The sequence below is a fragment of the Lactuca serriola genome, chromosome 1 (genome assembly GCF_051521515.1).
Source record: "Lactuca serriola cultivar US96UC23 chromosome 1, Lser_US96UC23_V15, whole genome shotgun sequence".
NCBI classification, from domain to species: domain Eukaryota; kingdom Viridiplantae; phylum Streptophyta; class Magnoliopsida; order Asterales; family Asteraceae; genus Lactuca; species Lactuca serriola.
The window spans coordinates 126,898,294-126,970,382 of record NC_136408.1 but is presented as its reverse complement, the minus strand read 5'-3'; the positions used below and the strand labels follow the sequence as shown (position 1 = coordinate 126,970,382).

The 72,089-nt window shown below is 38.9% G+C and overlaps 2 pseudogenes; both read left to right on the top strand.

The window, feature by feature from the left end:
* Nucleotides 1-42,968: 42,968 nt before the first annotated feature.
* LOC145080511 (5S ribosomal RNA) lies at nt 42,969-43,086 on the top strand (annotated as a pseudogene).
* A 6,776-nt stretch (nt 43,087-49,862) lies between these two features.
* On the top strand, nt 49,863-49,980 carry LOC145080538 (5S ribosomal RNA; annotated as a pseudogene).
* Nucleotides 49,981-72,089: the final 22,109 nt, after the last annotated feature.

Genomic DNA, 72,089 nt, shown 5'->3' with positions numbered 1-72,089 from the left:
CATGTTGAACCTTTTCAACACCTTATCCAAGTAGGTGCTCTGACTAAGTCCAATTAGTCTTTTACTCCTTTCTCTTAATATCCTTATCCCTAGGATATATGCAGCTTCACCTAGGTCCTTCATAGCAAAGCACTTCCCAAGTCAGGACTTAACCTCCTGCAAGGTTGGGATGCCATTTCCTATAAGTAGTATGCCATCTACATACAGTACCAAGAAGTTAACTATACTCCCATTAGCTCTGACATACACGCAAGACTCGTCTTCACTTCTCAAGAAGCCAAACTCTTTAACCTTCTCATCGAAACAAAGATTCCAGCTACGAGATGCTTGTTTTAATCCATAAATGGATTTCTCAAGCTTGCATACTCTATTAGGGTACTCTACACTGACAAAACCCTCTGGCTGATTCATGTACACATCCTCATCCAACTTTCCATTTAGAAAACGGTTTTGACATCCATTTTCCATATTTCATAATCATGAAATGCAGCAATGGCCAGCATAACACTAATAGACTTAATATTTGCTACCGGCGAGAAGGTTTCATCATAATCAATACCCTGAGTCTGAGTAATACCCTTCGCAACCAGTCAAGCCTTATAAGTATGCACTTTTCCTTCCATGTCGGTCTTCTTCTTGAAGATCCATTTGCACCCGACTATTTTACGGCCTGGTACATTGTCAACCAAGTTCCAAACTTGATTGTCATACATGGACTATATCTCGTTGTCCATAGCCTCCTTCCATTTAGCAGACTCCGGGCCTGCCATGGCTTCCTTAACACTGCCAGGTTCATCCAAATTTACCAGTGTACTATCACTGATAAATGTATCACCTTCCGTAGTAAGATGAAAGCCATAATAAAATGCAGGTGTGTTCCTAACCCGTGTGGAACGCCTCAGAGGTATAGACTCGTCAGTAGGCTCAACAGGAGTTTCGTCCTCAGGTTGATTGCTAGTGTCTAAGGTTCCTTCACCAATTGATTCTTGAATTTCTTCAAGATCAATTTGCCTCCCACTGTCTCCTTGGTTCATAAAATATCTCTCACGAAAGACCCCTCTTCTTGCTACAAAGACGACATTCTCATTGGGTCTGTAGAAGAGGTAACCGAAGGATTTCTGTGGGTAGCCGATGAAAATACACCTTTCACTTCGGGGTTCAAGCTTATCATGAGTCTCACGCCACACGAAAGCCTCGCAACCCCAAATCTTGATGTGGTCTAAATTGGGAACCTTCCCAGTCCACATCTCATGAGGTGTTTTGGTAACCTTCTTTGTAGGGACTAGATTAAGGATATAGGCGGCGGCCTCTAAGGCATACCCCGAAAAAGAGATTCGTAGCGAAGCTCGACTCATCATAGAGCGAACCATGTCTAACAAGGTTCGATTACGCCTCTCAACAACACCATTTAGCTGTGGTGTCCTGGGAGGAGTCAATTGTGAGACAATCCCACACTCCTTAAGATAGTCAAGGAACTCAGTATTAAGATACTCACCACCTCGATCAGATCGAAGCAACTTAATGTTCCTGCCCAATTAAGTAGACATAACCATATCTACTAAGATCATCAATAAAAGTCACATAATACTAATTAGCATCCCTTGTGGCGGTTTTGAATGGCCCACATACATCAGTGTGTATTAGGTCCAACAAACCCTCACCCCTTTCACAAGTTACAGTGAAGGGTGATTTTGTCATCTTTCCAAGTAGACAAGATTCACAACTATCATCCGATTTAAGGTCGAATGACTCCAAGACTCCACTCTTTTGGAGTTGGCCTATGCGTTTCTTGTTTACATGTCCACGACGACAATGCCACAATGATGCTTTATCTAGGATAGTAGAAGAATCAATATACAACACATTATTTCCTATGTTGTCTACAATCGACACTGTTTCATACACACCATCACAAGGTAATGCTTTAAAATAAAACACATTATTAAAGAAAGCATTAATGCCACCACATTCATTATCAAACGAAAAGGTAAAACCTTGTTTGTACAAAGCATGAAAGGAAATAATATTCCTCGCCATTGCAGAAGAGTACACACATTTATTCAAGTCTAATTTTAACCCATTATTCAGCAACAAAGTATAAACTCCAATCATGGAAACAGGTGAAGCCTTCCTATTCCCCATGATCAAGTTTATCTTCCCGTGCTCCACATCCTCACTTCTTCTTAGGCCCTGCAAATCAGAACATATGTGAATACCACATCCTGTATCAAGCACCCAAGATTTAGAATATGGTGAGTTATTAGACAATATTATATAAATACCTACATGGGTGGGTCTCACTTTCCCATCCTTCAGATCCTACAAGTACTTAGGGCAGTTTCGCTTCCAGTGCCCCTTGTCTAGGCAATAGTAGCAATCAGCATCCTTGGGAATGGCAGAAGGAGTGACATAACCGCTCTTGGTCCTTGATGAGGAGCCTTCAAGAGACTTTCCCTTGGTACCCTTCGAAGGGGACTTCCTCTTTTTCCCTTTGGCTTGCCCGATAGCCAAAACAGGGGTAGATGTTGGAGTAGGAGAAGTAGAGGTAACAACCGCCTTGCCCTTAAGACCGGTTTCAGCGGTCTTGAAGAGTCCTTGAAGTTTTCTAAGGGTAACTTCCTCCTTGTTCATATGATTTGTCGTACGAAATTGGTCATAACAAGAAGGTAAGGAGTGCAAAATGATATTAATTGCCAACTCTTCAGGTAAGTTCACATTCAGCTTGAGCAAACGGTCCACACACCTTTGCATCTTTTGCATGTGGCCCGTGACGGATTCACCGTCCTTCATGCAGGTTGTTATCATGGAGGTGATTGTTTCATACCGCTCCTGACGAGCACTCTGATGGTACCTTTCCATCAGGTCTTGGTGCATCTCAAAAGGGTAGAAGTCCTCATAGGACTTTTGGAGCTCGGCTGTCATCGTGGCCATCATGATGCATGCCACCTTAGTAGCATCTCTCATGTGTCCTGAATTCAGCGATCTCCTCAGGAGTAGCAGTGGACTCATCAAGCTCCTTTAACTCCTTATCGAGGACATATTCCTTTTCCTCATAACAAGTAACCATCCTGATGTTCCTGATCCAGTCCATGAAGTTGGAACCATCAAAGATGACTCTCCCACAAAGATTCATGAGAGAGAAAGAGCCAGTTGGGTTAGAGCCCGAAGCATTAGTGATGGAAGACATCTGAAAGAAGAAAAAAAAGTTTAGATTAGATATATAGAGTCCTTAATAAGACACCCAAATCTAATATTAAGGCAAGGTATGGACGTTATACCTCAAAAGGGCTGTAACAAATAGAGATTTTCTATATATATATATATATATATATATATATATATATATATATATATATATATAGCCCTTTTTCCAAGAAAGGCACCCCCAACTTCAAACTCTTTCAAAATAACACCAAAACCAACTTTCAAAGCTTTACCACAAGGTCACACACTAAATCTAGGAGGATTATGTACATAATTAGTGTTTCTGAACACAGAGACTGGTAAGGAGGCCAACTAAGGGGGTTTAAGGTCTTTAAATAAGGTTCAATACCTAAAAATTAGGGTTTCTTCACAGCCTCCAATTATCCGTTGATCCAAAAAACCTTTCGACACTATGAGTTGGAGCTTCCCACTCCTCGAGTCCCATATGAAAATGTTGATAAATTAGAAAATAAAGCTTATACCAGATTCAAGTGGGGGAGATTACGTCCATGCATGTTAGAAATGTACCCTAGGACACAAAATGGCTTAATAAGGAACGCTTTTCATGAAGGGAAGCTAGAACCTAGTAAAGCTTGCAAATTTAAGCCAAGAGAGATCATGAAATAGCTAGATCTGACATAATAACCCCTATAACCCTTAACTTTTTGGGAAAACCCGAACATGAACCTAAAATCAAGAAAAAACATCATACTAGGAGATCTAGGTAATAACAAGGCAAGGTATGAACTTTATACCTCAAAAGTGTTGTAACAAAAAGAGATTTTCTTAATATATAGCCCTCTTTCCAAGAAAGGCACCTCCAACTTCAAACTCTTTCCAAATAACATCAAAACCAACTCTCAAAGCTTTACGACAAGGTCAAACACAAAATCTAACAGGATTATGTACAAAATTATGGTTTTTGAACATGGAGGCTGGTAAGGAGGCCAACCACGGGGGTGTAAGGTCTTTAAATAAGGTTCAACACCCTAAAAATTAGGGTTTCTTCATGGCCTCCAACTAGGAGATTTAGGTAATAACAAGGCAAGGTATCGATTTTATACCTCAAAAGTGCTGTAACAAATAGATATTTTCTTGATATATAGCCCTCTTTCCAAGAAACACACCTCCAACTTCAAACTCTTTCCGAAACTAACTCTCAAAGCTTTACCACAAGGTCACATACTAAATCTAAGAGGATTATGTACAAAATTAGGGTTTCTGAATACGGAGGCTGGTAAGGAGGCCAACCAAAGGGGTTTAAGGTCTTTAAATAAGGTTCAACACACTAAAAATTATGGTCTCTTCACAGCCTCCAACTATCCGCCGATCCAAAAAACCTTTCGACACTATGAGTTGGAGCTTCTCGCTCGTCGAGTCCCATATGAAAATATCGATAAATTAGAAAATAAAGCTTATACCTTATACCAGTATCGATCGTTACTAATCTCCCCCACTTGAATCAGACATTGTCGTCGAAGTCGGCTGCCTCAAATAATCTTGGACAATGCTCTCTCATGTAACATCCCAAAAGTTAAGACCAAAAAATTAATTTTTAAAGTAAGATATTATAAAAGCATAAGTATAGAAACATCCATAATAACATCTCATGTAAATACCAAAGTGTCAATAGTCAAACTTCTAAGCATAAAAGAATATCAAAGTGTAATCCTAAGGATCTCATGTACGGAAAAACATAGTGTGATGCATTGTGATTGCAGACTCCTTTCCTTTGAAAACAAAGTACCTAAAACGAAAACTGAAATCGTAAGCACGAAGCTTAGTGAGTTCCCTCATCATACTACATACCATATAAACACATAATGCCTAGCATATCTGGGTGTTGGCCTCCCCTTAGGTGTCTTTCAATGGGTAACTACCAAGCATATCTAGGTGCTGGCCTCCCCTTCGTTATATTTCAACCGGTAACCGGGAGCTAACCTTCCCTTTGGTATCTTTCAATTGGTAACCGGGAGCTAACCTCCCCTTGGGTATCTTTCAACCGGTATTCGAGGACTATTTCACCCCCTAAAACTACCACACAATTGTTGGATTAATGTCTAAGTCCATAACTATATTTGGTATGTACTTGACCGTACCCGGCATGTCCATTTGGGTTGCACTTCACCGACATAATTCATATGGATAGTATTTTTGAGAATAGTATATTTATGATTTATATTAATAAATTATAAGTTCTAATATATTGATATGGAATCATATTATTTTATTAGTATTGATCAAGAATTAATTTAGAATTAATGAAGTGATCAATAGGAACTAATTAAATATGGACTCTACATATATATATATATATATATATATATATATATATATATATATATATATATATATATATGGAATGGGCCAAGTTCATTTATGTTGGGCTAAGCTATCATGGATAGGCCATGAAGTTTTAACCCATGGATCCTATGAAATGAAAGGTCATGGGTATTAGGGTTTAGATGAATGTAACCATAATCCTCCATACTATATAAAGAGGCCTTTGGCACAAGAAATGGCACTTGTGTGTGAGGACATAAGAGTGGGCCGATTTTAGTGTGCATATATATTCTCTCAAATTCTTCCATGGTGTTTTGGTGATTTGTGATTCCGCTTGAGGCTTCCACGCTATTGGGGTTAAGCTCTTAAAGCTTGAAGACATCAAGCTACATCAAAAGGTATGTCATCTAACTAGAGCATTGTAGTATAGGTGCTTCATAATATGCTAGTGAGGATAAAACCTTGGAAAATTATTATTTGCATGTATAATAGAGAAAAACATAGATCCAAGGTTTATAGGGTTGCATGTACACCATAGGAGTTTTAGAATGCTCAAAACTCATTAGTGGTATCAGATCCTATGCTTGTTTTCTTATATACTTGATGCAATTGCTGAAAAATCGAAGTTATATTGCTGTGTGAACAGTGGACTCGCCGAGTTCACTAATGGACTCGACGAGTCCAAGTCAAAATGCAACCAACTCGTCGAGTTGGTTCATGCACTCGGCGAGTTGGACCCCCTGACAGCATATCTTCGAGTTTTTGTGCTGGAATTGGTCTAGAATCATTATTTTAAACTGTTTTGGACTTATAAAAAATATTTTTTGATATTGTAATCATTATGGTAAACCAATTTCAGAGTTGTTATCAAAATTTCATGTTTTATATGGTTAATTTTTTGATTCTTGAAATTGTTGACATGCATGTTCTTGAACTTATGAGCTTAGATGATCATATGAATTATTGTAACCTTCATGGTAGTTTAATTCTTGATCATTATGTGTTTTAATGGAGTCCATAACTTGCCTTTAACTCATAAGTTATTTGTAACCATCTTGGTAGTTTAATTCTTGATCATTATGTGTTTTAATGGAGTCCATAACTTGTCCTCAAGTTATGGATAACCAAAAGTCACAAGTCATTAATTCCATTAAAAGAAAACAATGGTTATATAAGATGAAAAGTCACTCATTTTAATAAGCCTTTAACTCATAAGTTATGAGAAATGAAAAGTTTTGGAAGTTTACAAAACTTGCCCTCAAGTTTTGGAACATGTAAAGTCATAATTAAAACTTTAGTTCCAATCCCTACAATTTTAAAAGTTAAAATTGAACCCTTATACAATATAATATTATAAGTTTAATAATATTTATATATGTATACGAACAAAAGTCATCATACCATTAGTAGGTCTCATTCACGAAGTCGGTTAATAAGGGGGGTATAATGTTACTGCCTATAAAATGGCAGTTTAATGGGTGTCCACTCTCCCCACCGCTTCCTTGACTGGTGGAGGGTCGTTAGCTGAACAGGTAGGACAAGGACTATAATTCCCGCTTCATTAAAAGTATTAATGATAAATACTAAGTAACTAAACATTTATAAATTCCCAGTCTTAGTTACTTAGGAAAATGTGAATAAAGTGCTAATCCACGAAATTACGCTTTGCACTTTGTTTAAGCCGTTAGTGGAGCGTGTGTGGTTAATCGGCACACTAACCTGGATTTAACAAGGTAGCCAAAGGGTAACTTAATATTTATCATAGTATCGGTGGAGCATGTGTGGTTAACCGGCACAACGATTGAGGGGTAAATATTAAGGGTACCAAGTATATTTGCATGGTTACTTCACACCTTGTTTTGTGATCCTCGGCATCCCAGTCACAAAACCTGAAGGGCACACTTAAGATTGAAACATGTCATTGAAAATTTCAATGAATCTCAAAAGAATCTAGGAGTTTCAAAACCAATTAAAACCTAATAATACATTTTGTTTATCTTCGTGGAAATTGGTGAATCATCATCACCTACCTTCAAATATTTTATAACATGGATTATGGCATCCCTCTTCCAAGTTATAAATAGCATGTTGGGTCCTACCCTTAATATTTCATATTGGGTTTTATATTAAGGAGTTAAATCAGCTTTACTTGAATTTCTTCCATTGTTGATGTCTGGATTAGACAACAATAATCTTCCCAAATCAAGCTTTCCTAATGAATATGACTTCTGGAGTTTGGCTCATGGAAGTCATACTTCTCTTCCTCCACCTCCTCCAATTATTCTCCCTGACCCAGAAGTTTAAGGACTTGAAAACTTCAAGATCACTCAATCCCTACTCACAATAAAACATAAAATTAGAAGTCCTGTGTGCACTCATGTCTTAGGACTGAAGTTACACAGTGACAGGTTGAGAATGTTGGGTGTTGTTGTGATGGGTTTTGAGCAATACATCATTCTTATGGTGTACATGCAAACCCTAATAGCTTTTGGATCTAGTTTTTCTAATGAACATGCAATTGAATATCCAAAGCTATAAACCCTAGATCTAGCATACAATTAATCATATTAACATAAAATAGGGTTTAGATCTAACCACTGATTGTTATATAGAAATAACAATCAAATCCTTGGATTCAGAAATCTTAGAGCCTTAAGTGTTGCACCTCTGATTGGGTCACAACCACCACTAAGCAACAAGATGAAGAAGACAAGAGGAGAGGGGCTCCAAAACATCCATGAAAGCCTAAGGAATCACTCACTAGGTTTTTGGGGCTTAGGGGGTTCTTTAAATAGGTAGGCAATTAGGGTTATCTAATAAGGAAACCCTAATTTGATTGCTTAAGACCTAAGAAGCCCACAGACTCCTTCTTTAGAAGCGTTGGATGATTTCTAATGGGTTTCCCCATAGAATTTGTCCACTCCACCTTCTATAGAGTCCATAAGCCCATCTATGTAATTATCTTATAATTACACAATAAGTCCCTTAAGTTTAATTAATCTCTTTTAGCCACAAAATTAATTCTTAATAAATTCTTGACTAATATTAATTAAACATTATGATTTCTCCTTTAATATATTATACTTATAATATATTAATAAATCATAATTAAACCTCTCTCTCCTTAATTCTTCCTACATATTGCTGTGGTGAAGGAAACCTAAAAGGACCATGCTCATAATTGGGTCAAGTACATACCAAAACAGTTATAGACTTAGACACTAATCCAACAGTCTCCCACTTGGATAAGTCTGATAACTATTTTGCATGACTTCAGAACCTGAGTAGCAATCGTAGCTTTCAAAAGCCGCTGTCAACTCTGATATTATCAGATAGCGTGTCCTTTAGATAAGGGATTATATATTCCTCCATTCTCAAGATATCGTATAGATACAATACATGAATTTTGATCATTCTCTCTATACTATTTTCTGACTTCCGATTTTTGTGAACACACACATTGTAAACACTTTCTTTCCAAATGAAATGGTTTTTCTTTACTTGGTTACCATATACATATCTCGTGATACTTGACATGACGTCCTCCACCCCCGAACGTTTCCGCCATTTCGGTTTTGGGGTGTGACAGATTGGTATCAGAGCATTGTTTATAGTGAACTAAGTATATCAACCGATAAAAGATATACGTCTATAAATGTATTGGGGCTTAAGTGCTCTGGATAATGATATATTTTAGAGTATAACTACAAGTTATAAAAATATACCTACTTGCTCATACATGTACATAATAGAACTAGGGTCACGAGGAGAACATAACTAAAGTATTTAGAGGTTGGACACTATCGTCAACCTGAACAGTTATGTAATCATAGCTAGGATCAATATACCCTAATCAACTATATTCATTCGAGATGTGACCGACATGTGTTTGGGAATGATGTGGTGTTGCAACAGAGTTAAAACATACATGAACACTAGTCAAGAGAACGCCAAAACAACTACAGTTAGAGTTAGAGTACTATGGGAGTATTCTATGATACAATAGCGCGATAACAAGTTTAGAATATACCAAGTACATTACGTTAGCATACTATAGGAATATTTTAGTCACGATAAATAACTTATGTGATAATTTAAAAGACCCTTGCGGATGGGTCTATAATCTTACAGGGTATATTCATAAAGTTTTATACATAATCAAGATCTTATAGACCTAGAATCTGTGACCGACGCTTCGCTATCCATTCCTCGTAAGGAAGTAGTGTTGAGGTGGGATCAATTATTTGAAGGTCTATTTAATCTTCAATTATATACAATACAAACTGGTGTACCTTGTATAATTATAGGAGGATTCCGTAAGGATCACCCCATAAAGTTACCTTAAAGCTCATAGGTTCTTTAGTCACTTTCATTCTCGCACGGCAAGCCTAGATAAACGTAACCAATTCCTCATAATATGCAACAGAAGAGTCCAGGAGGGACAAGAACCAGTTCATAAGAAGTTTCAAGGAAAGATCATCCGAAGTAACCAAAACGTCTTACGCTTCACACTAATAAATATTAATTAGGTTAATTTATCGAGCAAGTGGAAACACTGCTCACACTACATGTGTTAGAATTATTTTCTTACATGCAACTGAGAACAATTATTCAGGAAATAGATATTCATTCAAGGATAGTTATTTCAAATTCATAGAGTTTATTAGGTATAAACTTATGTATGAATTGTTCCTACAACCCTGTGGAAGTCAGGACCCGATACATCCAGAACTAGGATAACATTGTCTTTTTAGCTTTCGGTTTTGTCCGTTGCTATAGACTTATTCCGTCTCATCTTTGTTTTCTTTTAGCAAAGATGCCTCCTCGCAGATCACCCAGACACGCTACTTCGATAACTCCAATACCTTCTCCACAAATCGATGCAACAACTCCGAACGCTGGGGTGGCCGCGGCTGTGGCAACAACCATGGCTTAGTATCACTCCATAAGTACAGGTGGAGGGGAAACACCTGCCGATTCTACTCAAGGTGAGGTCCCTGTGCGCCAGGGAGAGTTCTCCTACAAGGAATTCACCAGATGCCAGCCATTGTCCTTTAATGGGACTGAAGGAGTCATCGCTCTCATGCAATGGTTCGAGAAAACAGAGTCGGTCTTCGAAATCTGTTTATGCCCAGAAGGAAGCAAAGTGAAGTTTCTGCCTGCACCTTCTCCGGCAAGGGCCTAACATGGTGGAACAACCATGGTAATTCACTAACTCTATCAGTGGAAAACTCAATAGGTTGGGAAAAACTAAAAGAGTTAATGCGAGAAGAATATTGCCCGTTAGGCGAGATTCAAAAACTCGAAACAAGAGTTGTAGGATCTCACTGTGGTCGGCTCAGACATAGTGACCTACACTGACCGGTTCATCGAACTAGAAGCTCTATGCCCCGAGATGGTTACCTCGGAGAGCAAGAAGATAGAAAGATACATTTGGGGTCTAACTGCTCCGACCCAAGGAAAGGTGCTATCTTCTAACCCAACCACGTTCGATAGTGCTAAATGCTTGGCTCAGCGACTCATCGATCATGGATTCTGCCACAGCGTAAAAGTCCCTATTCCTGAGTCATCAAGGGAAGAGGACTATAGGAGTCGGAGAACAAGAGAAAGAAGAAGAGAACAATGCAGGACACCCTGCAAGAGCAACGGGCGACTACTATGTACGCCGCTACGAGACCTGCTGCTTCAGCACCTACTAGTCGTTATGCTGGAAACCTTCCGAAGTGTGGAAAGTGCAAGTTACACCACACCGGAGTATGCCGAGAAGTCCAGTGTCTGAACTGCCACAGAAAGGGACACACGGTCCGTTACTATAGGGCACCAGATCAACCGATCTCCCAAGTCCTCGGAGCTGAAGAAAACCAAGCCTACTATGGCTGTGGTGAGAATGGACACAATCAGAGGAACTGCCCGATAATCAGGAACTCAGGAGCAGATGGACGCATTCTAATGACCACCGTAGGAGAATCTACCCGGGAGTCGTCGTCGATTAGTGGTACGTTTTCAATATAGTAATTACATTTAAAAATTAATTTATATTCATATAAGATTAAAATTCAGGGATGACACTTAAAAGTAACTATAACAACTCACATGTTGAAATAGGTCGTCATATTCAAGACAACTAAAAGATAAAGATACATCACCATAGCAGTATTTAAAGTTTACAACCCATAACTTCAAAAGAAACAAAATACAAGTTTTTCAAAATAACATTGTTCAAAATATAACTTCATAATAGCTTCAACACGATGCAAAATGCTCTATGATGATGAATCTTTACATCCACTTACTAATTATTTCCTGAAAAAGCATGTAAAACGAGCGTCAACTATGAAAATAGTTGGTGAGTTCACAAGTTTATAAAATCGAGCGTACAACAAGGCTTTCCGTAAATACAAGTACATTGCTTTAATGATAAACAAGTTGATTGCTATTAATGAATACAAGTTTATTGCTATAACGAGAAACGAGTTTGTATGTGCATGAGCAAACAATGAGTCTCAACCAAACCTATGACTGAAGCCCTATCGAGATCTATGCTTATCGTTCCATAGATGAATATGCTATCATGCACTCCAGCGATTCGGGCGAGTGAGGAGTTGTCAATTCCTAATAGCGCTATCCATAATGACCATTGGCTCAAAGAGTTAATGGTTAGAGATAAGGGAAGGGCCTTAGTACGATAAATTCTCATGTTTCGTGTTGCATAAACATACATAAAGATACATAGCAATACAATAGCAATCAAGTTTGATAATAAACAATTTAAATACATCATGCAAACAATAGTTTTTATGGACATGCTTTTCCACCCCAAAACATAAAAACCAAAAATAGGAGAGTGCATGAATACTCATGGTATTTCGTGTAGGCACAAGCGGTACTTCGGGACGCACCAACGTCATACTACCGGGATCCTACGACATCAAACACACACACTAGTGAGTTTCCATGTCGATATCTAATGCTAATATACTAAACTCTACATATAAGGAAATGCCAATTTATGTTTTAGTATTGGATTTTATATCAATTGATTACACTTTTTCTGAAATATTGAAATTTTACAAGTCGTGCGATTAATTACATCCTTGGAAGGTTAATTTTCCAAATTTTAAGTCTCTATAACAACATAAATTCATGAAAAATAGCATTCGAGGGATAAAAATTCTAAAACTTTTTATTTAACTGTTATTACACAATACTAAGTTGGGAAAAATATAAAAATGGATTTTCAAGATGTTTAATTATATTTTATGATTTATGGGCATTTATTCCAATAAAAATTGAAATAAATAGAAAACAGTTTCCAAAATTACCCAAACTTTTTATTTGATTGTTATTATACATAACTAGGCTGGGAAAAATACAAAAGATATTTTTCAGTGGGTATTTCTATTTTTCCTTATTTTATTCCTTTAAATAGTCATTAATTAAAGAAATAATATTAAACAGTTAAAAATAAATCACCATAAATTTTTTTAACATCATTTACAGTATACATAACCTGGGAAAAATATAAAAAGTGGTTTTCATAATGTATAAACTGGTTTTGGGTATTTATGTGTATTTAAGTGTATTTTAGTGCAATTAACTTTAGAAAATAAGAGAAAAATAGTTTACAGCAGCTACAAATCCTCAATATTTGTTATGTAACCTCCTACTGTATAGTATGATATCCTGGTAAATTTTCATGAATTTTGGATAATCATAACTATTTTTCTCATTTTTAGACCATTATAATTACCAAAAATTGGGAAAAATAGCTATACATGATGCAAAATCTTGAAATTATTTTTGCGAGTTACACATCATAGTTAAGGTATGCGAAAATTGTTAGATACCATTTTCACATCCTCTAAAGTGGCTTTTTAATTTATCATGCCATAAAAAAAAAAAATTAGAAATCATATGAAACAGTAACAAAAATTGCTGAAATTTGGTGAGGGGTCATTATTCCCCATAAGGATCATCCATGAATTTATTTAGGATTTATTGACCTCTTGAAGTATTTTATATGATTTATGCCTTTGTTTTTAGCAATAATTCTAATAAGTCAAAGAAATAACAAAAGCTCTTGAAATTTTCCAGATTATCTCATGCATGCAAGGGCTTTCAAAAGGAAAAATGTTAAGAATGTATTCAGAAGAGAAATGAGGGTAATGATCCCAAACAATTTAAGAAAAGTTGCATGCAATAATGCATGAAGTGTAGATGTGGCTGAAGTTCATGAATTTGTGTAGCCCATTCAGTGAGGTTTTAAGCCATGAAATTTCAACCATCATTCACTAGATATGTTAAGTTTCTAAGGTATTTTTCCTCAGATTTATGGTTGGGTTTAAGTGTGTGAAGAGAGTGAAGTGAGAAGAGTGAAGAGAGAAGAGGTGGAGTGTGGGTTTGAGTTTAATCATGAGTTTTGGGAAGAGAGTGCATGGGGAGAGGGGAGATGGCCAGATTTTTGAGGCATTAAAGCCTCCTCTCTCCTCAATTCAAATTTTATAAAAAATCCCTCCTTAATTTTTATAAAAATCTAATTATTATAAAAGTGATTCTTTAAGCAATTTTTGATATTTTTAAAAATCTTGTTTTTAACTAATAAATTATGATTAATGCATGATAATTTATATTTCTATTTCATTGGTATAATCCATAATTTGATTAATAAAATTTGATATTTGGAAGTTTATAGCCAAATTTTATAAAGTTTTTAAGCTTTAAGATTTATAAATTTGGATTTTTGGCTCTTTAGAGTTTTTGGAATATTGTTTGATATTCAACAACATGTTGAAGTATAATTAGAATGTTTTAATTTATTTTTAGAGTTTTATACTCTATTTCAATTATAACAAAGCTTGAAGCTTTATTCTAATTATAGTATTGGCATTTCCTATTGTAGCTAACCAACTTACTAGAATTGTAAGTATCAAGTATATTAGTCGTAGACCTTAGTTGGATCCTAGTTTATGCAAGATTTTTGACCTAATTTATACTACTAGGTCATGACATGTTGTGCATGAATGGTTTTTATAAAGATGCATGAGTCCGAGAATGACCTGAATTGAGAGTTGTCACAGTATCCCCCACTTAAAAAGAATTTCATCCCGAAATTCATTCTATGTCATCGTTTGTCGTCGCAAGGGAAAAGTTGTGGATACTTTGGGAAAAGTTGTGGATACTTTTCCTTTATGAAGTCCTCGCACTCCCAGGTGTACTCCGGCCCACGTTTTGAGTTCCATCGAACTTTCACTATCGGGATCTTACTCCGCTTAAGTTGTTTTACCTCCCTGTCAAGGATTTCTATCGGTTCCTCAACGAAGTTCAACTTATCATTGATCTTAATTTCCTCCAGGGGTTCTATCAATGCTTCGTCGGCTAGACATTTCTTAAGGTTGGAGACGTGGAATGTGTCGTGAATGGCGCTTAACTCTTCGGGCAATTGAAGTTTATACGCCACTGGACCAATCCTTTCAATGATTTCAAAGGGTCCAACATATCTCGGGCTTAGTTTTCCTTTCTTACCAAAATGTACAAGCCCTTTCCAAGGCAACACTTTTAAAAGTACCTTGTCTCCTACTTGGAATTCTAATGGTTTTCGACGATTATCCGCATAACTTTTCTGATGATCTCTAGCAGTTTTAAGCCTATCCTTGATGATAGCAATCTTGTCAGATGTTTCCTGGATAAGTTCGAGTCTAGTCAACTGTCTGTCTCCGATTTCTGTCCAACATAAGGGCGAACGACACTTGCGTCCATACAATGCTTCATATGGAGCACATTGGATACTCGTGTGATAACTGTTATTGTAGGAGAACTCAACTAGAGGCAAATGAGTATCCCAATTTCCTTTGAACTCAATGACACATGCTCGTAGCATGTCTTCCAATGTTTGTATTGTTCTCTCTGTCTGTCCATCTGTCTGAGGGTGGTAAGCTGTGCTCAAATCTATCTTGGTTCCTAATGCCCTCTGTAACATCCACCAAAATCGTGATGTAAAACGACTATCTTGATAAGTTAATAAAAACTTGAAGATCGATTAGATCTTTATAACAGGAAAATTAATAAACATGAAAATTGTAAAGAACACAAGTATGGATCAAAGTATGTCAAATGATTAATCAATAATCCTCAGCAGAGCTCGATAAAGAACTTCTACTGTAGAGGATTTAGGGTTTACAAGAACGATAATGAAATAATTTGTGATCTATCGTAATTGCTCTAATCGTTCCTATTAATCGTTAACCTAATATGCATGTAAGCACATTAATTTATATTAAACCCTATCAGCTCACGGTTGGACAGGCCCATACCGGAGTTACAAAACTTGGACTAATAAACGAGCCCATTGGATGCAACACAAAACTTTACCTAACAATCTCCCCCTTTGCGTCACATTGGAGCGAGACTACTTCTTCTTTTTACTTGGGCCTGCAGCGGGAACCTTCTTCGTGGTGTCAAACAAACGAGAAACTAAAGCAAGAATCGTTTGTCTGAACCGAATATACCAGTGTATCATATCGTCGAAGTACTTGATATCATCCGCTGAGTTTTACTTGTTTCTGTGGATGATCCCCAAAACATGCTCTAGGCAAGCAGTTGTATACAGATGTTTGTCGGCCAAGGCAAAGAGACATTTCTGTCCTTCATTCCTGGTGAACATGACTGAGTCTTGCCTCGAGTCAATCTTGCCCATCTGCATCTGGTTTAGATCATTGGCCGAGCCAACAGGAGAGATCTTCGGTTTCTTCTTGAAGACGCTCGCTACCTCCTGATCCATTAGAGCAACCTCCATGATGTAGCACACCAGCATCCTCTTGAGATGGTCAATGATTGGACCATATTCAGCTTCGTTGGTCAGCAGGATGTTGTGCAAGATGATCCAGTCATGGGGATTGAGGTTCGGTAGATCTGCTAATGAGATTCCATGTTCGGTTTTTGCAGATCCCCTGAGCACCTTGAACTGAACGTTGATAAACTTTCCTTCGGTATATGGCTTTAAGACCCGAATGTTGATGATCTTCTGAGCGCTCCAGGATTGGTATTGAGGTTGAGCAGCCTTCAGATAGAAATCAATCAATTCCCGATCAACCTCCGGATGAGGATGAGGGAACTCGACAACATTGGAAAAGGCGTGGAAGATGAATGCCTTTCGGGTCAGTGGCATGTCGAACTGAGAGTCGACAGTATTGGAACAGTCAAATGAGATGACTGGTTCCAGCCACAAGATGCTAGGAGTGTCGATTGCTTCCTTTATCATCCTCTCGAGAGTCCAAGCAGGAAAAAGAGCCTTTCTACTCTCGAGAAGGTCATGTGCTTCTTTCTGCTTTCGCTCTGCTTCTTCAGCTTCTTTAGCAGCACGGGCACATTCATCGGACACATTGCGTCAACTTTTACGCTACAACAAGTCGGCAATGGTTTCATTGTCTTCTTCCTCTTCTTCCTCAGCAAGTTTCTTGCCTTTATCTTTCACACCCGAACCAAAGGCTTGGCCTGCAGGAGGAGGTTCGGTTGTGTCAGTTGCCTTTGAGGAATGAGGTGGTTGAGATCCAGACTCCTTTTCTCCCCCTTGTTTCGGATTGGACACGAAACCGGGTAGCCCTTCTAGTTTACTTAGGAGAGCTAGGGCAGGAGCGGGCTTCTCTGCAAGGGTACGCCTCACAGAGTGGTTAAGGATCGGATCGTGCGCTTCAAGGATGTTAGAGATTGTTGAGTGGACATCCGAAACACACGTCTTAATAACTTCCCGTTCGGATCGAAGAGTGTCAAGCTGTTGTTGAGAGTGAGAAAGTTGGGCACTCTTGACCTTTAGGGCAGTGGTTTTCTGTGCCAAGACATCCATTAGCGAGTTCTCAGCTGCCAAATCCTCTTGAAGTTTAGAGAGGCGCTCGTCAATGGAGGCACGGAGGGCTGAGTTGTCATCATTGAGCGATTGACGAAGTGTGGCAAAGGACTTCAGCTCCATGGAGACAAACGTGGCCAACTGTTGAACAATTGGTTCCAACGTAGTCTTGGTGGCAGTGGCACTCTCCTGGAAAGACTGTAGCAGGATAGAGGCATCAGAAAATAGTTTATCGACTTTTTCGGTCGCAGCCTCACAGGATTTAGTGGAGGCATCGATGGCGGCGGTGGAAGAAGCGACCAAATCTTGCTGAGCCTGAGAGAAAGCAGCGATAATCTTCTGAACTGCTGCATCAGAAATTGATGATTGAGACGTTGTAGAAGAAGCAATGAGCAAATCAACTTTGTCATGTAGCTCTTTAAGATGCTTCTCTGTGATTGGAGCGTTATCATCATCGTCACTCTGCACTTGAAACGGACTGTAATAGACCAAATCAAATGTCATGTTTTCCCCGCCAAGTAATGTTTCTTCCCCTTCGGAGGCGTGACCGGGAGATGGTGGTGGGGGTGGAGAAGATGGTGGTGAAATATGAGTAGGATCGGGTTGGGTTGTTTCGGGTGTAGGTGTAGGGTTAGGTTCGGTTACTGGTGTAGGTTCTGGTGCATCAGTACGAACCCCCATATCAGATACGTTGGCTCTAACATTTGCAGTGGTTGTTGTTTGTGTAGTAGGGTTTATGGTGGGAATGGAAATAGGAATAGTTGGAGAGGGAATTGGAGAAGGAGGGATTGGAATGTCCGGGGAAGGAGATCGGGGTGGGGTGTTGCCTCTTGCAGAGTCTTCAGAATCTAAACTCTCACTTTCCGATTCACTGGAAGAGGAAGCGATTATCAGCTTTCGCTTTGGTTGAGTCTTTCTCCTCTTCTGCTGCGGGGACTGAGCAGCTTTAGTGATTTTCCTCTTTCTTGGAGAAGGGCCTTTTACCCATTTCGCCACCTGTTTCCCTTTGTCTTCCTTTTTGCCTCTCGAAACAGGCTTATCGGCATCGTGAATCGATTTCAGCATCTCCGGCGAGAAATCCCTGGGACCAGACCGCTGGAATTCTTTGTAGGTCCGAATGATCCTGCTGTCAGCTGGAACGTCAGCGAACATGGCTTCCAGAATAGAACCATTGAAAGGGAATTTGGATGCATCTGAGATGATGATCTTCGTGGTGTGGAATGTACCAATCGAAGACATCGGTGCTCCGGCGACAGTGGGGATGTTGTACTTGTCCATGACCCACTTCATAACCAGGGTCCAAAACCTAGCATACGACACCTCTAAATTCCGTGAAGAAGAAGATAAACTTTGGATGAGTTGTTGCCAGAGAACAAACCCATAATCGACATTGATGCTGTTGTAGACACCATACAAGATGGACAGGAATAGTCGACTGGAGCCATCTGAACCAGAGCTTCTTTCAGAGAGACCTTTGAATAGCTCAATGAACAACCCGTTCCACTGTGGTGGCAAGCATGACTTCTTGAACTTGGCGACGGAAGTAAGCGTCTCCGTATACCCCATATTGTAGAACATGTTGAGGAGGTGCCCCACTGGAATAGTCTCTGGGTTAACCCTCGTTGGATCAGCTTCAAACCCTAGCAATGAGCAGAATCGTTGCTTGGAGATGGAAGCTTTGTGATGAGAAACTTCGAAGAAGATCCTGTCAACGACTTTGTCGTAATGAGCCGTCGCGTAGACCTGCGATAGGAACTCCATTGGTACTGATTATGCCCTTGAAAGTGCAGGTGCAATCAACGAATACTTCAAACATTCGATGATTGGGATCATGTAGGGATCATAGGCCTGAGGGTTTAAATCGATAATGAGACATTGTTGAGGGCGAATTGGCAGGATGTGAGATGTAGGGTGTACAAAGGATGAATCTGCCATTGTTGAAGAGAGGGAAGAAGATGATGAACAGTTAGGATTCAGGGAATTCTTGCGTTCTGGGAAATTTGATTGCAGTAAAGAGGTAAATGGTAGATGATGTTGCCTTTTATACTGAGGTTTAACGAGAGAGAAATATCTTCCCAAATCTTCTATTGAGATACCAAAAGTTTTCCGGAGTGTGACTGATGCGTGACAGTTAGGGTACCCGATGATCACGTATGAGAGAGAGTGTTAGATTCCGATGAACACGCCTCCCATCAAGCGCCGTTTCTGATAAACCGTTTCAAATTCACACGCGCGCTTTCTGTGCTAGAGAAGAACCGTTTCGAATTCGCACACGCGTCTGCGACGTCAGTTAGAGATTAGACGTTTCAAATTCGCACGCATTCCCTGTTCCGCCGTTTGAAATTAAATCAATGAAACTCCCGCCTGAGTCAGCAACTCTTCATCTTATCCCGTTAAAGTGTAACGTCATCTTTTACATAATACGCCCACGTGGAGAAAAATAGACCACAACTTATAATTAATCACTAATCCAATGAAAAAGCCTGTAATTATTAGAACCAGAATTTTGGAAAATCAAAGATTTTCGTGCGAAGGGTGTAAAAAGAAAAGAAATAAATCAATACTTTTTAGGAAAAATAGTGATGTCAGTAAAGACACGAAACAAGTGATCCCGGGCACGAATCTCGTCCTTCAAAGTCAAGAGAGACCTTAAAGTGTTAGTGTGGTTTCCCGTTGAATAACGATCAAACACTTATTAAGAAGTGTTGAAAGGCTTCTTTTAATTAGGCTTCTTAGGGTGGCTATTGCTTTGATTCAACAGTCCTAATCTTGAAATAAGATAGAAAGCGAACAAAGTACTTGTGAGACCGGTGTAGTCTGTTGAACAAGTAGGTTGGTAATAATTTTAAAGTGACTGGGAAATATAAAATCTCAACAAAAATTAAAACTGGATCCCAAGGGAAGAAATGTTATGGTTGTTAACAATTTCATAGGAATCACTCAAAAGGAAAATTTGAGATTTCATGAAGATACGACCGCCAATTCTTTAGTGAAAACTAGATCAAATTAATTGTTCACCGTCAATTCAGATTGGGTATTGAATTTTGGGTTTCACTCAGCTCGTAGTGGCACGAAACTAAGATCATGAACACAGACATTGTGTAACCATAAACCTCAGTGGTAATTTCTGAGAGTCTCAAGGGTTACGTTGGTGAGACGAATTTAATGGAGAAATGCAATAGAGATGGTGTGAGAAATTGAAGTACCTCTGCTGTGAAAAATAGGACCAAACAGAAAACACTTATCTCATGTGCGAAGAGAGTTAGGTAGCTCATGATTAGAATAAATGTGATAGCCTGATTGGGAAGACAAGGTTTGTGTATACCAAGTCATTAAGGCTAATATTCAGAATCTGATGAGGCTTTGGGCACATACAGCAGCATGCTTCTAGGGACACTTAACTAATTCAACAATTTCCCCACACAAAAAAAAAAAAAAAATTAAAGAGCAAATAAAGAGCAAAATATTTTTAGAGTTTTTGATATTTTAAAAAAAATAAATAAAAAGAATAAGACTGAGAAAAATAAAAGGAAAGAAAAAAAACTTTTGGAAGAAAAAAAAACTTTGGAACCGAACCCGAGCGTTCGGTTGATTTCGGTTGTGAAAATTTTTGAAAAACCGAACCCGAGCGTTCGGATGGTTTCAGTTTTGAAAAATTTTGAAAAACCGAACCCGAGCGTTCGGATGGTTTCGGTTTTGAAAGATTTTGAAAAACCGAACCCGAGCGTTCGGATGGTTTCGGTTTGGAAAAATTTTGAAAAACCGAACCCGAGCGTTCGGATGGTTTCGGTTTTGAAAACTTTTGAAAAACCGAACCCGAGCGTTCGGATGGTTTCGGTTTGGAAAAATTTTGAAAAACCGAACCTACTTTTAAAAAGATAAATAAATTTGAAACTATTGTCATGAAATTTACATCCAAGAAAACCACCTTTAATTGAGGAGCGAAAGGCAGATTATCCAACCGAACCTGAACGTTCGGTCGGTTTCGCTTCTTACGTTTGAGTTTGAGAGGTAGTTTGTGGTACTGACTCTGATTCCATCATACCTAGCCCTTGTAGAATTTTGTTGAACGACGCTTCAGGAAGGGCTTTGGTAAAGACATCAGCCAGTTGATCAGTGGTTCTAAGAAAGTGTATTTCCACGTTTCCATCTTCCACATGATCTTTGATGAAGCGATACCTCAGTGCTATGTGTTTAGTCTTGGAGTGTTGCACTGGGTTATGACAAATCCTAATTGCACTTTCAGAGTCACAATATAGTGGGATCTTTTTCATATTGAGTCCATAGTCTCGGAGTTGACTCTGGATCCAAATCACTTGAGAAGTGCAGGATGCAGCGACAATGTATTCTACTTCAGCTGTAGAAAAGGACACACATGTTTGCTTCTTTGATTGCCAGCTAACCAACATCCCGTCAAGGAATTGGCAACCTCCAGTGGTGCTTTTCCTGTCTAGTCCACACCCTCCAAGGTATGCATCTGAGTAGGCTTGAACGAAGAAGCCTGTGTTGGAAGGATACCATAGACCTAAAGAGGTAGTTCGCTTGAGATAACGTAGAATGTTCTTCACTGCAAGCATGTGTGGTTCGCGTGGGTTGGCCTGAATTCTAGCACAGTAACAAACAGAGAACATAATGTCAGGCCTGCTAGCAGTAAGATACATCAGAGAACCGATCATCTGGCGATAAAGCGTAATGTCAACAGCCGGTTTATCCAAGGATGGAGTAAGCTTTGTACCGAACACCATTGGAACTTTGACTTTTGAATCTCCCATCATGCCAAATTTTGCAAGGAGAGTCTTCGTGTAAGCTTCCTGATTAATAAAGAAGCCTTCGGGTCCCTGTCTAATATTTAAACCAAGGAAAAAGTTAATTGGACCCATTGAGCTCATTTCAAATTTAGTCTCCATCAGCTTTCTAAATTTAGCTGTTAAGCTAGGATTCGTTGAGCCAAAGATGATATCATCGACGTAAATTTGAACGATCATAAGGTGGTTACCTTCCTTCTTACGAAAGAAGGTTGGCTCAACCGAACCTTGTTTGAATTTGGACATCTTTAAAAACTTTGTCAGCGTTTCATACCAGGCTCTCGGAGCTTATTTCAGTCCATACACGGCTTTGTCCAAAATGTAACAATGATTAGGATACTTTTCATTCAGGAATCCAGGAGGTTGCTCCACGTACACAGTTTCTTCGAGTTCTCCATTGAGAAATGCACACTTGACGTCCATTTGGTAGACCTCAAAGTTTTTATGTGCAGCATAGGCGAGAAATATTCTAACTGATTCCAGCCTAGCTATAGGAGCAAAAGTCTCTTCATAGTCAATTCCTTCCTCCTGACAGTATCCTTTCACTACCAGACGTGCTTTGTTTCGTATCACGTTTCCATCCTTGTCCAGTTTGTTTCTGAATACCCATTTGAGACCAACAACCGAGGCATCTGGAGGAGTTGGAATGAGTCGCCAAACTTTGTTCCTTTCGAATTCATTCAGTTCGTCTTGCATAGCTTGAACCCAATCGGAGTGATCAAGAGTAATGTTAACTGTCTTTGGTTCAACTTTTGATACGAAGGAGTTAAACATGCAGAATTCTACTTTTGAAAACAAGGAAGCCTGTTTTGCCTTGAGTTGTGATCGAGTCAGAACCATTTCAGATACATCACCAACAACTTGAGAGATAGGATGATCGCTGGTCCATTTACGAGAGGAGGGTAGTTTGGATCAACGGTTGGATCCAATTCAGCGTTAATCATCTCTTCTGGTTCGGATTGACTTTCATAGTCGTAAGACATATCAGCATGCTCCCCCTCGACATATAAGCTTTCAGGAATGTCTTGAGTATTTTGAGCTACGGATGTTTCTTGTGGAGCTGAGCTTTCGGGCGTTGATGCACTTTCGGGTGGTGAGGCACATTCGGTTGGTCTAGAACTTTTGGTTGGTGAATTGAATTCAGGAGCATTTTGAGACCTTAGCTCCCCCTCAACATGTGAGGTTGGCTGTGATGACGATGGCGGATCCTCCCCCTCGACTGAAGCTTTGTGTGGTGGAGATTCGTCAGAACTTGATCCTCCTTCATTCATTCTTCTTGCGGCATCTTCGACAATTTGCTTCATATGATCTACCTTGTTGTCTGCTGCGCTGGCTTCTTAGAGAATGGCCTTCTCTGGTTCATCAAATAGCTCAACGAACTTTTCAAATAGATTGGCGATCGAGGCTGTGACTTGGCCAGTTTGAGGAAAGATTTCTTCAGCTGTGTCTTCGTTGATCTTTAGCTTTTTGACATAGCTATCATCAAAGGTCACGTAATAAGTTTCTTCTATTTTCCTTGAACGCTTGTTTAATATCCTGTACGCTTTTGAAGTGAGAGAATAGCCCAGAAATATCCCTTCGTCGGCTTTGACATCGAACTTGTTGCGATGTCCTTTAGAATTGAAGATGAAGCTTCGTGAACCGAACACATGGAAGAATTTAACATTCGGTTTCCTGTTGTTGATGATCTCATAAGGAGTGAGCGTGAATCACTTATGGAGATATGACCTGTTCTGTGTAAAACAAGTTGCAAAGATAGCATCAGCCCAAAAATATAAAGGTAAGGAAGCAAAACTTAGCATGGTTCGGGCCACCTCACAAAAAAGGTCGGTTTCGTCTTTCGACAATCCCGTTTTGTTGAGGGGTGTAGGGAGCTAAGAAGTTGTGACTGGTTCCTCTTTCTGCCAGGAATTCTTCGAATTCTTTATTTTTGAACTCCAGTCTATTGTCGCTTCTGATGTTGCGAACGACTTTCTTCAGCTGTACTTCAACCTGCTTGATGAACATCTTTAGCTTGTGAGTTGCTTCAGATATGAGCTTCAGGAAGAACACCCATGTAAAACGCGAAAAATCATCAACAATAACAAGAATGTACTTGCTACCACCGATGCTTTCGATAGATGATGGACCACACAAATCAATATGAAGTAATTCTAATGGTTCAACAACTTTAGTATTTATGATTGAGGGATGATGTTGACGACTCTGCTTCCCCATTTCACATGCAGCACATAAATGATCTCTATCGTACTTAAGCAATGGAAGACCTCGAACATGACCTCCAGTGACAAGTTTGTTGATATCCTTAAAGTTGAGATGAGAGAGCCTTCGGTGCCACAGCCAGCTTTCGTCAGATTGTGGTTTGATAACAAGCAGATTGCTGGATTTCCTTTGATGGGTTTGAGGTTTAGGGCAAACATTTCACCCTTGCGTTTTGATTTAAGAATAACTCTATTTGTTTTCTTCTCAATTATTTCTGAACCCTCATCGTCGAATGAGACTTTGAGACCGGTACCTCCAACAAGCTGAGATACACTGATGAGGTTATGTTGTAGTCCTTCCACGTATGCAACCTTCCTTATTGTAAAATCACCGTTTGTAATCATTCCATATCCTTTTATGGTTCCAAAGGAGTTGTTCCCGAACTTGACATTTCCACCGTTTGAAAGATACCTGAATTCCCTTAGCTCTTCCTTCCTTCCTGTCATGTGACGTGAGCAGCCACTGTCGATATACCATTCTTCGTCAAACTGCTCGTCACTGATAACCTGCACAAATTAAGCAGATTTAGGAACCCAAAGTTTCTTTGGTCCTCGTGAGCCTTTTACAGGAACAGGAATAGTAAGAGAGATGTCAACTAGAGATGTTCTTTTTATTAGTGTTGTTTCATCTTTCTTTTTGATGGTGAAAACCTTAATTTTATTGTGATTCGTTGCTTTTGGATTGGACTCTGGTTTAACTGAAGAAATCTTCTGTTTTCCTTTTTGTTCAGTTGCTGATTGAGATTTTTGAGAATGAACAGAATGGAATTTAGAATGGAGTTTAGAAGAATTTGAAGAATTAGAAGAGTTAGAATGAGACAGCTTAGACTGAGATGATTTCTTGACTTGATATTCTAGGTGACTCTTTCAGTTTTGATCATCAGGGGAACCAGATCTAGAATTTTGGTCTCTTTTGCTCTCAGAACCGAACCTCTGCTTTCGGTTGATTTTGTTTTCTGAACCGAACTTCTGCTTTCGGTTGGAGTCATGTTCTGAACCGAACCTTTGCTTTCGGTTGATGTTTTTCTCTGAACCGAACCTCTGCTTTCGGTTGTTATTGCTCTCTTGTGATTCCACAGGACTTTTCTCTGACTTTAAGTGCCTGTCACGATATGAGAAATAGGCATTTTGAGATTGCCAAAACTGTTTTCTTTCAGAGAGATTCTTCTTGTATCTCTGATTCCTTTGTTGTTTTTGATTTCTCATCTGCTTTGGTTGACGATGGATATTGGCTTTCGATTTCTGTTTTTCTTTAGCTGGTTCACTCTGAGTTGATGATGTTTCACTTGAATCTGCCTTTTCTTTAGGTTTAGGGACATCTTTTGTACCACTAGTACTTGGCGTGTTGAAGCTATCAGGCTTGTTCAAAGGCTCTGGCACATATCTGCCTTTGGTTTTCCATGATGTTCTTTCGGATAGACCAACTGTTTCATCAACATTGTCGATAGGAGCTGACCAAAAGAACTCATCACACCCGTCAACATTATCTTCGTTTACAATGGCCATGATTTCAGCTGTCTGATGTTCGGTTACACCTGTGACTTTATACACTTGATTCGGAGTGGTTCTAACCTTTTGGTACACTACAACTTTTTCTTCAAGGATCGGGGACTTTTGTTGTGACAAACGAGCGAACTCCACTAAATTTTCTGAGATAAGATTCTTGTGGTTTTTGGGTTCACTTTTGACAAATTCAGAACAGTCAACTACGTCCTCTACAGAAATTTCACTCATATCATCGTCATCATTAAGCTCAGATGCATTTTCAACATCAATTTTATTTTCTGAGCTTACGTTGGTACTCAATGAGTCAAACTTTTGTACGGTTTCGGTCCTTAGTTTCAATTTATCATTTTCATCCAGAAGGTTTTTAAGCATGTCCTTATGGTCCTTGGACTTTATGAAAGATTCGATTTTGTCTAGTCCATACATATACGTCGGATTAACGTTCTCAGATGAAATAACACTTTCACAATTATATGCTTCAGCATCAATTTCATCTTCCTTAAACTCAAGGAAGGGTAAAATCATGCGATGAATCTTTTGTCCTATTTCACAATCCAAATGAAGCTGAGTAATATTAGTGTAAAGACGTTTAGCAATCAAACAAAAAACATTTCGCTGTTTTAAAAGCTTTAAATTGTCTCTTTGCAAATAAATGTTTTCATCTTTTGTTTTGATTAACTCCGACTCCTTCAGTTCGATCTACATCCGCCGTTCCTCACTCTTCGAAGACACCCTGCTTAATTGGTCAGTTAGGTTAGAATTGGTGACTTGAGTTTGAGTTAAGCTACTATCTAGATGAGAGATTCTTGAATTAACATTTTTTAATTCTTTTTCGTATGAGCATTGTGGGACTTTAAATGAGACAAAAACGGATTGTACCTTCTTGATCAGTTCATCAAGCTCGTTGAACTGCACGCTGAGCGGTTTTGCTATAAAGCACATATCCTGTTGCTCCTTCGTGTCTTTCTTTCCACTATCTGTGTTGTATCCTCTCATCTGAGATACGTCAGACACCATCAAGCATTTTCCACCACTGCACTCTTCTTTCGCTACATAAGCCTTTCCATGAGAAGGCTTCCTTACTTCATTATCTTCAGAGTCGGTTGACCAGACCTCCACGCCACCGAACTCATCATTCACTACCGAACCCTGCACAATTAAAGCATTCATAGAGGGGTTAGTAGTAGATTTCTTCTTCCTGATCTCATCTAGCTTTTTCAGCAACAAAGCTTCTTCATCATTTTCCTCATCCTTTTCTGCCATTTTCTTGAGGACACAATCTTTTGCGTAATGGTTCTTTCCTCCACAGTAATAGCACCCAAATCCCCTTCAGCTTTCGGTTCCTTCTTCGATTCTTCAGCCTTCGGTTCATCTTTGACCTTTTTAGAACTATAACTCCCCTGCCAATTTCGGTTCTTGTTGGTGGGAAATCTCTTCTTGATGAACCTCTTGGGGTTTGTCACCATCATAGCATAATCCTCAGAAGTGAGGTCGTAGTCCTCCAAATTGAGGTCTTCTTCTTCCATCACCGCTTTGCTTTTGGACAGGAGGACCAACGAACCCAGGTTTGAAACCACATTTTTCTCCTGTAGCACGATCTTTTCTTGAGATTTTAGGATGCTCACCAGTTTCGCCAAGGAGTAGGATTTGAATTGCTCATGCGCTTTAACTGTGGATACAACTGCTCTCCACTCAGATCTGAGACTGTTCAAAAATGTAACCTTCTGCTCAATAAGTTTCATTTCGATGTCATGTTTGATAATCTTGCTAAGAAGATGATTGAAGCGATCGAACGTTTGAGTCACGGTTTCTTCGGCTCCCTGCTTGAATTCACCAAACTCGGACAAGAGCAAGGTTTGAATGGAGTGTTCAAGATCTTCGTCCGTAGAATACAATTCTCGTAGTGTGTCCCATACTTCTTTGGCAGTTGTGCATGAACTTACCAGCTTGAAAGTGTCAGATTGAAGAGCGAATCTGATTAATCTCAATGCTTTAATATTGCACTGAAATTTATCTTTTTCGTCTTGGGCAATATCTTTAACATCTTTCAAAAGATCATTATACTCCTTTTGAGTTTTAATAATTTTTGAAGTTGCAGAATGAGCGAAGGGTCCAGAAACTATTGCGCCCAGACTTCATAATCATGGGTGTAAAGGATGGGAATCTTCGTTGTTGATCCAATGTTGTTCGAAATATTAATGGGATTGGATTGCGACTCGTCCATACTTGATCGAATAACCTGTTCAAAGATCAGACTTGTAATATATCAAATTAGGGAAAAACAATAAATATCGAGTTACGTCAATTATGAGATGACGGCTCAATAAATATTAGTAAATGCGGAATAACCCTAATCGAGACCTTTTTAACAGAAAAGAAGTGTATCAATTACACAGTCTCCTGCTCTGATACCAATTGATAAGTTAATAAAAACTTGAAGATCGATTAGATCTTTATAACAGGAAAATTAATAAACATGAAAACTGTAAAGAACACAAGTTTGGATCAAAGTATGTCGAATGATTAATCAATAATCCTCAGCAGAGCTCGATAAAGAACTTCTACTGTAGAGGATTTAGGGTTTACAAGAACGATAAAGAAATAATCTGTGATCTATCGTAATTGCTCTAATCGTTCCTATTAATCGTTAACCTAATATGCATGCAAGCACATTAATTTATATTAAACCCTATCAGCTCATGGTTGGACAGGCCCATACCGGAGTTACAAAACTTGGACTAATAAACGAGCCCATTGGATGCAACACAAAACTTTACCCAACATATCTCTATCAGAAATGATAGACAGGGGTACCCCATGCAGAGAAACAATTTTGTCGATGTAGATTTGGGCCAATTTTTCCATTTTGAAATCTTCTCGAATGGGGAGAAAATGAGCAGATTTTGTCAGTCGATCCACTATGACCCAAATTGAGTCATGACCTTTAGCAGTTCTAGGAAGTTTGGTAACGAAATCCATAGATATTTGCTCCCATTTCCATTGGGGAATTTCAGGTTGTTGTAACAACCCGGATGGTTTTTGATGTTCAGCTTGGACTATTGAGCATGTCAAACACTTCCCAACATACAAGGCAATATCCTTTTTCATTCCAGGCCACCAATAGTACTCATTAAGATCCTTGTACATCTTATCCGCTCCAGGGTGGGTTGAGTACTTAGATCAATGAGACTCCTCTATTACCATGTCTCTCAGATTGTTAACCCTTGGAATCCAGACCCTGTCCTTAAAATAACGAACTCCATCAGGTTTGGTTTCAAATCTCTCTCCCAAACCATGTAAAGTTTCGCCTGGAAGGTTTTCCTTGCATAACGCTTTCTCCTGGGCATCAATGATTTGAGATTTCAAGCTTGTCTGAATTACCATCCCCAAAGCTCTCACACGGGAAGGTTTCACTCTTTCTTTCCTACTAAGAGCGTCGGCTACTACGTTAGCCTTTCCTGGGTGATATCGTATCTCACAATCATAATCACTAAACAACTCTACCCATCTTCTCTGCCGCATGTTTAACATTTTCTGATCTAGGATATGCTGAAGGCTTTTGTGATCGGTATAAATGATGCACTTGGTTCCTTACAAATAATGCCTCCATATCTTAAGGGCGAAAACTATTGCTCCAAGTTCTAGATCATGGGTGGTATAATTCTTCTCATGCGGTTTGAGTTGTCTGGAAGCATACGCAATGACCTTATCTTTTTGCATTAGCACACATCCTAACCCTTGATGAGACGCATCACAATACACCACAAAGTTTTCTGATCCTTCTGGTAAAGCCAGAATTGGTGCATTGCACATCTTGTTTTTCAGGATTTGAAACGCCTCTACATGTTTCTCTTCCCAGAGAAATTTTCTATCCTTTTGGGTCAAAGATGTTAATGGTTGAGCAATCCTAGAGAAATTCTCAATGAAGCGTTTGTAGTACCCAGCTAATCCTAAGAACTGTCATATTTCTGTCGGGGTTTTAGGGGCCTCCTATTTCTTGATTGCCTCAATCTTAGCTGGATCTACATGAATTCCTCTTTTGCCGATCACATGACCAAGAAAATGTACTTCCCGAATCCAAAATTCACACTTAGTGAACTTGGCATACAATTTCTGCTCCTTCAACAGCTCCAACACTAGCTTCAGATGTCTATTGTGATCTTCTTTGGTCCGCGAGTAAACAAGTATGTCATCAATAAATAAAATTACAAACTTGTCTAGGTATGGTCTACAGACCCTGTTCATCAAATCCATGAATACAGCGGGTGCGTTCGTTAGTCCAAAAGGCATGACTAAGAACTCATAATGTCGATAACGGGTTCTTAATGTTGTTTTGTGAATGTCCTCTTCGTGAATTCTTAGCTGATGATACCCTGACCGAAGGTCGATTTTTGAAAAGTAGGAAGCGCCCTGCAACTGATCGAATAAGTCATATATTCTAGGGAGGGGATATCGATTCTTGATTGTCAACTTGTTCAGTTATCTGTAATCAATGCACATTCGGAACGAACCATCTTTCTTTTTGACGAATAACACTGGGGCTCCCCACGGTGATGAACTTGGTCGAATAAACCCTTTGTCTAGAAGTTATTGAAGTTGTCCGGATAGTTCTTGCATCTCGGATGGTGTAAGGCGATAGGGTGCTCTTGCTACCGGTGCCGCTCCGGGAATTAAGTTTATCCGAAATTCGACCTGTCTATAAGGGGGTAGACCGGGCAATTCCTCCGAAAACACTTCGGGATAGTTTTGAAGCACTGGAATCTCCTTGAGTTGCTTAACTTCAGGTTCTCTCTCTAGCACGTGAGCCATGAATGCAATACAATTCTTCTTCAGGTACTTGTGAATCTTCATGCTTCATACTATGTTTAAACTTCTTCCTGGCTTCTCACCGTGTATGATAAGGGTTTCTCCATTAGGGAGAGGTACTCTAATGACTTTCTCGTAACAACCAATGTCCACTCTATTTTTGGATAACCAATCCATCCATGTCATCACTTCGTTCAACACCTCCTATTGCCCAACTATTATATCGATGCTGTGACGTAGATTCGCTGCCATCGAATGCATCATCCGGGACTCCTCCGGGGTCATAACTGGCTGCCTGACAGGTATCCCTATGACTCGCTGTGGTGGCGGTGCTCTCGGTCCTGCAACGTTGTGTCCTACCTCGCTAGGTCCTGCCGTGCCATGTCCTGCTGTGCTAGCGGGTATCCTTCCTGGAATGGGAATAGTCTTCCTCACCGTCCTCTGAATGCGAAGTCCATAAAGCGGTGGTTGTGGCAACACCGATGTAGGTGATGCCTCGCATCGTTGACTCGGGGCGTTGTCATTGCTGATCTCCACCGAGTTCCCAGTATCTTCTGTATCCTCTGATGGGTCTTCTTCTACCGAGGCAGGGGGATTACGTCTAGGGATAACAGTGACGTAGCCGGACTCATCGGCTGAGGTGGTAGCACGGGAAGATGACGATATTGACATAGTGGACTGTGACATAGTTTCAATGAGATATGAAATAAATGACAATGCATGCCTATAATATGCAATGCTTACACACACCAAAATTATCCTTTTGAATTTTTGAAATAAAGTTTTCTCAAATATTTTTGTTGAACACATTCCCATTATAATTAGCTCAGGCTTTGTATAAATCTTTCCTTAATTAAACATATGTGATCAGGCTATGTTTAATCGAGGTCCAATGATACAACTCCCGACCTAATTATACTAGTAATATGTTTGATGTAAAAAGAATTTCTTTGTAAGTTTTAGTTATAGGTTGTGTTTTCTTAAAGAAAAACCGATGTTCTCTATAACTTTAGCTCTGATACCACTTCTGTCACACCCCGCTAAAGCGGAAACGCAAGGTATGACAGCGATAATGGTTTCATTGCAAAAGATAAAGATACATCACCATAGCAGTATTTAAAGTTTACAACCCATAGCTTCAAAAGAAACAAAATACAAGTTTTTCAAAATAACATTGTTCAAAATATAACTTCATAATAGCTTCAACACGATGCAGCATGCTCTATGATGATGAATCTTTACATCTACTTACTAATTATTTCCTGAAAAAGCATGTAAAATGAGCGTCAACTATGAAAATAGTTGGTGAGTTCACAAGTTTATAAAATCGAGCGTACAGCAAGGCTTTTCGTAAATACAAGTACATTGCTTTAATGATAAACAAGTTGATTGCTATTAATGAATACAAGTTTATTGCTATAACGAGAAATGAGTTTGTATGTGTATGAGCAAACAATGAGTCTCAACCAAACCTATGAATGAAGCCCTATCGAGATCTACGCTTATCGTTCCATAGATGAATATGGTATCATGCACTCCAGCGATTCGGGCGAGTGACAAGTTGTCAATTCCTAATAGCGCTATCCATAATGACCATTGGCTCAAAGAGTTAATGGTTAGAGATAAGGGAAGGGCCTTAGTACGATAAGTTCTCATGTTTCGTGTTGCATAAACATACATAAAGATACATAGCAATACAATAGCAATCAAGTTTGATAATAAACAATTTAAATACATCATGCAAACAATAGTTTTTCTGGACATGCTTTTCCACCCCAAAACATAAAAAACGAAAATAGGGGAGTGCGTGAATACTCACGGTATTTCGTGTAGGCACAAGCGGTACTTCGGGATGCACCAACGTCTTACTACTGGGATCCTACGACATCAAACACACACACTAGTGATTTTCCATGTCGATATCTAACGCTAATATACTAAACTCTACATATAGGGAAATGCCAATTTATGTTTTAGTATTGGATTTTATATCAATTGATTACACTTTTTCTGAAATATTGAAATTTTACAAGTCGTGCGATTAATTACAACCTTGGAAGGTTAATTTTCCAAATTTTAAGTCTCTATAACAACATAAATTCACGAAAAATAGCATTCGAGGGATAAAAATTCTCAAACTTGTTATTTAACTGTTATTACACAATACTAAGTTGGGAAAAATATAAAAATGGATTTTCAAGCTGTTTAATTATATTTTATGATTTATGGGCATTTATTCCAATAAAAATTGAAATAAATAGAAAAGAGTTTCGAAAATTACCCAAACTTTTTATTTAATTGTTATTATACATAACTAGTATGGGAAAAATATAAATGATATTTTTCAGTGGGTATTTCTATTTTTCCTTATTTTATTCCTTTAAATAGTCATTAATTAAAGAAATAATATTAAACAGTTAAAATAAATCACCATAAACTTTTCTAACATCATTTACAGTATATATAACCTGGGAAAAATATCAAAAGTGGTTTTCATAGTGTATAAACTGGTTTTGGGTATTTATGTGTATTTAAGTGTATTTTAGTGCAATTAACTTTAGAAAATAAGAGAAAAATAGTTTACAGCAGAGAAAATATTCAACATTTTTATGTCACCTCCTACTGTATAATATGATATCCTGGTAAATTTTCATGAATTTTGGATAACGAGAACTATTTTTCCCATTTTTAGACCATTATAATTACCAAAAATTGGGAAAAATAGCTAGACATGATGAAAAATCTTGAAATTATTTTCTGGACTCACCCATCATAGTTAAGGTATGCGAAAATTGTTAGATATAATGTTCACATCCTCTAAAGTGGTGTTGTAATTTATCATACCATAAACAAAATAAAATTAGAAATCATATGAAACAATAACAAAAAATTGCTGAAATTTGGTGAGGGGTCATTATTCCCCAAAAGGATCATCCATGAATTTATTTAGGATTTATTGACCTCTGGAAGTCTTTTATATGATTTATGGCTTTGGTTTTAGCAATAATTCTAATAAGTCAAAGAAATAACAAAAGCTCTTGAAATTTTCCAGATTATCTCATGCATGCAAGGGCTTTCAAAAGGAAAAATGTTAAGAATGTATTCAGAAGAGAAATGAGGGTAATGATCCCAAACAATTTAAGAAAAGTTGCATGCAATAATGCATGAAGTGTAGATGTGGCTGAAGTTCATGAATTTGTGTAGCCCATTCAGTGAGGTTTTAAGCCATGAAATTTCAACCATCATTCACTAGATATGTTAAGTTTCTGAGGTATTTTTCCTCAGATTTATGGTTGGGTTTAAGGCCATTGTTTAAGCAAGATAAAAATAGTGATCACAGAAAAAGAGCTCTATGCGCAACCTTTTTGTAAAATCTGCCAAAAATCGGATATTTAATATTTTACAGTGAGAGGAGTTGGGTTTGAAATTTAGCTCGTGTAACTAACCAATACAAAAAGAATATCATGATTTGGTTAAGAAATGACTGAGTTATGGCCGTTCAAAGTCGAACAAAGTAATCTGGCAGATTGCATGTTTGTTTGTGTGCATTATTAGGGTATTTCAACAAGAACATCATGCATGCCTTTGGTAAGATCCGATTTCTAACACATGCATGGAATGAATGAGCATCCAAGATGTACTAGAAATGGTTTAAATGCTTTTGGTCATGCATGAACACAAAAGAAATGGAGAAGAACATGAAGTATTAGAATTTGATGTCACATGATCATATGTGCATCTTTTTCACTACTTGCATGGGTTTGATCCCGGATTTTCACCATTTCAAACACATGCATTGTGTTATGGTGAGAATCTACAAACCACAAGGGAGAATAAAGATTTCTAGCCATGGAAAGGCATAGAATCCAAAAAGTAGAGAACATTAAGAAGAAAAGAAGTTTAACCATGAAACTATAGAAGAAGATGTTGTTGTTTACCTTGGTTTTGATCTTGAGAGAAGTAAGAACACTTCAAGGTCTTCAAAGTCTTGAAATTTGGCAGATAAATGAGAGAAATTTCGTGAGTTTAGAGAGAGAGAGGAAGAGAGTGAAGTGTGTGAAGAGAGTGAAGTGAGAAGAGTGAAGAGAGAAGAGGTGGAGTGTAGGTTTGAGTTTAATCATGAGTTTGGGGAAGAGAGTGCATGAGGAGAGGGGAGATGGCCAGATTTTTGAGGCATTAAAGCCTCCTCTCTCCTCAATTCAAATTTTATAAAAAATCCCTCCTTAATTTTTATAAAAATCTAATTTTTATAAAAATCTAATTTTTATAAAAGTGATTCTTTAAGCAATTTTTGATATTTTTAAGAATCTTGTTTTTAACTAATAAATTATGATTAATGCATGATAATTTATATTTCTATTTCATTGGTATAATCCATAATTTGATTAATAAAATTTGATATTTGGAAGTTTATAGCCAAATTTTATAAAGTTTTTAAGCTTTAAGATTTATAAATTTGGATTTTTGGCTCTTTAGAGTTTTTGGAATATTGTTTGATATTCAACAACATGTTGAAGTATAATTAGAATGTTTTAATTTATTTTTAGAGTTTTATACTCTATTTCAATTATAACAAAGCTTGAAGCTTTATTCTAATTATAGTATTGGCATTTCCTATTGTAGCTAACCAACTTACTAGAATTGTAAGTATCAAGTATATTAGTCCTAGACCTTAGTTGGATCCTAGTTTATGCAAGATTTTTGACCTAATTTATAATACTAGGTCATGGCATGTTGTGCATGAATGGTTTTTATAAAGATGCATGAGTCCGAGAATGACCTGAATTGACAGTTGTCACAACAACTAAGATGTTGCAGACTTAGAGTGAGTGACTCCGCTTAGGTCCCCTTTCCTTAATTGGTTGAGGATTTGAGGCAAAGATGTTCAGTCGACTGCCTAGCTCATCTTAAGTATTCACAACTTGTATATGACGGGCGATGGTAGTGGTACCATGGGGGATCATGGTATAAAAGTATCCCTTCCATTAGTAAAGCACTTTTATTTGTATGTTTGCGCACATAGCGGTACAATACATAGGAATGTTAACTTCAAATAGAAAACAGGAAACACGAGAACAGTTACAAGGAGTACATTGTTGAACATACTAGGAGTATAGTACCGAGCATACCAGGGATACATCGTCATTTATTAGACGTTTCTTTCATTTGACCAAAACTTTGTTCAGTATAGAGTCCGTTGTTTTCTTTCGTCATGAGTTGGCGTGGTCCTCACCATATTGAGTTCAAATGTTTCTATCACCTCGATCGGCAAGTTCTCGAAACTTTCATCATTCGTATCGAAAGTCCGACCTGAATCAAAAATTTTATCTTTCACATTCTAAACCGCCGAAGTACTCGTGCGAACAGTACTTTGTTCTCCGAAGCCTTATCGTCAAACGTCCGCAGACCATCACGAAATACCACTCGTCCAGCAGACCATGTTCAAGCACAGAGGCTATGGACGAATACATCCCGCCTATTATTATTTAGTGTATACGCGAGGGTGGTATATGAGCATGATTACACAGATCTAGTATGTGTGTTTCTGCCCTATCTCATGTCCTCGTTGGGTTGTGGACCTGGGGCAGAGTCGCACATCCGACAATCCTACTAATCCTAATTATATATGGCTTGTATACACGAGGTAATCAAAGATGGATCAAGTATGAATCCTATCAAGAACACCAGGGCAAAGTTGCCAGGTCTACGAGTGAGTATTCTACAAAGCAGAAGAGCTCAACCCCAGTAGTAATGCTGAGAGAGCTAATTTCGGGACGAAATTCATTCTAACGGGGGGATGATGTGACAACCCAAAAATTTATTTTCTGTATAACCACTAACTTCAACTAAAGTCAAAACTGTGCCTGCTAACTTTCAAACTTTTTGGGAATAAGTTTGAGTGTTTTAAAGTTAGTGCTTCAGAAGATATCAGGAGAGTGGATACCCTAGGGTTTATTATGTAGCAATAAGTGCCCAAAACTTCAAGTGTTTGGAGTTTACGATCCAAAATGGAATTGAGACCTTAAACCCTAAAGGCTATATAAGTGAGACATAGATATTTTATTCATTTTTTTCACATTTCCAAAGACTAAAGTTATTTCTCTCTCAAGTATCATCCCGTTTTTCTTCAAGATCTTCAACTTCTAAGTGTTTCTAGCCGTAATATGTTTAGATCAAGTGTTAAACATTAGGAAATCACTCAAAAATCCCAAGGACAATGTGTTCATGGCCCAAGATCTTCTTGGACCGTGAACACTAAAAATGTCGCAAAAATGTGCCCAATGTCCCTCTAGACCTTTGAAACAAGCTTAGAAGCAACCCTTGACATGTCTAGACCTTAAGAGCATCAAGAAAATACCCAAATATCACAAGGAACTAGTGTTTACGGTCCAAGAATCTCCTTGGACCGTAAACCCTAAAAAGGTTGCCAAAGTGCCTCTAAACTCTTGCCAAACCTTAGAAGCAAACATAGAACCTTCCTTTGATGTGTTTAGCACATGAAAACCACAAAAATGTCCCATGTATGTGTGTTTACGGTTTGGGGAGCTCCCAAAGCCATAAACACCCCAATGAGGGTTATAATGCCCCATAACTCTTTCCTTAAGCATAGAAACTAGCCTAGACCTTTGCCTAAAAGTTTTTAGGACTTGAAAACATCATTTGACCATAAAGTATTTGGGTTTACTACCATAAACCCAAGGACAAATGGTCCAAAAACCGTAAACCCTATAAAGGGGTGATATGTTGCCCTAATCACTTCCTAAGGCTAAGACTTGAAGTTAGGATGCTTCAAAAGGACTTCTAGTACTTCAAAGCACCAAATGATCAAAGTTCCATGAATTTGAGACTGTAAACTTATGGGTTTACAACTGTAAACTCAAGTGGAGTTGGTTACAAAACCGTAAACACCTTTAGATGCCATTTCACTTCCCTTTGATGAATCACATTTGATTCCAACACTTAACCAAGGTGTTTCCTAGTCTCGGAAGGTGTTTCCTTTCATATAGTTGTTTATAAACACTATATTCATGTCAATATGTGTCCTTATATGTCATTTAGGACTTGTTGTATCTCGGGACTTCATTCGTGGAACATCTCATCCATACGCGCATACCCGTTTGAATCACCCACATCAGGTGAGTTCATACCTCGTAATGAATCTTTTAACTATTTTAACTGTTTTTAAGGGGGGGAATACATGTTGAACACAATGATAATTGTGTAAATGTTTATTGTTAAACATCTTTCAAAATGTTACTTATGTTATTTATAAGTTGTCAAAATATTTCAAAACTCGTTTAAAGTAGTGTTACTTTATAGTGATACAAAACTCCGTTTTTAACGTAAAAGCATAACTTAGTAGAGAAACGAGTCTTTTCATAACAGTCCAAGTAGAGCATTAGTAAACTATTATAGGGATAGTTTAGGAGAATGCTATTCATTACTTCTAATACAATGAAGCACACAAAGAGTCAGTCCAGTTCATGAGTCTATACTAACGCAAAGTACGTTTACATAGATACGATATCAATACACGATAATAGAACAGAACATGATAAGGTGCTATAGCATGGGACAAGTTCAGGATCTAATTGTACCAATGAATCACAACGCATTGTGATAGGTATACTGGGTATACATGATCATAGTAATGTGGATGTTCGCGGCTTGCACTCATGTAGGGGTCGCGTGTAGTTCCTAGAATCTCTTGACAAGGGAGCGTTTAGCATAGGATCTAGCCATCACATTATGCCTTAACCCTCAATTAAGGCAAGATAGTACTAAAGGTAGTCACTTATTACAAATACTATGGTACTTACACTATCAATATGACAATTATAGAAGGATATAAAATTCCAGTTTCAATATTATTAATAGTCGTACAGTCGGGTCTTGGTAGAAGGCTACTTCCAAAATAGTCGAGTCTTGGTAGAAGGCTACTTTCAAAACAATCGAGTCTTGGTAGAAGGCTACTTTCAAAACAGTCGAGTCTTGGTAGAAGGCTACTTTTAAAAGTTAGGACAATAATGCTAATCTTATGATTCCTTAATGTATACACTATAGGATACATATATACTAATAGATTCTGACAGCTAATGGGATGTGTGCCCTTCGCTTCATTTCCTGTTCTCGTTGGATTTCGGGCTTGGAATGAGGTCACCCAACCTATTATCTACCCGACTCTCTCTCTCTCTCTCTCTATATATATACATATATATATATATATATATATATATATATATATATATATATATATCTATGCTTAGTATCCATTAAGTCATCATAAGGGTACCAGGTATGGATCAGGTCATAGGACACAGAGTCAACGCACAGTTTTTCTAGTACAAGCTTACTTTTCAAAGTTAGTACTTTTGGTATACAAAACTAAAGATTTCCCAAAAAAGGGATTAATCCATTTTATTAAGCCAGTATAGTTTTAAATACTTTAGGTGAGTTAACTCTATAACACCATCGTTTATACATCATGTTTATATATAAAACTAATATCCAAGATATAGTTAAATGTGTGTTTTCCCCCGACGTCTTGTTCTCGTTGGATTGTGGGCTTAGGGCAGATTCCCCCAATTAACTATATACCCGATATCAGATTATATATAGCAGTATAAACAAAGCAATTATAAAAGTAATCACCATAGTCATTATTTTACTATAAGAAAAATGGGTTTTCTTAAAGAACTTTTCATTAAATATAAAGGAACCATTACAAATAACTCCATGAGTAACAAGTGAATATACCAGGGTTATATATGATAATGATCTAACAACCAATGGAATGTGTGCTATCCGCCTTACTTGCTGTTACCCGTTGGGTTGTGAGTTTAGGACAGATGTGCACAATCGATTGTTTGTTTACTCTGAGTATATATAACGTGTACCCACTTAGTACCCATAGAAAGGCTTGTAGTGTCATTTTACTTAACTTTCATTCAAGTAGGAAATATAGGATTTTCTAGAGTAACAAGCGAACTTTTCAAAACAAAACTTACAGTTTACATCCCTTTTACTTATACATTTTCAATCATATTTTACAGCTTACTCACATCACTAAAATCTTATGAACTCACCAGCTTAATTGCTGATCAACACTTTCAAATAACTTATATTCTCAGGAGACTATTAGACAGGTGCTCGTGCTGGGGATTCAGAAGATGGAGCATTACATCTTCAAGTCTTGTTTTCTTATTTGTTTATGACTTCCATGTTTTGTCAACACACACATTGTAAACACTTTCTTTCTAAATGAAATGTTTGTTCATTACTTGCTTACCATATATATATCTCGTGATACTTGACATGACGTCCTCCACCCCCGAACGTTTCCGGCGTTCCGGTTTTGGGGTGTGACAAAGTGCATTCTGATAGTTAAGAAGAGGAGTTATGAATTGTTGAAATGGTTAAATCAAGAAGATGAATCATAGTTCGTTCCAAAAACAATCCTTAGAGTTACACTCTAAGATTGTAACTTGAGTGAGATGACTTAAAGAAGGTTTAAAACACTTGTCAAATGTAATACTCTTACATTTGAAATCGATAAGTTGTGATGTTTTGGATAAAACAAAGACCAACTAAGGCCAATTGTGTGAAGCGTTTATCTTGATTAAGAATCCAAACTACTTCTTGAATATTTGTCAAGAGAGTATTATAGGTTAAGAAGACAGTGGGAGTCTAAAAGATCCTGATATAGTTTCAAGAACTAATAAAGAATTAAAAACCTGTATTTCATCACTAGCACACAACTAGAGGTTTATAACCTATCGTGTTGACATTTCTGTGCCCATTCCAGTTAAGTTGGCTATACATTTGAGTTCTACATGTTCTCAATTGTTTGCATAGCTACTTGTATGAAATGGCAGGCCCTTAAGCTGCTAGGTGGCAAGAAGTGAAGATTGCACAAGTTCAATCCATATGAGTTAGGATTTGTCACTAACCTAGTCTTGTGATTATGGTTTGAAAAATTCACATGGATAAGAACACATACACCATAAAATCTAAGTGTCATTAGGTTTCTCTCCGATTCATGAAAATGATGGTGATGAAATTCTTTCACTAAGTAGATTTTAAGTTGATAGCAATTGTGATATTTGCAGTTCTCAAATTCGTTAATGGAGTGTGCATGGTTAACCGGCACATTAACATTGACTTATGAGAAATGGTAAAAAGTCTAAACAATTAAGACTACAATTATGGCATCCCTTTTCATAGTTTTGAAATTGTTTAGACACACCTGTGAGCTATCTAAGATAAGGTGTATGATTTTGATAAAGTCTAATAAAAACAATTTAGTATCAAAAATCTGAACTTTCGTAAGAATGTAAATAAAGTATTGACTTCTAGAGGTCCAACTATTTTCTAGATACATGTCAATGCTAGTGGGAGCATAAGTGTTATGCTAATAATCATCATGTTAGTGGGATCACGATAATTATGATAAGTATTTCAAGTGATCAATCTTAATTATAGAAAACAAAAGTTTCAATTCGTAAGGTTGTAGGGGTTGGAAAAGTTGTTTTGCTATAATTAAGGGAGAGGCAATTATACTTCATTTCAATTCTAAAAAGCTTAGAGTGAGTTTATAGGAGCTTATATTGAGGTTTTAATCACCTTTAGTGAAGAATATATATGAATTTCATGTTGGATTGGTTCAACTTAAGAAAATTCTATATATTGCATTCTCAAAATTCGATTATGATTACAACATCCCTTTTCATAGTCAAATTTTAAGAATATGCAAAACAAAAAATTATTAAGGAAAAAGACTAGTCTAGAACCATGTCTTTATGCAAAAAATCATGAATCGTGTCCCGTTTACTTTGGGTACAAGATCGATTACATGTGCTATAATATTTATCCTTTCTGAAATTTCCAAATGCCTTCGGGCATTAAGGGGAGCAATGTCTAGAACTGGATATGACTAAAGTGATTAAGCAATTGTTGAGGACAATCTAAGGTTTACCAAAGATTGGTTACTCAAGGACAGTTGGAAGTATACTGTTAATATTGGAAGGACCATATTGACATAGTCTGAAAAGAGGCAACTCTTGTTCAGAAGTATTAGTCAAAATGGGAATATAGATTTGTCTTCATAGGTGGAAACAATCTGTGTATGGTTAAGGAAACTTAATGCAAGAAGCATGTTCAAAGCAATGCGCTTTGAATTTGAGATATCGTTTCCGTGGAATTGCTTTCCATTGGGTGTACGAAAGACACCTGCTTGATATGGAACGTCAACTGGCTGAGCTAAGAGTTCACCAGAGGGATGATCGTCACTAGTAGGAGACACTTTACTTTCCTTCTTGTTTTAAAGAACCGTGTTCATGTCTATGTCTATGTGGCATTTTCTATGAAACTGCCTTGTACTGCAGGTACTTTTAGTTAGGCCTTTATGCGGCCAAAACATTTGCTACTCCGGATATGATGTAAGACCTTCTTCAAGGTCAAATTTTTCCTAAACTTATTACATCTTAAACATCGATGATGTTGACAGTCAGCTAACTTCCTTGTCACGTACTTGTTCAAATACTCTCATCATACATTCATTGGAGTCTATCTGAAACATACTTTAGTCAAGTCATTGGACTATACTAATTTAACTTCGGAGACATTTCCAAGTCTCTTTCAGTGGTTGCATCATATTATCCACCAACCTATAGTACCTCGGCGTAAACGACAAACGTCTTGAGACTAGTCTACGAACTTACTTCTACTCCTTACTAGGACTGCATCATAGGGATGTAGGTCAAACCTTTGTGAAAATACTTCCATTCCGTACTAGGACTGCATCATAGGAATGTAGGTCAAACCTTCGAGAACATACTCTTACTCTTTCAATGAACGATTGATGTACATCCAGGGTCAATAGTAGCCTTTACTAGGAAAACTTAGTTCATCGAAAAAGATTCGTTAGAAGATTATTGTCATGATTTTCCTCGCTTATACATTCCCGAATTATATATAACGAAGACCTAGTAGACAATAGAATGTGAGATTTCTAACGTAGTTTCTTTTCCTCGTTGGGATGTGGAACTAGAGTAGAATCACACATTTTATTATCCGCCCCATCTTGATTATATCATAACGTGTATGAGCTAAGTTTTCATGTATAATAACTCCTCTCTTGGCCTGAATCAAAATGATACAAGAACCGTCCGGACAGTTTAACGACTACTCAGCAACATAATGAAAAGACCAAGCTTCTCACCTTTAGGAGCTCTGGTTTTATTCTTCAAGAAGACAGAATCCAGGAAGTGCGATCATACCAGCACTAATGCACCGGATCCCATCAGAACTCCGCAGTTAAGCGGGCATAGGAGAGAGTAGTACTAGTATGGGTGACATTTGGGAAGTCCTCATGGTGTAGACCTCCACATGATTTCCATTAGAAATAACCACTTTCTGCCTCGCATAGATGAATCAGTTGACCAACCGCAAGGAATGACGTACCTTTCAGAAATGAACCTAAGATTCGAATATCACCAATTACGAGTGTTAGTGAGGGGTGTCCCGAGGACAATCTTCCAAACTCGATGCGGACACTACTAGTCCGTAGTGGTACCTCTCGGATAGGACCAATACACCAGTAATATTCATGAACTTAATGAATAGGGTACGCCATTCTTACTTGGATCAGTTCGTCATTGTCTTTTTAAATGACTTACTTATCTACTCTCGTAGTAAGAATGAAATCATAAAGAGCATCTACAACAAACCGTGGAAACATTACGATTAGGGAAGCCTTACGCAAAGTTCTCTAAAATGCGAGTTTTTAGATTTGAGGAGTGGAATTCCTAAGACACATTACTAGTAATGTGGGAATTCTTGGGGACCTTGCCAAAAATCAAAACCGCTGAGAATTTGTCAACACCGAGGATGCCGACAGGAATTCGCCAAATTCTAGGTCTCGCTGACCTACTTTCGGGAGTTCATTCATAACTGCTCGTGGATTAAGAAACCTCTTATGAATTTGACTCAGAAGGGAGTGGCCCTTGACTGGGAAGACAAATAAGAGGAAGAAAACCTTGGAATTTCAAGTGAGAGACCAAATACTTTTGGAAATCTAACTATGGGAAGGCTTGATACGCTTTGGAAAGCGTGGTAAGCCAAATCCAAAATAGTTAGGACCTCCGAGATTCTTGCCAGAATCGGTCCTGTAATTCGTAAACCCAACCTACACCACGATCTCAGTAACATACTTTGGTCAAGCGGACGAAGCAACGTCGTCGCCCACTAGTGAAGGTTCTTTGGGATACCAACCGAGGACCCGATTTCAATTATGAGCATGAGAAGCAATCGATTAGGAAGTATCCGCACCTCTTGACTCGATCATTCATTCCTACTTCCTTACTTGAAATTCTCATTTCGGGACGAAATTCAGTTTAACAAGGGGATGATGTGAGAACCCAAAAAATTTTATTTTTAAAGCTTAGTCAATCAACCCAACTGGATGTCAAAATCATTAGTACAGAGTTCAAGCCAGGTTACAGGTCATTCTAAGGAGTTTTGAGCCTAATACACTTAAGGAATAAGTGTTAGAAAGTACCCGCTAGAACCATAGTGTAGCAAATCGGACCCTAACCCCATGAAAATGAGTTCATGGCCAAAAGACCATGAGTTTACGGCAGTAAGCTCATGTGGCCGTAAACTCAAGGGTATATATAGAGCCTTGGGTCATTTCCTCTCATTTCTTCCTTTCCTGGCCGGATTTTCCTCCAAATCCTCTCAAGTATCATCCCGATCTTCGTCCCTGATCTTCAAAAATCGTAAGCTTGTTGTCTTAACTAGATGATATCTTGCATGAACTAGTAATCTTACGTAATTTCATCCGTGAAATCATTCCATTTTGTAGATCTTCAAGTTTCACCAAGAACACACACTCGTGTTCTTGGCCAATATCCACCATTTAAGCTCGTAGATTGTAAGTACTCTTGATCCAACTCATTATACACTAAGTTTATCATATTTAGAGCTTAGAAGACATAAGAAATCATTGGATTCAAGGAGTTTAAGGCCAAGGCATGTTCTTGGGCCGTAAACCCCTTTTAAGGGTGCAAATGACACCCTAACACCTTAGTAAGCTTTGGTAAGTGACATAAAACCTTACCCCATCGACCTAAGGACCAAGATTCACGAAAAGGTACTCCTTACCATGAGTTTACATCCGTAAACTCATGGGGGAGTGGTCCCAGGGCTGTGAACATCAAAGAAGGTCATTTTAGGCCCTTAAACCCACCCAAACACTTGTTTAAAGCTTTGGAGCACTTAACCAATTAAGCGCGTAAAGTTTTAAGCCCCTTTTGGTGACTAATGGAGAGTTTACAGCCAGGAGTAAACTCCCCTGGGCCGTAAACCCCAATAAAGATGGTCATTGGATCATAAACTCCCGTATGAGGCTTTGCACTCCTTTGTTGCAACCCGATAGCCTCCTAGCACTTGACCAAAGTGTTTTCCTCGCAATAGGATGTTTATACATGTTTAATTAGTGTTAAAATCACTAATTGTTTATATAAATATGTCTTCATATGTAATTAGGATCATTGTGTGTGTCTAAGTCTTCACTTGACACCAAGCACTTGTCCGGCACTTCCTTCCGATCCGCTCACTGCAGGTCAGTTCATACCCCTTGAATTAACCTATTAAACGTTTCTAAATGTTTTTAAATGCTTTATGTGGGGGAATACAAGTTAAATCATGCCAGTTATTATATGAATCACATGTGATTAATGACTAACATGCAAATGGATTTACTATACGTTAGCTGTTTTACCAAACAGATTTCTTCAAAGGACTTTCTTAAACATTCTTATATGTTAAAAACTCTTTATCAAACTGCTTTATACACTGTATGTTCTTTTCAAACTCTGTTACAAATGTATTTCAAACAAAGGTTTTCTATATACTTCAACTGTTTATCTAAACAAAATACTTTTAAACCGTTTCATAAATTGACATCAAGTCGATCTTTTCTTAGATATTAATCTTTTTCAAAGGTTTTGCAAAACTTCTTTTATGATTTTATATTATCAAATGCATGCCCACATATGTATAGTTATATAAGAAATGTTTAAAGGACTTAGGAAGGCTAACCCGCTTTATTTCCTTTTCCCCGTTGGGATGTGGTCTGGTAGGGTATCTGGTATCCATCCGAATGTCGTCTAAATATTCGTTATATATCATGTATACATATGTAGACATAAACGTGCCTTCAGTCAGTTCATTACCTTTGGCTAGCAAAGGTATACCTTCGTTGATACTTGTACATTTCTAGTAACTATTATAGGTATAGTTAGGAGATACTACTTGATATTCCTATTACAAGGAATTACACTAGAGTCAGTTCATTCATGAGTCTATACTAAATGCTATAGGAAGAGATGCACTTACTTGGATACACTTACATGGATACACTTACTTGGATACACTTACTTGGATACACTTACATGGATACACTTACTTGGATACACTTACATGGATACGTTTACATAGATACCTTGTTAAAAGCATGCATGTATATGTATAGTTGTATAAGTAATGTTTAAAGGACTTAGGAAGGCTAACCCGCTTTATTTCCTTTTCCCCGTTGGGATGTGGTCTGGTAGGGTATCAGGTATCCGTCCGAAGGTCGTTTAAATATTAGATATATATCATGTGTACATATACGAACATAATAGTTCTGATAAGTCGGTTCAGTACCTTTGGGTAGCAAAGGTATACGTTCATATATCCCTAGTGAACTATTATAGGTATAGTTGGGGCTTATATATATGCTTTGGTAATAAATATGGATTTCGACCTAGCGATTCATTACGGAAGTCACCTTTAGTCCCAAATGTAGAATAGGGACAACCAATCATATTATTACTTACTTATAGCGGGTCTCGTGAGAAGACTACTTACTTACTAAGACGGGACTAACCGTTCCGGCACCCAACTGTTAGCGACAGAGGTAATGAACATCTACAGATGTTGTAGGTTGATAGCATTGCAGGTATACTTAAAAGGACTAACTATTCCTATACCCAGCTGTTAGCAACAGAGATAAATGTACATCTACGGATGTCTTAAGTTAACACTGTTAGTTATCCTAGTGCAAAAGGATAGTACTTAAGTCATTTTGTTATTTTCTTCCTTTACTTTGTGACACATTCACATGAACGACGAGGTAGGCTATATTTGATATAGATAACTATTTTCCTTATTACCTTTATACTGTGACTCATACACATAAACGATGAGGTATACTATAGTTTTATACTAATAGTTAAACAGGGAAAAACCATCACATTTGCAGAGATGCGTATGTTCAAAACAGTAGGGTCTTGGTAGAAGACTACTTTCAAAACAGTAGGGTCTTGGTAGAAGACTACTTTCAAAACAATAGGGTCTTGGTAGAAGACTACTTTTATAGGGATCATAGGGATTTCTAGGGTTGTTCAAATGCTTTCCATTACTTACAAACATTTCCATACTTATACGACTTTCTTTCAAAACAATGTCAAAACTGTCATTATAAGTTTTACAAATCAAAGACACACTAATACTTATGAATTCACCAGCTTTTTGGCTGATACTCGCTTTCAAAATAACTTGTTTTCTCAGGTCACAAATAGACAGGTACGACGACCAAGTTTGTGAAGACGGAGCAGTCCAGACTCGTCTTATATTCTGATTATTCATTTTATTGTTGTATATTATGAAAGAACACACTTGTAATTAACATTATACTATTAATGCAATGGATGATGTTGTTTCTTGTTTACTACTTTACATTGTTGTGATACATTACATGACGTCCTCCGTCCCAGAACGTTTCCACAGTTCTCGGTTTTGGGGTGTGACAGATTGGTATCTAAGCATTGTGTATAGTAAATTGAGTATATCAACCCCTAAAAGATATACTAACTATAAATACATAGGGATTAAAAATACTCTGACCAAGAGTTTATACTTTAAATAATAAAATATTTAGTTAAGTATACGTGCCTGCATTCATACTAAAATCAGTGTCTCTAGGACTGTACAAAAGAATTACGATTGTTGGGCAACACAAGTGGACTTAGAGACATATAGTCAAAACTAGGAAAATATAGCCTGATCAACTATATTATCCGAGGGTTGACTAGCATGTGCCTAAGTGTGGTTGTGTGGTTGCAACAAGTCTAAAATCTTACCAACAATACCACAGTGAGAACAATATAACATAAACCTAAAATAACATAGGGGTATTTGGTGTTACTATAAGTACTTTATACTTGAGAACTAAAAAGGATCTTCATTACTAAGTTGATAGTTACTAAGTTGATACACTAAGGCTATATGTAACTAGGATGTTATAGACTTAGAATCTGTGATAATTTTGCTTTACCCCTATTCTTTGTGAATTTGGAGTTAAGATCACTTATTCGAAGGCCTATCCTATTGTGATTACATATAACTGGTATGCACTTCACAAATAGTGATGTAACTAATGAAGATTTTCAAATAATTATCTAGATTGTTCGTCTACTAATTATTTCCTTACCCCAAATTCTTTCATAGATAACATGGCTGGACTCCATCCCCACGACAACCCGTACCTTCCGAACGAAGTCATTGCTGGATGGTTTGGAGAAGAACCAGAGAATGATCATCCGATTCCTTTGAATGATCACCATGCTGAAGACCTCGTGGATGATGATAACTCTGAACTCGAAGTTGAGAATCTACCCCAGGCAGTTCCCTTTCCAAATCCTAACCCTCATATAGCTTTTCATGGCCCGACGCCTCCTTGGGTAGAATGCTTGGTAGCATGGAGCCAAGGACATAATCAACCCATGCCATTTAATGGAGACCGAAGCTTTTATGACCTGAGAAATGGGGGCACAGCAGACAAAATCTTGCCAATCCTGGTCTACAGAGTGGGCCGAAATGAGATTCAAGGCAGGACAGCCCTACATTAAATCACAGAAGTTGTCGCCAATGCGAGAATGCATACCCTTCGCACCATTCGTTTGGAAGATGCTCGTGAGAGATCTGAAAGAGACCATGAAACCCTACTTCAAGAACTGGCTGAATCACGAGTCGAAGTCATAGAACTCCGAGTACGCCAGAGGGTGTACGAAAGACACCTGCTATATATGGAACGTCAACTGGCTGACCTAAGAGTTCACCAGAGGGATGATCGTCACCAGTAGGAGACACTTTACTTTCCTTCTTGTTTTAAAGAACCATGTTCCTGTCTATGTCCTATGTGGCATTTTCTATGAAACTGCCTTGTACTGTAGGTACTTTTAGTTAGGCCTTTATGCGGCCAAAAGTTTTGCTACTCCGGATATGATGTAAGACCTTCTTCAAGGTAAAATTTTTCCTAAATTTACTACATCTTAAACATCGATGATGTTGACAGTCAGCTAACTTCCGTGTCACGTTCTTGTTCAAATACTCTCATCATACTTTCATTGGAGTCTATCTGAAACATACTTTAGTCAAGTCATTGGACTATAGTAATTTAACACCCAAGACATTTCCAAGTCTCTTTTAGTGGTTGGATCATATTATCCACCAACCTATAGTACCTCGGCGCGAACGACAAACGTCTTGAGACTAGTCTATGAACTTACTTCTACTCCTTACTAGGACTGCATCATAGGAATGTAGGTCAAACCTTTGTGAACATACTTCCATTCCGTACTAGGACTGCATCATAGGGATGTACGTCAAACGTTCGAGAACATACTCTTACTCTTTTATTGAACGATCGTTGTACATCCAGGGTCAATAGTAGCCTTTACTAGGAAATCTTAGTTCATCGAAAAAGATTCGTCAGAAGATTATTGTCAAGATTTTCCACGCTTATACATTCCCGAGTTATATATAACGAAGACCTGGTAGACAATAGAATGTGAGATTTCTAACATAGTTTCTTTTCCTCGTTGGGATGTGGGACTAGAGTAGAATCACACATTTTATTATCCGCCCCGTCTTGATTATATCACAATGTGTATGAGCTAATTTTTCATGTATAATAACTCCTCTCTTGGCCAGAATCAAAATGATACAAGAACCGTCCGGACAGTTTAACGACTACTCAGCAACAGAATGAAAAGACCAAGCTTCTCACCTTTAGGAGCTCTGGTGTTATTCTTCAAGATGACAGAATCCAGGAATTGCGATCATACCAGCACTAATGCACCGGATCCCATCAGAACACCGCAGTAAAGCGGGCATTGGTGAGAGTAGTACTAGTATGGGTGACATTTCGGAAGTCCTCATGGTGCAGACCTCCACAGGATTTCCATTAGAAATCATCACTCTCTGCCTCACATAGATGAATCAGTTGACCAACTGCAAGGAACGACGTACCTTTCAGAAATGAACCTAAGATCCGAATATCACCAGTTACGAGTGTTAGTGAGGAGTGTCCCGAGGACAATATTCCAAACTCGATGCGAACACTACTAGTCCGTAGTGATACCTCTCGGATAGGACCAATACACCAGTAATATTGATGAACTTAATGAATAGGGTACGCCATTCTTACTTGGATCAGTTCTTCATTGTCTTTTTAAATGACATACTTATCTACTCTCGTAGTAAGAAGGAAATCATAAAGAGAATCTACAACAAACCCTGGAAACATTACGATCAGGGAAGCTTTACGCGAAGTTCTCTAAAATGCGAGTTTTTATATTTGAAGAGTCGAATTCATAAGACACATTACCAGTAATGTGGGAATTCTTGAGGACCTTGCCAAAAATCAAAACCACTGAGAATTTGTCAACACCGAGGATGCCGACAGGAATTTGCCAAATTCTAGGTCTCGCTGACCTACTTTCGGGAGTTCATTCAGAACTCCTCGCGGATTACGAAACCTCTTATGACTTTGACTCAGAAGGGAGTGGCCCTTGACTAGGAAGACAAGCAAGAGGAAGAAAACCTTGGAATTTCAAGTGAGAGGCCAAATCCTTTTCGAAATCTCACTCTGGGAAGGCTTGATACGCTTCGGAAAGCGTGGTATGCCAAATCCAAAATAGTTAGGACCTCCGAGATTCTTGCTACAATCGGTCCTGTAACTTGCAAACCCAACCTACACCACGATCTCAGTAACATACATTTTACCCTTCACGTCTCGAACTTGAAAACGTACGTTGCCGTCAGGATTCTCGTGAGCCCACTTGACGAGATCGAGATCCTCGCCTTCGTGGAAGAACCGTAGTGACCCTCGACCAAGTGGTCAAGCGGACGAAGCAACGCCGTCGCCCACTAGTGAAGGTTCGTTGGGATACCAACCGAGGAACCGATTTCACTTATAAGCATGAGAAGCAATCGATTAGGAAGTATCTACACATATTGACTCAATCATTCCATCCTACTTCCTTACTTAAAATTCTAATTTCGGGACGAAATTCCCTCTAACAGGGGGATGATGTGAGAACCCGAAATTTTTTATTTTTAAAGCTTAGTCAATCAACCCAACTGGGTGTCCAAATCATTAGTACAGAGTTCTAGCCAGGTTACAGGGCATTCTAAGGAGTTTTGAGCCTAATACACTTAAGGAATAAGTTTTAGAAAGTACCCGCTAGAACCACAGTGTAGCAAATCGGACCCTAACCCCATCTAAGTGAGTTCACGGCCACAAGACCATGAGGGTATATATAGAGCCTTGGGTCATTTCTTCTCATTTCTTCCTTTCCTGGCCGAATTTTCTTCCAAATCCTCTCAAGTATCATCCCGATCTTTGTCCCCGATCTTCAAAACTTGTAAGATTGTTTTCTTAACTAGATGATATCTAGCATGAACTAGTAATCCTACATGATTTCATCCATGAAATCATTCCATTTTATAGATCTTCAAGTTTCACCAAGAACACACAGTCGTGTTCTTGGCCAATATCGACCATTTGAGCTCATAGATTGTAAGTACTCTTGATCCAACTCATTATACACTAAGTTTATCATATTTAGAGCTTAGAAAACATAAGAAATCATGGGATTCAAGGAGTTTACGGCCAAGGCATGTTTTGGGGTCGTAAACCCCTTTTAAGGGTGCAAATGACACCCTAACACCTTAGTAAGCTTTGGTTAGTGACATAAAACTTTACCCCATCGACCTAATGACCAAGATTCAGGAAATGGTACTCCTTAACATGAGTTTACAGCCGTAAACTCATGGGGGAGTGGTCCCAGGGCCGTGAACATCAAACAAGGTCATTTTAGGACCTTAAACCCACCTAAACACTTGTTTAAAGCTTTGGAGCACTTAACCAATTAAGCCCTTAGAGTTTTAAGCCCCTTTTGGTGACTAATGGAGAGTTTACAGCCAGGAGTAAACTCCCCTGGGCCGTAAACTCCAAGAAAGATGGTCATTGGACCATAAACTCCCGTATGAGGCTTTGCACTCCTTTGTTGCAACCCGATAGCCTCCTAGCACTTGACCAAAGTGTTTTCCTCGCAATAGGATGTTTATACATGTTTAATTAGTGTTAAAATCCCTAATTGTTTATTATAAGTCTTCACTTGACACCAAGCACTTTTCCGACACTTCCTTCCGATCCGCTCACTGCAGGTGAGTTCATTATAAGTCCCCAAAAATGCATATGTATCAATCAGATCTGTTTGATGGTGCGGAATCCCAATCAAACGGATGATGTCAGATCAAATAGAAGAGAAGGAGAAGAACAAGAAGATGATGAATCTATGTATAATATGATTAGAATGAAGATCGGGATACAAAGATTCACACACACAAAACTTCTCTCTAGTTTCTCTCTCTAGAACACCTTCAAATGCACACACTTAAGCTCCTTGGTGTTCATCACTCTGTTTTCCTCACACCCCTCACCCCTATATATATACATACGGGAAACATGGGCCGTAAACACCCCCTTGGCAATAAACTTGACCGTAAATACATAAGATATTACATAAAAATACAATTTCATAGAAAAGCAAAGTATAAACCAAAATATTAACCCAACAATCTCCCCCTTGGTTTATAGCTTTCTTTTCTTTTCTTAAATGACCCAACAAGCTCCCCCTAAAAAGTAGCTGGCTTTCTTGATAATCTTTATTGGGAACTTGGCTTCAGCATTAATCTTCAATGAATGACTTCATATTGAGCAGTTGTGCTTTTCTTTAGAATTTGGATTTGAACACACGTCGGGTGAGGAGGCTTGACCTACTGATTCTTGAATGATAGCGCTTTCAGCTTGAGAATCTTCAAAGAGAACATCAGAGAGAACTGAACTTCTAGATTACTTCAGCAGGTACAAAGATAGCAACAGACTGATTAAGGAGGCTTCAATGCAATCCGTCACATATTCTTCAATTGCAGCTTCACCTTGCTTTTAGGGTTGAAGGATTGAATGTTGAAAGAATAATCTTTATTTCTTGCTCCTTGGAATGCGAATTCTTCGATGCTCACGGACGAGGCTTTGGCTCATAAGTCTTCAACACAAACTCCATGAGTCTTATCTATACCTGAAATCATTTTTCAAGACAAAACATAACTAAAAGAAAACTTAGCACACAAATTAAAATAGAAACAAAAATATTTTTGGATTTTTGATTTTTCTGAACAAGAAATAAAACAGAAATAACACTATTTTTGGATTTTTAATTTTTCTAATTTTTCTAATTTTTCTTTGATTTTTTAATTTTTCTGAGTTTTTTTATTTTCATTATTTTTAATTTTTAATTCTCCCCTAATATTTAAATTAGAAGAAACTATGAAAAATTTAACAAAAATAAAAATGATATCTAACATTAAGAATGATTTGGGATGAAAGTATTTTAGATAGCCTTTATCCGCTTGTCGGTACCTTTCATATTCACATCTTTGTTTGGTTGATCGTCGGTATTGTGATCCACTTAAACACGAAAAATTATGACCATTTTAGGACATACTAATAATTGTAAGACAAAGTGATCCTAAGTTCCTAGAAATTTTATCTGATCCTAATTCCATAGATACTATATATTAAGGACCATTCAGCTGACGACGACCAGGGATATTGCTGTCCACCTAAATTGAGCAGCGAGATCTACAGACAATCTGTATGTGTTCAATTTTAAGTGTACTAGAAAGTGTTTCCCGCTTCCTGATATGCCCCAGTAGTCAAAGACTTCTAGAATACTCCTTACATCGGGTGAGCAGACAATTATAAAGAGAAAATATAGATTTAGAATGCATAAGTATACACCCGGGTCGGATCTCTTCCAATCACGCAGAGGGTGAAACATATGACTAACTGAGGTTTTAGAGGGATTGAAAAGTAGAATGGTGCATATACTGTGTACCAGGTCAGATTGTGAGTCACGTAAAGGAGACAGTATATGGTTAACAGATAGAAAGAATTGTATAGATAGAAGATGCAGAGAAATAGAGTTGCATATGTTACAGTCCAGGTCGGATTTTGAGTCACGTAGAGGAGGTAACATATGAATAACAGTTAGAAAGAAAGAATATAACCTTCTACAGACCTAATTCATCGGAATTCACCAATCGTCCCATCAATACCGGAATTAAGGACAAAATCCGCACATCGAGGAAAAGTTAAACCACGGTTCCAGATACGAGTTCGTTTAATGTGACGAGTAGATTCCCATATATATCTCCCTGCTCAATCTATCCAAGCATCGTATTGTCAGGCTGAACGGATCTAACTAGGTCAAGATTTGTCAAGTCTATAAATTTCCTAACTTCAACTCTGCCTAGTCAAGTCCATTTAAAATCTTTCATGCCTACCAACGCATCAAACCAGAGCAAAGACCCTTAAACTTCGGGTACGTTACGTAGACTCAGGTTGCCTATTATCACTTGATAATATCACTTCCCAAAACATTTCCCTCAAGCACATTTCATAACCAACATATTTTTGATTTTCTGATTTTCTAATGCTTTTGGATTTTTGAAAATTTTCTAATTTTTTTTTTGTTTTTATTTCTCCACCTAAATTTTTGCATATGAGATAAACGAAAGTGTGACATCCCCAAAATCTCGGCCAGAAAAGACCGATTTTTATTCAAGCTTTTAAAATAATTTCTGAGTAAATCCTTTTGATTTGAAAGAGTTGCGGAATTTGTTCCCAAAAACAAAGTATGATAAAATAAGATTTACGAAAGCATTTCTTAAAGAAATGTATTTTCATTATAAAATCAAAACTCGGGATGTCATGTTCCGATACATACCATAAAGCATAAACGATAACATTACAAGTCATTCAACAAATATATACATATACAAACTTGTAAACAAAACAACTTGATGATTCATCCATCTTATGCCCTTGCGCCACTTCCTGTAATACAAATAAAACAGAGTGGGTCAGGCTTGGGAGCCTGGTGAGCATATAAATTTTTCAACCCACAATAAATAATTATTTTTAATTCCACCAACCAACAATAGCCCAATTACCCGTTCCCGTTATTCTCACATTACGTCCCTAAAACAACTAACACAAGGGACCTAGTCTTAGAATATTTCATCGAGGCGACAACACATGCTTCGGGGGTTCCTCGGCAATATAAGTCAAATACGGCAACTGTGGGGGGACGGAGTACAGCGAATGAACACCCAAGTTCATTAACACCTACAGGTGGCGAGCCTGCTAGTGTTCCACACGACTGTCTAGAAAATTTTGTGGTCGTTATCTAAACTCCGCTAGATGACTGAATCAAAAACAATGACATCGAGGCCTCTCTTCATTTTAACACACATCAACTATGTACCCATGCTTTACCCAAAACTTTTGTAGATAACAAAATACATTTGTATAAAACATTTATTCAACACTTATTTCAAATAAACAAATAATGTATAAACACATAACACGTATTTCAAAGAAAATACTTCATGTTTATGTTTTAGAAGAAAGTAACAACACACTCACACGTATAAACAACATTATATATACACATAACACGTATTTTATAAAATACTTTATATCTATGTGTAAGATGAAAGTGACTATACATTCACTTGATCAGAAGATGATCGGACAATACTACAACTTGTAAAAGTAGTATTCTTCGCTAGATCTAGATGATCTTCACAAAAACCAGGCTCCTCGTGGGCAGGGCTTCAGCTCGGGAATAACGCTCCTCAGGATCCTCGGGACTTCGGAACTTACTTCGGGGCTCGGGAATGATACCGGAGCTTCGGGATATGATTGGCACACAAATCGAGGCAAAAAATAGAGAGAAGAAAGAGTTTTAACAAGAGAAAATGGATGATCTCGGTTTCTATTTATAGGCTGCTGGTTCTGGGATTACGTTGGGCGTAATTTTGGAGTACGCCGGGTGTACATAGAGTACGTTGGGCGTAATCTTCAGATAAGCTTTGGTATGCCTGCCATGATCTTCAAAAATTCATAACTTTCGCATACGAGCTCCGTTTTTGACATTCTTTATATCCACGCGTAGGTGAGATTATGCTCTACAACTTTCATTTAGACTCCGTCGCTAATTTTGAATTTTATTTTTATTATTTATTTTTAGTAGGCCTGGATAGGAAAACTTCGTTATAAATTCATAACTTCTTCGTCCGACGTCCGTTCTCGCCTAACTTTTCATTGTTTCGCTACTAACAACGAGATCTTAGATTCCCATTTAGATTGTTTCGGCTATAAACCGCTCGATCTCAAATCGAGGATTTCGGGCTGCATACTGCCAAGTCGAAACTTTAGAAAATCATAACTTCCTCATACGAAGTCAGATTTGTGCGTTCTTTTTATGTACGCTCTCGGTTTAATGAAGTCTACAAATTTTGTTTAGATAACTAAGGCTAAATATTGCTCTAATGTAAATTTCACTTTTTACGTCATTCAGCATTGCCGGTTCTGCCGCGAAATTTCGACAGGTCATAACTTCTTCGTTATAACTCGGATTTTGGCATTCTTTATATCTTCGGAATCCTTGTTTCGACCACTACATCTTTATACAAAGATATCGGGCTTATCTCATACTTTAATTTTGACACTTATTTTATTCTTAATTCGTTAAATTACAATAATTAAGAAAATAAACACATAATTCTCATAATTCACATAATACTCAAATATTTCATCATTAATACTTCAAAAGAGTTACAAGGGTTAACCTAGACTATTACATCAATGAAAATGCCTAGCCTGGAAACGCGGGCGTTACAATTCTATCCCCCTTAGGATGATTCCATCCCCGGAATCACACATCGACAAACAAATGCGGATAGCGACTCAACATGTCACTCTCCGTTTCCCAAGTGAGATTTCGCCCATTCGAATGTTTCCAACGGACAAACACTAATTCGACCATCTTTCGTCGAAGCTTCTTAGTCTTTCGGTCAACAATTGCCTCTGGTTCTTCAATTAACCTCTTGTTTTCATCAATCCTCAATTCAGAAATTGGAATTATATCGGGAACTTCTCCCATGAAATTCCTCAAATAACACACATGAAAAGTGTTGTGAATTCCATTCAGTTCTTTGGGTAATTCGAGCTTGTCAGGTTAGTTCCCAATCCTCTGAAGAACTTTAAACGGTCCAATAAACCTTGGACATAACTTTCCGATTTTACATAACCTTATAAGTCCCTTCCACGGCGAGACTTTAAGTAAAACCGAATCTCCAACTTCAAAAGTCATCGGTCTTCGCTGCTTGTCAGCATAGCTCTTTTGACAATCCTAAGCTGCTAACATCCTTTCCCTGATCACTTTCAACTTCTCAGCAGTCTAAAAGACCATCTCGGGTCCCATAAACTACTTTTCCCCAGCCTCAAGGCAACAAGACGGCGTTCGACACTTCTGTCCGTACAAAGCTTGATAAGGTGCCATCTTTATGCTCGAGTGGAAACTATTATTGTAGGAAAATTCTACCAAAGGTAAATGTTCATCCCAGTTACCTAGGAATTCTAGGGTACATGCTCTCAGCATATCTTCAAGTGTTTGTATCGTTCTTTCACTCTGACCATCAGTCTGTGGATGGTAAGCTGTACTTAAACAGAACTTGGTACCGATTTCCTCTTGTAGACTTTTCCAAAATCATGAGGTGAAACGGCTGTCACGATCTGACACAATCATTAACGGGACACCGTGAAGCCTCACAATTTCTTTCACATAAGAATTCGCAAGCTTATCATTTCTCCTTGGCTGCTATCAAATGCACACTTTTAGTGAATCGATCAACGACCAACCAAATCATGTCGTGGCCATTTTTCGTTCTGGGTAGTTTAGTGACCAAATCCATTGCAATGTCTTCCCATTTACCCATAGGCACAGGTAAAGGCTCTAAACTCCCATATGGTTACTGATGTTGTGTCTTGACTCTTGCACATGTCACACACTCAGCCAAATACTTTGCAACATCAAGCTTCATCGTTGGCCACCATTAGTAGGGTTTCAGGTCCCAATACATTTTAGTGCTACCAGGATGAATTGAGTACATGGTTTGTGAGCTTCTTCCATTAGAAGATCTCTGACTCCTCTTGTCTTAGGTATCCAAATCCGATCTTGGAACACTTTCAGTCCATGACTGTTTATACCGAACACCAACGTTTTGCCCAAACGTTCCTCCTTTCGGTCATTCTTTTCAGAAGCTTCCTCTTGAGCTTTCATTATACTTTCCACAATGCTCGAGACAACTTCTATTCTCAATGCTCTTGGCCTTTTTCCTTCAAGATTGACTTTCCGACTGAGAGCATCTGCAACAACATTAGCTTTACCGAGGTGGTAAAGTATGTCACAGTCGTAGTCCTTATGTAATTCTAGCCAACGTCGTTGCCTCATATTCAATTCTTTCTGATTAAAGAGATATTGGAGACTCTTATGATCGATGAAAAGTTTACACTCCGTGACATAGAGGTAATGCCTCCATATATTTATTTTAGAGCGAAAACTACCGCTGCCAGATCTAAATCGTGAGTAGGGTAGTTCTTTTCATTCTCCATCAACTGTCGAGATGCATATGTGATCAACTTTTCTCTTTGGGTCAAAACACAGCCCAATCCAACACTAGACGTCTCGCTATAAACAGCGAAGTCTTCGACTCCGTCGGGTAGAGAAAGTATTGGTGCTTCATATAGCTTCTTCTTTAGCTTCTCGAATGCTTCCTTATGCTTCTCACTCCAAGTATAAGTAGCTCCTTTATGGGTCAAAGCTGTTAATGGAGTAGAAATCAAAGAAAAGCCTTGGATAAACCTTCGGTAATATCCGGTAAATCCTAAAATGCTTCGGATCTCCGTGGGACTTTTCGGTTGTTCCCACTTCATCACAGCTTTGATTTTCGCAAGATTAACCATTATCCCTTCTTGGTTGACCACATGACCCAAGAATTGGACTTTCATTCGTAACCTTCAAGTTACAAACTAAATCCTTATTGAGGACTTCTTCTTCTTCTTCTTCTTAGGATAAGTACTTTCGCTTATCTACTGTAACAGATCGATGAGTCATGTTCTAATGCGCTATCATCGTGTGATGCAACGTTTAGACTCAGGTCTCTTAGAGGCAAATTCCAGAATGGAATATACCTTCCTTCATATTCTAATGTGAAATAATCACATTAAACAATCACATTTGTTTTTGCATGTAGCATTTCTAGCTATGAGCTTCCTTAACAACAAGCGTGATGCTATCGATCACATTAATTTCAATCTTCTGACATAGGTCAGATGTTACATCGAAATTGGTTCTCTGAACCACATAACAAACTCATCATGGTCGGACTCAATTTTACATGACCACTAGGGTCGAAATAACAATAATCTCCTTAGTCATCACCGAAACAATGGTAACGACATACTTGAATAAAACGAGACCAATTACTAGCTTCTTGGTAACCTTGTGACTTTCCCTGATCCAAGCGTGAGTCTTGTGCTTCCAGTAGTATAGATCTCTACTACTATTCATTCCTACTCATACTCGTCCCAAGTATTGTCTCGCAGTCCCCAAGTCCTAAAATCACAAAACAATTTAACACATACTAATGTGTCCAATTAATCATAAAAAATTTCCCATACTCTACTAGGATTTCTTCCATGCATATCTTCAATCATCAATTCTACTTCAACTCGGTTGGTGATGGAAATTCTAGATGATGGGACAATTTCAAGAGTTACACCCATCGTTTCATCATCCTACCAATCGCAGGTGTACTTCAGACGTATCGTACTCCTCTAAACTTTCCGTTATTTTATCAGACATATTCCAAAGGCAAGATACCACTTTTACGTTATCCTTCGATAGGTGTCATCCAACACATCAGATAACAAAACTAGGGTTTATATTAATTCTTGAAACTATTACACAAAAGTTCAAGTTCACCCTATACTATGCCTTTAATAGACCACACTTCCTGATACTGGCTATACCTTGATACGAAGTCTTTATCCTCGATTCCTCGCTTTGTCATCTGCTTCGTCAAGGATCATTTAAAATGCTTCTGCCTTTGGTTGTGGCAGTGCATTTGGTTTTGCTCCCTCATTCTTCTTCGGGCAGTCCCTAGATAAATGCCCTTCTCCCCGACATTCATAGAACACCCTCTTTTTGGATACACACTTGTTGGCGTAATGCCTTATCTTTCCACATTTGTAACAAGTCACATCTTCGTCACATCTCTCATAGTTCTTTAGCGGTACACTTGGCTTTGTAACTGTTGGGCTGAAAAGAGTTTTGATGTTGCGTCTTTTGGGCTCGTTAGATTAGCCTTTTATTCTCCGGTTTGGGCCTGTCCAACCGAGAGCCTTTTATGTATTGTATATAAGTTAAATGCTTGTATGCATATTAGGTTAAGATTCTAGAGATTATCGATACAGCGATTGATCAAGAGTAATATATTTTTCTGTAATCGTTCTTGTAATCTTCTAATCCTTTACAGTTGATGTTCTTAATCGAGCTCTTCTAAGGATTTTATTTAATCATTCGACACGTTTGATTCAAGCTGTTTGTTCTTATTATTGCGTTGTTAACTGTTTTATATTCATATACTTGTTCAAGATCTAATCGATCTTCTTAGATTAAAAGTTGTTTTAATCCCATCAATTGGTATCAGAGCTGGAGGCTGTGTAATCGATACACATCTTTTCTGTGAAAAAGGTTTCCATTAGGGTTTTCCGCAATCATCGATATTTATTGAGCCATCATCTTAATTGACGTATCTTAGTATTTATTGTTTTGCCCTAATCTGCTTTATTACAAGTCTGATCTTTGAACAGGTTTTTACGATCATTATGGACGCAACGCAATCAAACCCTATTAATATTTCCAACAGCATCGGTTCGACGACAAAGATTCCAATCTTGTACACCCATGACTATGAAGTGTGGGCGCATCATTTCGAAGATTATGTGATTGGATCGGAGGACAATGGTTATCTCATATGGGAAGCCATCATCAGTGGACCGTTTTCTCATTCTACGTCGTCCAGAATCATTAAGACGCAAAAAGAGTACAATGATCTGCTCAAGGACGTGACGAATATCGCGCAAGATGAAAAAGACAAACTCCAGTGCAATATTAAGGCACTTAGGTTGATCAGATTCGCCCTTCAGTCCGACACATTCAGGCTGGTCAGCTCATGCACTACGGCAAAGGAAGTGTGGGATAGACTTCGCGAACTGTATTCCACAGACGAAGATCTTGAACATTCCATCCAGACCTTACTTCTATCTGAATTTGGTGAATTCAGGCAAGGGGCCGAAGAAACTGTGACCCAGACGTTTGATCGCTTCAATCATCTTCTCAGCAAGATGATCAAACACGACATTGAAAGGAAGCTTATCGAACAAAAGGTTACTTTCTTGAATGGACTGCGATCTGAATGGAGAGCAGTTGTTTCCACAGTCAAAGCCCATGAACAGTTTAAATCATATTCTTTGGCAAAACTGGTAGGTATTCTAAAGTCCCAAGAGAAGAATGTGGTTCAAGAGAAGAATGTTGTCTCTAGTCTTGGTTCGTTGGCCCTCCTATCTAAAAGTAAAGCTGTGGTGGAGGATGAAGAGCTCAACTTGGATGAATATGACCTCTCAACTGAGGATTATGCCATGATGGTATCCAATCCTAAGAGGTTCATAAAGAAGAGATTCCCCAGCAACAAAAACCGAAACTGGCAGGGGAGTTACAGCTCAGAAAAAGCAAACTATGAACCGAAAGCTGAGGAGCCCAAAAAGGAACCGAAAGCAGATGGCGATTCCGGAGTAAGCTGTTTCTATTGTGGTGGCAAGAACCACTACGCTAAGGACTGTGTTCTTAAGAAGATGGCTGAAAAGGACAATGGAAATGATGAGGAAGCTGTGCTGCAGAAGAGATTGGATGAGTTAAGAAAGAAGAAGTCTACCGCTAACCCTTCTATTAATGCTCTTATTGTGCAGGGTTCGGTCAATGACGATGAGTTCGGTAGCACTGAAGTTTGGTCTACTGACTCAGAAGACGAAGAAGTGAGAAAGCCTACTCATGGAAAGGCATATGTGGCTAAGGAGGAAAGCAGTGGTGGAAAATGTTTCATGGTGACTGAAGTGTCTCAAATGAGGGGATACAACACCGATGGAGGAAGCAATGGACCGAAAGTGCAGGAGGATATGTGCTTTATGGCTAAACCACTCAGCCAGCAGTTCAATGAACTCGATGAACTGATAAAGAAGGTACAATCTGCTTTTATTTCATTTAAAGTACCACCATCCTCTTACGAGAAAGATCTAAAAAATATCAATACAAGAATTTCTCATTTAGATAGTAGCCTAACTCAAACTCGAGTCACCAATTCTAACCTGACTGATCAATTAAGCAGGGCGGCGTCGAAGAGTGAGGAGCGGCGAATGTGGATTGAGTTAAAAGAGTCGGAATTAATTAAAGTTAAAGACGAAAACATTTATTTGCAGAGAGACAATTTGAAATTGTTAAAACAACGAAATGTTTTTTGTTTAATAGCTAAACGTTTGTATTCCAATATTACTCAACTTCACTTGGACTGTGAGATAGGTCAAAAGATCCATCGCATGATTTTGCCCTTTCTAGAATTTAAGGAGGATGAAATCGATGCCGAAGCCTACAATTGTGAAAGTGTGATATCGTCTGATGATGTCAATCCAACCTATATGTATGGACTGGACAAAATTGAGTCCTTCATTAAGTCCAAAGACCACAAGGACATGCTCAAAAACCTTTTGGACGAAAATGACCGACTTAAACTGAGAACCGAAACTATGCAAAAATTTAACTCTCTTAACGCCAACGTAAGCTCAGAAAACAAAATCGATGTTGAAAATTCATCTGAGCTTAACGAGGACGAAAACATGAGTAAAATTTCTGTGGAGGATACGGTTGACTGCTCAGAATTTGTTAAAAGCGAAACTGAAAACCACAAAAACCTTATTTCTGAAAATTCTGTGGAATTCGCTAGATTGTCCCAACAAAAGTCCCCGAAATTAGTAGAAAAAGCTGTTGTGTATCAAAAGGTCAGGACCACTCCAAATCAAGTATACAAGGTGACTGGAGTAACCGAACATCAAACAGCTGAACTCACAGCTATTGTTAACGAAGACAATGCTGACGGTTGTGATGAGTATTTCTGGGAAGCTCCTATTGATAATGGAAACGAAACCGTTGGTCTTTCTGAAAGAACCTCCTGGATGAAGAAAGGGAGGTACATACCTGAACCCTTGAACAAGCCTGATAATTTCAGTGAACCAAGTACAATTGGTACCAAAGAAATTCCTCAAGAGGATGATTGTTTAGCAAAAGAAGACATTCCTTCAACACGTACAGCTCGAAGCGAAACCTCATCAGATTCTCCTTCCGCTTCCTCAGTACAAACTGAATCTTCTTCAGATATTCCATCTGTTCCTTCTGCACAAAGAAAAACTCCTGAAGTTCAAAAGGAATCAGTCAAAGTTACCGCAAAAACAAAAGCGAACGTTCATCATCAACCTAATCAGATGAGGGATAAGAAGATAGAGAGGAACCAAAGATACAGGAAAAATCTTTCTGAAAGGAAACAATTCTGGCACTCCCAGAACGCATACTATACACACAAGGACAAGAATCTGAAGTATGAAAACAATCCTGTACGAAAGCCTGAAAATTCCACTAACCGAAAGCCAAGGTTCGGTTCGCAAGAAGATACTAACTGAAAGCCAAGGTTCGGTTCGCAAGAAGATACTAACCGAAAGCCAAGGTTCGGTTCTGAAAAGGACTTCGACCGAAACCAAAGGTTCGGTTCCAAGAACAACACCAACCGAACGTAGAGGTTCGGCTCCAAAATGAAAAAGGAACAAGACTCAAAGATTAACCCCACCAACGATAAAAAGCAAAAGGGTCACCTAGAGTCATCAGCAAGGAAGACATCTCCATCCAAATCAAAATCCTCTCTTCCTAATTCTTCTCGTTCTTTTACTTCCACTCATTCATCTCCATCTATTTCCATAACTAATCCCGCTTGCCCTCGAAAACCTCATTCTTCAGCTGAACAGAAGGGAAAGCAAAAGGTTGATGAATCCAAACCTGAGTCCAAAATGAACATCCCTAATGTTCATAAAATAAAAGTCTTTACCATTAAAAAGAAAGATGAAACAACTCTAATAAAACGAACATATCTAGTTGACATCTCTCTCACTATTCCTGTTCCCATGAAAAGCTCACATGGACCCAAGAAACTTTGGGTTCCTAAATCTGCTTAATTTTTTGCAGGTTATAAGTGACGAGCAGTTTGACGAAGAATGGTACATCGACAGTGGCTGCTCGCGTCACATGACAGGGAGGAAAGAGGAGCTTAGGGAATACAGATCCCTTGCAAATGGTGGCAATGTTAAGTTTGGAAATAACTCTTTCGGGACCATAAAGGGATATGGGATGATAACGAATGGTGATTTTACCATAAGAAAGGTGGCCTATGTGGAAGGACTTCAACACATCCTCATCAGTGTATCTCAGCTTGTTGGAGGTACTGGTCTCAAAGTTTCATTCGATGATGAAGGTTCGGAAATCATAGAGAAAAAGACAAAGAAAGTGATTCTGAAGTCAGAGCGAAAGGGTGAAATGTTTCCTCTGAACATGAAACCCATCAAAGGAAATCCAGCCATATGTCTGCTATCAAAAGCTCAATCCGACGAAAGCTGGTTGTGGCACCGAAGACTCTCTCATCTCAATTTCAAGGATATCAACCGACTTGTCACTGGAGGTCATGTTAGGGGTCTTCCATTGCTCAAGTTTGACAGAGAGCATTTGTGTGCTGCATGCGAAATGGGAAAGCAGAGTCGTCAAAGTCACCCATCCATAATTAACACAAAAGTTGTTGAACCACTCGAATTGCTTCATATCGATTTGTGTGGTCCTTCATCTATTGAAAGCATCGGTGGTAGCAAGTACATTCTTGTTATCGTTGATGACTTCTCTCGATTTACATGGGTGTTCTTTCTAAAGCTCAAATCTGAAGCGACTCAAAAGCTGAAAGCGTTTATCAAACAAATAGAAGTCCAGCTCAAGAAGGTCGTTCGCAACATAAGGAGCGACAATGGTCTCGAATTCAAGAACAAAGAGTTTGAAGAGTTTCTTGCAGAAAAGGGAATCAGTCATAATTTCTCAGCTCCCTACACACCACAGCAGAACGGAATCGTCGAAAGACGAAACCGATCGTTATGTGAAGCTGCCCGAACTATGCTAAGTTTCGCTTCCTTACCTCTTTATTTTTGGGCTGACGCTATTTCTGCTGCTTGTTATACACAAAACAGGTCCTATCTCAACAAGCGATTCACGCTCACACCATATGAGATAATAAATAACAGAAAACCCAACGTGAAATTTTTTCACGTGTTTGGCTCAAGGTGTTTCATCTTTAACTCTAAAGAACACCGCAACAAGTTTGATGTCAAGGCTGACGAGGGAATCTTTCTGGGTTATTCACTCACTTCAAAGGCGTACAGGGTCCTAAACAAACGATCAAGAAGGATTGAAGAGACATACTATGTGACCTTTGACGATAGCTATGTCAAGAAGCTACAGGCCATAGATGACACTGCCAGGGAAATCTTTCCTCAAACTGGTCAAGTCACAGTCTCAATCGCCAATATGTACGAGAACTTTCTGGATCTCTTTGACGAACCGGAAAAAGCTTCTCTCTCCGAAGCAGGTGCAGCTGACAACAAGATAGATCATATGAAGAAGATTGTCGAAGATGCTGCAAGAAGAATGCATGAAGGAGAATCGCCCATTGATGACTCTCCAATCAACAATGCTTCAGTCGAGGGGGAGCCAAGTTCTCATATCGAGGGGGAGCAAAGCTCTACAACCTCACCCGAAGGTTCTTCTCCAACCGAAGGTGCCCCTCCAAACGAAGGTGCTTCAATGCCTGAAACTCCAGCACCACAAGAAACCCCTGAAACTCATGTTTCTCAAGACTCATCAATTGAGGGGGAGCATGATGATATGACGAATGATGACGATAGCCAATCTGAGCCCGAAGAGATGATCAATGCTGAACTAGATCCAACCTTCGATCCGAATTACCCTCCTCTCACAAAATGGACCAGAGATCATCCTATCTCCCAAGTAGTTGGTGATGTATCTGAAAAGGTTCTGACCCGATCTCAACTGAAGGCAAAACAGACATCCTTATTCTCAAAGGTTGAGTTTTGTATGTTTAACTCATTCGTATCAAAAGTTGAACCGAAGACAGTGAACACTGCCCTCGATCACTCTGATTGGGTTCAAGCGATGCAAGACGAACTGAATGAGTTTGAAAGGAACAAGGTCTGGCGCCTCATTCCAACTCCTCCAGATGCTTCGGTTGTTGGTCTTAAATGGGTTTTTAGAAACAAAATGGACAAGGAAGGTAATGTCATAAGGAACAAGGCTCGTCTGGTTGTCAAGGGATACTGTCAGGAGGAAGGGATAGATTACGAAGAAACGTTCGCTCCAGTAGCTAGGCTAGAATCGGTTAGAATATTTCTGGCCTATGCTGCTCACAAAACCTTTGAGGTTTTCCAAATGGACGTCAAGTGTGCATTTCTCAATGGAGAACTTGAAGAAACTGTGTATGTGGAGCAACCTCCTGGGTTCGTGAATGAAAAGCATCCAAATCATTGCTACATTCTGGATAAAGCTGTGTACGGCCTCAAACAAGCTCCGAGAGCCTGGTATGAAACGCTTACAAAATTTTTGAAGATGTCCAAATTTAAACAAGGTTCGGTTGACCCAACCTTCTTTCGTAAAAAGGAAGGTAACCACCTTATGATAGTTCAAATTTATGTCGATGACATCATCTTTGGCTCCACGAATCCCAGCTTAACAGCTGAATTCAGAAAGTTGATGGAGACTAAGTTTGAAATGAGCTCAATGGGTCCTATTAACTTTTTCCTTGGTTTAAACATAAGACAGGGACCCGAAGGCATCTTTATCAATCAGGAAGCTTACACGAAGACTCTCCTAGCGAAGTTTGGAATGATGGGAGACTCAAAAGTCAAAGTCCCAATGGCATTCGGCACCAAGCTGACCCCTTCACTAGATAAACCGGCTGTTGACATCACGCTCTATCGTCAAATGATAGGCTCATTGATGTATCTAACTGCTAGCAGGCTTGATATCATGTTTTCTGTGTGTTACTGTGCTCGATTTCAGGCTAACCCACGCGAACCTCACATGCTGGCAGTGAAGAACATCCTACGCTATCTCAAGCGAACCGCCTCCTTAGGTCTATGGTATCCATACAATTCAGGCTTTTTCGTTCAAGCCTATTCGGATGCTGACCTTGGAGGGTGTGGACTCGACCGCAAAAGCACAACTGGTGGCTGTCAATTTCTTGATGGGAAGTTGGTCAGCTGGCAATCCAAGAAACAAACATGTGTGTCGCTGTCTACTGCTGAAGCGGAATACATTGCCGCTGCAGCCTGCACATCACAAGTGATTTGGATCCAGAGTCAACTTCGAGACTATGGACTCAATATGAAGAAGATCCCACTATATTGTGACTCTGAAAGTGCAATTAGGATCTGTCATAACCCAGTGCAACACTCTAAAACCAAACACATAGCACTGAGGTATCACTTCATCAAAGATCATGTGGAAGATGGAAATGTCGAAGTTCACTTCGTAAGAACCACTGATCAACTGGCTGATGTCTTTACCAAAGCTCTTCCTGAAGCATCATTCAATAAAATATTGCAAGGGCTCGGTATGATGGAATCAGAATCAGTTCCTCACACTACCACTCAATCTCAACCGTAAGAAGCGAAACCAACCGAACGTTCGGGTTCGGTTCAACCATCTGACTCGCTCATTACTTCAAAGGTAGTTTTTCTGTGTTGTATATTTCTTGTGCAAAATTTATTTTTCTTTACGTAACAAGTTTTTTTTATTATCTCTAAGCTTCTTGGTTTCTTAAAAAATTTTCAAAGACCGGAACTTCAAGAAGGTTCGGGTTCGGTTTTTCAAAATTTTCAAGAACCGAAACCAACCGAAGGTTCGGGTTCGGTTTTTCAAAATTTTCAAGAACCGAAACCAACCGAAGGTTCGGGTTCGGTTTTTCAACTATTTCCAACCGAAACCAACCGAACGTTCGGGTTTGGTTTTCCATTTTTTTTAATCAACAGTTTTTTTCTTGTCTTATTTTTTTATCTTTTCTATTTTTTATTTTTATTTTTTTTATTTTTTTATTTTTTTTTATTTTTTTTTATATATAAATTTCAAACACTCCAAAAATATGTTTTTATTTTTTTTATGTTCGTTTACTTATGGGGATATATTTGCTGAATTACTTAAGTGTCCCTAGAAGCATGCTGCTGTATGTGTCCCAAGCCTCATCAGATTTTGAATAATTGCCTTCACGACTTGGTATACACAAACCTTGTCTTCCCAATCAGGCTAACTTATTTATTCTAATCGTGAGCTACCTCACACTCTTCTCACATGAGTTAAGAGTCTCCTGCTTGGTCCTTTCTTTCGCAGCAGAGGTACTATGTCTTCTTTCACCATCCCCATTACTCTTCTCCATAACATTCGTTTCATCACTGTAACCCTTGAGACTCTCAGAAACTACCACTGAGGTTTATGGTTACACAACATCTGTGTTTATGATCTTAGTTTCGTGCCACTACGAGCTGAGTGAAACCCAAAATTCAACACCAAAGAATTGACGGTGACAAATTAATTTGATCAAGTTTTCACCAATGAATTGATGAATGTACCTTCATGAAATCTCAATTTTTTTTTTGATTCCAATGAAATTGTTACACACCATAACATTTCTTCCCATGGGATCCAGTTATAATTTTTATCTGAGATTTTATACTTATCGAAGTCACTTAAAAATCAACTCCAACCTACTTGTTCAACAGACTACACCGGTCTCACAAGTACTTTGTTCACATTCGTTCTTATATCAAGAATTGAATTGTTGAATCAAAGCGTAACCACCCTTAATTAGCCTTATTAAAAGAAGCCTTTCAACATTTATTAATAAATGTTTGATCGTAATTCAACGGGATTCCACACTAACACTTTGAGGTCTCTCTTGATCTTGAAGGAAGAGATTCGTGCCCGGGATCATCAGTTTCGTGTCATAATTGACATCACAGATAATCCCAAAAAGAGTTGCTTTATTTCCTTATCTTTTACACTCTTTGCACGAAAATCCTAGATTTTCAAAATTCCGTTACTAATTATTTTACAGGCTGGTTTATTACTGAGGGATTACTAATGAAGTTGTGGCCAAAAATTAGCCACGTGGGTCCTCAATTGAATACAGCTGATTAAAAAAAGGGAAAAAGACAAAAAGTTGCTGACGCGGCGGAAGTTCAAAGGATAGATATTCAATCGACGGTAAAAAGGAGGGCGCGTGAATTTGAAACGGCCGCGCTTTTTCTGACACATTTGGATGCGTGTGCAGTATTGAAGCGTCATCCATCTGGCATTAATGGCGCGTGTGGAAATGGAAACGGTTCCTCTCTCTGAACCGGCGCTTATTGGGCGGCGTGATCCTAGGAATCTGACACTCTCTCTCCTACGTGATCATCGCACGTCCCAACTGTCACCAATCAGTCACTCAAAAACCCTTCCGTATTTCCATAAGAGATTTGAATCGATCTTTCTCTCTCCTATCAACTACTATAAAAACCCATCCAGACCACCTTTTACCTCTTTACTGCCCCATAATTTCCAAAGCAAAAATACTTCCAAACTCTCTCCCGGTTATCATCTTCTCCAACCTGCAACAATGGCTGAATCCTCTTCTGTCCATGCTACTTCTCAAATTCTTCCAATCCGTCCTCAGCAATGCCTCGTGATTGATCTGAACCCACTGGCCTATGATCCCTACATGTCGCCGGTCATCGAGTGTCTTAAATACTCCCAGCTTGCTCCGGCACTGTCACGGATTGAAACGGTGCCAATGGTGGCCCTATCTCAGGTCTACGCAACGGCTTATTACGACAAGGCCGTTGACAGAGTCTTTTTCGAAGTGGCGGAACACAAGACGTCAATTTCTCGTTCCCGCTTCTGCTCTATGCTTGGGTTTGCTGCTGACCCATCGCGTGTTCACCCGGAGACAATTCCGGTTGGTATGCTCTACAGCATGTTCTACAACATGGGCTACACGGAAGTTCTCACCTCCGTCGCCAGATTTAAGAAGTCATGCCTACCGCCCCAATGGAATGTGTTATTTACAGTTCTATTCAAGGGACTGTCAGAACGAAGCTCAGGATCGGACAGAGCCAGTCGTCTTTTCCTGTCAATCATGTACGGGGTGTACAACGGGATCAACCTCGATTATGGGTTTGTCCTTTGGCAACAACTGATTCAGAGCCTCTCTTCCGCTTCCCGACACTCCGAGGTGTCACTAGCCCGGTTCTGGATCTTGATCACAAGATGGGCTATGGACAGGTTCGATGTCCCAACTGCTGACGGTGCACCGATGTCTTCGATTGGTACGTTCCACACCACGAAGATCATCGTATCCGCTGCATCGAAATTCTCCTTCATTGGCTCCATCCCGGAGACTATGTATGGAAGTGTGCCTTCAGAGAGCAGTATGATCAAGGCGATCAAGGAGTTAGGGCCATCTGGTCCGAGGGAACTGACACCGGACATGTTGAGATCGATTCATGATGCCGAAAAACCGGTGGCCAGGGGTAAGAAGGCAGACAAGGGGAAGAAACCATCCAAAGCCCCAAAACCTACTCCCAAGAAGCGCAAACAACCGAAGGCTGCTTCGTCACCACAACCGAAAAGGAGGAAGACCCAACAAAAGCGAAAGCTAATCCTTTCCTCCTCATCCAGTGAATCCGAAGTTGAGAGTTCGGACGCTGAGGGATCACAAGGCGATGTCTCTCCTCTACGAGGCAACACACCCCCTCGGTCCCCAACCCCGGAGATGGAACTTCACCAATCCCCAGTTCCTTCCCCTCCACCCACAATACCTATTTCCATTCCCACCATAACCCCTACTATACCACCAACCTCATTCCCTATACCTCCACCCATATTCACCACCTCAACCGAAACACCACCTGTAACCGAAACCCCTCCCGTAACCGAACCTCCACAAACCGAAACCCATACACAACCACCACCCGAAACTAACCCCCCACCTACTCAACCTGAACCAACTAAACCCATAACTCCCCCAGCTTCACCACCACCTCAATCTCCAGAAGACGCCTCCGATGGCGATGATCAATTCCTTGGTGGTGATCACATGAACTTTGATTCGGTCTACTATAGTCCGTTTCAAGTTCAGAGTGATGAGGAGGATGATGCTCCAGTGACAAAGAAGCATCTCCGCGATCTTAACGAGAAGGTTGATCAACTTCTCGCCTCCTCTTCAAACCAGCAGTCCACCTTATCTGAAGCTGCCCTTCAGAGGATCGTTGATGCCTTCTCCCGGGCTCAACATGACTCAGTAGCCTCAGCAACTGCTGCGATAGACGCCTCCACCCGAGCCTGTGAGGCAGCGACCGAAAAAGTCGATAAACTATTCTCCGACGCTTCAGACCTGCTAAAGTCTCTGCAGGAAAGCGCCAATGCCACAAAGACGACTCTTGAACCGATTTTTCAACAATTGGCCAAGTTCGTCTCGACGGAGTTGACTTCGTTCGCTACCCTCCGCCAAAATCTCAGCGACGACAACTCGGCACTCCGTGCCTCCATCGATGCCCGTCTGGCAAAACTACAAGAGGATCTTGCGGCAGAGAACTCTCTGATGGACGTTCTGGCAAGTAAAACAACTGCCCTAAAGGTCAAGAGCACGCAGCTTTCCAACTCTGAACAACAATTGGAAGCTCTTCGATCCGAGAGGGAAGTCATCAAGACGTGTGTTTCGGATGTCCACGCGGCTCTATCCAACATCCTGGAAGCACACGACCCAATCCTTAATCATTCGGTGAGGCGCACCCTCGCTGAAAAGCTCTCCCCGGCCATGGCCCTCTTAAGCAAAATT